At 44.0% G+C, this 72089-nt stretch overlaps 2 protein-coding genes across 2 annotated transcripts; both read right to left on the bottom strand.

Annotated features, from left to right (window-relative positions):
• Positions 1-19597: 19597 nt before the first annotated feature.
• On the bottom strand, positions 19598-23318 carry LOC123389050 (ral guanine nucleotide dissociation stimulator-like). Its single transcript, XM_045069718.1, has 4 exons — positions 23059-23318; positions 21488-21681; positions 20843-20902; positions 19598-19908 (listed from the first exon to the last, which is right to left on the bottom strand). Exons 1-4 carry the CDS (start codon positions 23149-23151, stop codon positions 19689-19691), a joined length of 567 nt encoding a protein of 188 aa, XP_044925653.1. The 5' UTR covers positions 23152-23318; the 3' UTR covers positions 19598-19688.
• Positions 23319-31961: 8643 nt separating this feature from the next.
• LOC101692936 (ligand of Numb protein X 2-like) lies at positions 31962-71324 on the bottom strand. Its single transcript, XM_045069719.1, is given in 12 exon segments — positions 31962-34267; positions 36280-36438; positions 39316-39409; positions 39412-39546; positions 40648-40825; positions 44230-44370; positions 48070-48201; positions 48203-48439; positions 53377-53576; positions 54790-55037; positions 66583-67095; positions 71203-71324. Coding segments are annotated over 11 exon segments (2067 nt in total). The 5' UTR covers positions 66990-67095; positions 71203-71324; the 3' UTR covers positions 31962-34131.
• Between the last annotated feature and the right edge of the window lie 765 nt (positions 71325-72089).

The following is a 72089-nucleotide window of genomic DNA, read 5'->3' as shown; positions in this document are numbered from 1 at the left end:
TTTGACACCTTGAGACTCTATTTGATGACTTTGGTTAAGTCTAAGGAACACCTACCTGGAATAACTGAACTTTTGTATTTCTCTTATTTGTTTCTTCGATACCTAGTGTTTGCCCAAGTAAAGTAAACATTTTAAAAGATACAGAGCAATGGGACGCCTGGGTGGCTCAGTTGGTTAAGCAGCTGCCTTCGGCTCAGGTCATGATCCCAGCGTCCTGGGATCGAGTCCCACATCGGGCTCCTTGCTCGGCAGGGAGCCTGTTTCTCCCTCTGCCTCTGCCTGCCATTCTGTCTGCCTGTGCTCGCTCTCTCCCCCCCCTCGCTGTTAAATAAATAAAATCTTTAAAAAAAAAAAAGATACAGAGCAAGGTCGGAGGTCTTGCTTTTTACACAGCGATAAGTATAAGAGAGTGACTATGTCTCCGCAGGGTTCATTTGATTAACAAATTGGGGTTTCATATATTGTGTTATATTCCTAACAGCCTCCCTTGTGTTTGGATCAAAGGGAAAAAAAGGAGCCAGAAATTATTAAGCAATTATTGTCAAATGCTGGCTTGCAACGTCTTCCGCTTTAATCCTCAAGGAAATCCAGAGGTGTCGTTATCTCCACGGTGACAGGAGAGGCAGCTGTGGCTCAGGAGCCCTTTGGCACTAGACTAGACTCAGCTGGGGTTGAATTTGGTGAGTGGCATGGCTGATATGCAGGCAGCACAATGCCTGGCATTCAGCGGATGTTTGTTGAATGAATAAACAAACTGAGCGTCCATCTGTCGCAGCATCCCTAGCCTTTCTCCTCTGCCACATCCACTGCCATTATTTGGAAGATGTCCTGTAGACCATAGAGATAGATCGTCCCCAGTCTCAAGCAGAGGGCGCCAGTGTAGTTAGACAAGAAATAAAGACACCTGACAGAGGAAAAGAATAAGCAAAGCAGGGCTTATTCAGCATTCAAGCAGATGGAAGTGAGGGGGACGAGGGGGTGTTGCACAATTAGCTGGTGAAGGTTCACATTTTGAGAGGCGCCTGGGTGACTCAGCTGGTTAAGCCTCCGCCTTCGGCTCAGGTCATGCTCCCAGGGTCCTGCGATCCAGCCCCCCAGCAGGCTCCCTGCTCAGAGGGAAGCCGGCTTCTCCCTCTGTCTCTGCTGCTCCCGCTCCCCTTGTGCTCTTTCTCTCTGCCAAATAAATAAATAAAATCTTTTTTTAAAAAGTTCAAACTTGGAAACAAAATATACAAGAGAATCCATGTCCGCGGGTCCCCAAGCAGTCAAGTCAGCAGAGCAGCACAGCTGGGGGTGTCGCTGAAGAAAAGGGGATCCTCTGAGTTAACTCCCATGGTTCTTACCTTTCCCTACTCACAGGACAGAGCTTCAAACCGAAAGAAACCTCATAAAGGCTTTGAAGCCTCCCAGGCAAAGAGGCTCCCGGGCCGGAATGCTTCCTGGCCCCAGTGCTCTGGCCACCGCTCCTGGGGGTCCGCGGAACACACCACCCCAAGGATCCGAGAAGCCATCGCTCAGGGACACCGACCCAGACTACCTGGACCCAACCAGAGGTCCCTTTCATGGCTGCCCTCCCCGCGGGGTTCAGCCAGTTAGATCCCCGCCCTCAGAAAATCTGCACAGCGTCTTTTCAACTAAAGGAGGCCCAGTGCGGTTCCAGCAAAACCTACTCCAGACCCCGCGACACGGCAGTTTGGCAATGGTCAGCTACCCCGGTGTAATAACTTATTTGTCTCCAGCCTGCGACGGGGCAGCAGCGGCGGGGTGGGGGTGGGGAAGGGTGAAATCGATACTCCAAGCACACCCGGATTGGGCGGGCTGCCTGCTTTCTTTTTCACCGGAGCCCTTGTTGAAGCCTAATTGAAAGGTTATGCAAATATGATTAGTCAGCTCCCAGGCCATTCATAATCCACGGGACAGAGCCGGCTCCGTTCCGATTGGTTTTTGCTTTTTTGGGAACCCTCAGACTTCTTTTGCAGCAGAGACGAATGTCCCAGAGGGGTTGGCAATGAACTGTGAGAGCTTTGCCTCACTGGGACTGATCTATGGATTTCAGAGATGGGACATTGTTATATCACCACTATTTGCTTGTCAATCTGAATACACCGTGGTCCTGCCCAGCCTCTGGAGAGAAAAGAAGGTGTCACAAAAAAATGTTTGTGTGGCTAGACAGGTGCAGCACATCTGAACCAGAAAAAAAGTGGGCAAGTTTAAAAATGTGAATTCCAAAACTTCTTCACCTCTGGGCAGCCCTTCCAAAACTATTAGACTATCCCAAGAAGAGGGATGTAAGGTAAGCTGTAGGGGGTGCATGTGAGAGATGGCCAGTGGAAAGAGCTCAACCTTTGCGGCCTCCTGAGATAAAACTTGGAGCAAATTAATCTCTTAGAGGTTCTGTTAGAGTAATTGTGAATTGAGGATTTCATCATGACCAATTTCCCATTTCAGAAAAATATATTTTCTCTGGATTTAGTCTATTTAAGAAAGAACTCAAATTCTGGACATGGAACCCATTGGAGCTAAGGTGTCCACAACATCCAATTCTACAACTCTGTAAGTAGGCCTAATGTCAGAGATTTCAAGAGGGGCACCCGGTTTACTCAGTTGGTAGAGCATGCAACTCTTGACCTTGGGGTTATAAATTTGAGCCCCACACTGGGTGTAGAGATTACTTAAAAATTTAAAAAAAAAATTTTTTTTAAGGGAATTGCAAAAAGAATACACACATCCAAGAACAAAGCCATGCTTCTTCACCAGCATGTCAAGCAGGGCATAACCTACATGATCCATTAATCTGACAAAGTCATTGGCCAAAGGTCCGCAGGGGGATGCTCCCTGAGGCTGCTCCTGTCTTTGGGTCACTCTCCGCAGGTCATTCCCAGCTTGGAGTCTACCTTGGGCACCCATCACGGCCATTGAAATCCAATGGTCCCTGCTCCTGTCCTCTCTGCGGGGTGTGTTCGATGCAAACTCCTTCCTATCCACCATCAGTCTCCTCTCATAGTCTAACTTTCATGCTGGTTTTGAGATACTCACTCCCTCCAGGTGTCCAAGATAGAATTAGAAATTCATAAGGAACCTACAGAACAAGAAGGTGAAGATTTGGGGAAATGTTGAAGTGGTTGACGTTCAGAAAGAAGACAGACTCAACTACTGGGCTCTTTGGCTTCTTTCTCTCTGTGCAAGGGGAGAAGGAACTCAAGCAGCAAGGATGGGATACACAAGACACAGAAGGAGCTGGAGCAAGGCGGGGGGGGGGCAGGAGACAAAGTACGTCTCTTGCCCCAGGAGCCGCACCCCACCCTATGTCAGGAGCCCTCTGGTTATTAAGGTCCTATCAGAAATCCTGACAGGTAAGGGGGAGCAGGGGATGGGTGGGGGCCTAGAAAACGCAGATGCTGCTCAGTTTTCTGCATTCTGTACACTATAATCTAGAAGCATTGCCTTCATCTTTGCCAAACCCTAGGAAGGATGACAAGCAGATGCCTCGACCACAGGGATGGTCAGGAGACGCAATCAGGCAGATTCACCTCAGGTCCTTTCCTGAAGAGTTATCAGATGGGGAAATCAGCAAGACATGTAGATAAAATCAGTCCTAAGATTCATAGAAAATGGCAACTTACACTTCATTTTTTTTTTAATGTAGCCTCCATGCCCAGCATGGAGCCCAGTACAGGGCTTGAACTTATGACCCTGAGATCAAGACCCAAGCCAAAATCAAGAGTGGGAGGCTTAACTGACTGAGCCACCCAGGTACCCGTGGCACCTTACTCTTTTGGATGGATGTGAGACCAAGGCCCATAGAGACACAGGGATTCACACTGGTCATAGCTGGAGAGGGCAGAGCTTTTTTCTGGAACCTTGGCTCCTTACTCCCTTAGTGCAAGACCCTTCGGGAAAAGAAGGCAGTTTGACCAGTGCTTTCTGTATTCTAGATGCCTCATGCATTTTCTCAGTCAGTTCCTACCACAGAGGAACCCTTACCCCATAATGTGGATGAACAAACAGACCCAGAGAGCAGGGAGCATCTGCCCAGTGCCCATGGTAGCAAGCGGGGAGGTAGGCAACAAACACCACATATCATGCCCTTTTTGCTTTTTATTATTTATTTATTATTTATTTATTTATTTATTTATATTAGGGAGAGAAGCAGAGGGAGAAGGAGAGAAAGAACCTCGAGCAGACTCCATGCTGAGCACAGAGCTCAACGCGGGGCTCCATCTCACAACCCTGAGATCATGACCTGAGCAGAAATCAAGTCAGGCGCGTAACTGACTGAGCCACGCAGACGCCCCTGCTCTTTAACTGAACCATTTTCAAAGTCTTTCAGAATTTCTTTGTGAGAAAGGTGGAGAAACATGAGGGGTTTGACAATGTGAAAGGCGGATTCAGTTTTGGTTGACAAAAAGAAGAGGGCGGCATGTTCGGTCATGTGCCGAGAGGCTCCTGCGTCTTTAATGTGCTTCTCAGTGATGTAGAGAAGACGTGGAGACATGGTTATGAAGTGTCTTAGCTGAAGAAACAGCTGACAGGACCAAGACAGCGATCCAGACACCAGACCGCCCTGGGAAGCAGGATGACCTGTCGAAATCATGGGGTGAAGCCAAAAAGGAAAGGCCCTCAAGTCCTCCCCTGAGGGCCCAGCAATTTCAGAAGGTTGGCACAGGGGATACCTGAGTGTCACCTCAGTGGACCTCATCCCTTTGTTGCTGATTCCTCTGCTGTGGGCTCTCGGAGGGCAGACACCCTGGCGCGAAGGCAGGGACCTCACCTGCACCCCGACCAGCCCACGCCTGGCACGGACTCCACATTCAACTCGTATTTGCCAAGAGAACGATCTTGTGCATGCTAACAACCGGCAAGTGATTTTACACCATGTTAAGAGAGGCACAAAAAGCAGAGATCTGACGATAGCAGAGCTGGCATGGGAATCCAGGCAGGAACGGCCTGACCTGGAGGCAGGTGGCCAGGAGGGACACTGGAGTGAGGGGTTCCGATTTTAGTGCAGTGAAGTGAGGTCCCATTAAACTTGGGATGATAAAGTAGAATGGACCCTCTAAACTACTTTTCACATGGTCACAACTGTGAGAGAAACCCTAAGTTAGAAGTGGTTCTTGTCAGGCCTGCCATCACCATGTCCCGGACGGTGGGGGGGTGGACAGGGTTGGAAAGCTGGGCCTGCCCCAAAGGAGCCTGGCCCAGCCCCACCTGTCATGGCCCAAAGCCAGGGTCACTGGGGTGTGGCCACCTTGGGACTGCTGACCTTTGGTGAACTTGGTTAAATGGCACTCTCCTACTCACCCAGCATGTAGCTTATCTGGGGTCATGAAGATCTGACCTCCCAGGATATAAGAAGAGTCAGGGACCCAGAAACCTTGGACCCCAGACAGCTGCCTGCAGGGAATCTTCTCACGGCACAGGCAGGAGGGAGACAGATGTCAACTCTACTGTTCAGGCTGGGGAGGGAAGCCAGGACATCCTTGGGGCATGCTGGGGGACTTTGGAGATGGTTTAACACAGGGGTTTGGGGGGACAGACATTGGGGGTGGGTAGATCTGCCCTCTCTCTCCAGCCCATGGAATGTATTGGGAATAGACTGCACCCACCGGAACTGAGGCCTAAATGTCCCTAAGAAATTTTATCATGACTTGTATGTTCTATAAATTGTCAGCCACAAGAGTCTGGAGGCCCATCAGGCCATAAACAAGGCCTTGCCCTTGGCAAACAGCTCTCTTTCCATTGCAGTGAACCTGCCCCAAGGAAGGAACAGCTTTATGGGAGGCAGGAATGAGTTCCTCAGAGAAGACTTGGCATGTGACCAGAGACAAGGCCATCTGTATCTGCAGACGGGACTTCAAGTCCCCAGATAGCAGCAGTGACAGGGAGGGCAGGGGAGAGAGGAACCCAGGGCTCAGGGGTAGACCTCTAGCTAGGCAGGAAGGGCCCGGTGACCATGCAGCCTGTCTGGACAGGCTTGGGGAAAGTCCAAGCCCCACAGGGCCCCAAGTCAGCACCTGGCACCGATCAGTGCTGGTCCCCAGGAGAAGGTGGTACCATCATGTGAAGAAAACAGAGACAAGCACACTCAAATATAAAATTAAAATAAAGTAAAAATAAAACTTACTAAGCTAACTAACTGAAAGATGTATCCTGACTCTCAGGAGGTCAGTGGACTAGATGTGTGTTAATGTTCTTCTGCCAACTCCCGAAATGAATGACCCTGAAGATCATTGACAATGATCCATGCTCAGCCCTTTGCCTTAGGACCAGCCTCTTCCAGGTATCCTCCCCACCCCCACCCCTACCCCCAAGTTTGCCAAGTGGGTCCTGACACTTCATGTCTTGTGGAATGGTGACATCTGCTGGCCGTCGCTGTCACTAGAAGCAAGTTCTCTGAAATTAAAAGGGGGTTGTGGGGGACAGCACTTGGGTATGAGCCTTGACATGCCATGACCTCTACGCGGGGGTGGGGGTGGGGGCTGGCATTTTGTTATGAACACACACGCGTGCGCGCATGCACACACACACACACACACACACACACACACGTCCTCTCCACATTAGAGAGCAGAAAGGCCCAGTGAGGGCTGATACGCTTGGAAGAGGTTATTGAAAAAGGATATGAACCTCCTCCCAGCAGAACCGGACCCAGCCTCATTGGTCCAGAATGACCGCTCAGTGAGTTGATAGAGCATTCCGTGATCTCTTTAGAGCTAGACCAATCCACATGCTTCATGCTTTTACTGCTTCCTGCAAAATCAGATGCATTTTTGTCATTCCTCTTGTTCCCTGGTCCCTGGGCCAGCACAGGGCAGGAATGCCTGCCAAGCTGGCAGAGGAGTCCAGCTTTATTTTATTTTATTTATTTATTTTTAAAATATTTTATTTATTTGTTTGACAGAGATCACAAGTAGGCAGAGAGGCAGGCAGAGAAAGAGGGGGAAGCAGGCTCCCTGCTGAGCAGAGAGCTCGATGCGGGGCTCCATCCCAGGACCCTGAGATCATGACCTGAGCCGAAATCAGAGGCCCATCCCACCGAGCCACCCAGGCGCCCCAGGAGTCCAGCTTTAAAAGTAAAATTAATAAATTTATTCAACAAATACTTGCGGAGTGCCTCTACTTCTAGGCGCCATATGCTGCCCGTAAAGCCAGGAACAGGAGGGTGATGTGAACGATGCGCACGTTGCGGCTGGGAGAGAGACTCGCAGAACATAAGTAGACAAAGGCACTTCCTGATGTTGGGAGGGAGAGTCAATATTTTGTGATAATATTATCATGGCAAGACTCCCTTAGATTGGCAGTATTTGGGTGCAGCCTGGAATGATCCGAGGAGCCAGGCAGGAAGAGGAAGACTATTCCCAGGAAAGCCAGCAGGTGCACAGACCTGGGTGAGATGCTGAGGGGGGCCACCTGCAGTGTGTCTGCTCTGGGGCGCAAAGAGGGCACAGGAGATGACTTGCAAGCAGAAGCTATGTGTACAGGGAAAAAATTCCTGAAAGGGAATTTTTTTAAAACCTTTACATTTTGTTTGTTTTTTTAAAGATTTTATTTATTTGAGAGAGAAAGAGAGCACAAGCAGAGGAAGGGGCAGAAGCAGGCTCCCCACTGAGGGGGAGCCCTACACAGCACTTGATCCCAGGACCCTGGGATCATGACCTGAGCTGGAGGCAGATGCTTAACCGCCTAAACCACTCAGGTGCTCAATTGATCTTTTTTATTTTATTTTATTTTTGGAATAAAAAAGAAATGGACACATCCCCACAATATAGAATATATTCATATATATGTATATGTATATTCATATGTATCCATCCATCATATATATATACGATTGGTTGGATTTACACTGGTCAAGGAGAATTTCCCCTTCAGAAAAGGAACCTTTGCCCAAGATGAAAAATTCATCAAGAGAGGAATCCATATAGTTTTTCAGTGGAAATGGCTTATGATGGGGAAAGAGAAATCGATATACTACTGTTCGGTTTTGAAAGCACTGGCAGATTCTTTAAAGAAGAGGACATGGACTGTGTGGGCTAAGACAAGGTCAAGGCCTGTGTGAGCATGCCGCCACCAGGTGGCGCTGTAGCCTCACAAAAGTAGAGCACGAGTCCCAAGCCCTTGGAAATACAGCCTGGACCCCAAGTGTTTCCTCTCTCCAGAGGGAAGGAATGCTGCAGAAACGTGTCCATCTCAAATATTAACACAGGCTTGCTTTTGATTTTCTTTTTTTCGCAGCACAGCAAGTCTTGATTATCCCCCGTTCATATCACTTTGGTCCTGAGGTCCCCTCCAGGCCAACACATGTGTTCCCTCAGCCAGTGTGTCCCCAAGACAGGAAGTGCGTGGGAAAATGGGAAGTTTAATGAAATCAGCCCTTCTAGTCCCTGATGAAAGCCTTGCAGGAGTGTGCTTGTTAGGAGGCAGGAGTTAAAGAGGTATGAGGTTTGGACACAGGCTTGGTGACAGAGAAAGAGTTATTTCTAAGAATAATTCAGGTCCTAGAGAAGAAGCAGGTGTGATTTGAGCCATGAACATGCCCAGCACATGGCCAATGGTTTGTAATCATTACCTATTTTTACCTTTGTGACCCCAAAAGGCAGGTCCTGCCGGCAGCCCGCATATAGCTCAGGAATCCAAGGCTCAAAGAGCTAAGTCACCCAAAGCCACCAATTTGAACCCCGATACTCTGACCCCAAAGCCCAGGAAATCAGCTACCCATGTGAAAATAAGGACAAACCAGGTTTCCACCATAGCGTGGGTGCATTTCCACCTCTCATTCCTAAAGCTGCCTTGAAACCTTTGATTCACGTGTGTCTCTCCCCTATTTACTCCTTTTTAAAAAAATTTTTATTTATTCATTTGACACACACATAGAGGTCACAAGTAGACAGAGAAGCAGGCAGAGAGGGAGGGGGAAGCAGGCTCCCTGCTGAGCAGAGAACCTGATGCAGGGCTCCATCCCAGGACTCTGATACCATGACCTGAGCCCAAGGCAGAGGCTCAACCCACTGAGCCACCCAGGCGCCCCCTTATTTACTTCTTAATGATGGAAACAGTCTTGTTTATTTTTGCATCCCCAGGTATTGATTACAGATATCCACCTAGTTAACAAATCTTTTGTTCATTAGGTTTACTAGTTAGAAAATCACATTTTTTGAATTGAGGAAAATGCACATAATGCAAAGGTTACCACCCTAAGCCTCCTTGAACTCACCTTCTGGTGACCTCATGTATATTTTCTCATTGTTGGACCCCCATGGCTACCACCCACGCACGGAGCTCTTTGCATCTTGCAAAACTGCACGGAGCTCTTTGCATCTTGCAAAACTGAAACTCTGTCTCCATTAAACAACAATTCTCTATTCCCCTGCTCCCAGCCCCCCACGAAACCACATCCAGCTTTCCTGCTGGATGAATTTGACCACTCCCAGTGTGGAATCATACCATCTTTGCTTTTTTGTGACTGGCTTGCTTCAATTTCTTCATGTCTCAAGGCTCATCGATGGTATAGTTTCAATAATCATCACCTTTCATATCACATATTTTTTCAACAAAAAAGAGTAAACGAGGAGGGCACCTGAGTGTCTCGGGGGTTAAACCTTTGACTTTTTTTTTTTTTTAAGTTCCTTTTCAGTGTAACAGAATCCATTGTTTATGCACCACACCCAGTGCTCCATGCAATAGTGCCCTCCACAGTACTCACCCCCCCTCCCACCCCCCCTTCAAAACCCTCAGATTGTTTTTCAGAGTCCACAGTCTCTCATGGTTCATCTCCTCCTCCAATTTCCCTCAATTCCCTTCTCCTCTCCATCTCCCCATGTCCTCCATGCTATTTCAAATAAGCGAAACCATCTGATAATTGACTCTCTCTGCTTGCATTTCACTCAGCATAGTCTCTTCCAGTCCCATCCATGTTGCTACAAAAGTTGGGTGTTCATCCTTTCTGATGGAGGCATAATATTCCACAGCAAATATGGACCACATATTCCTTATCCATTCATCTGTTGAAGGGCATCTTGGTTCTTTCCACAGTTTGGCGACCGTGGCCATTGCTGTTATAAACATTGGGGTACAGATGGCCCTTCTTTTCACTACATCTGTATCTTTGGGGTAAATACCCAGGAGTGCAATTGCAGGGTCATAGGGAAGCTCTATTTTTAATTTCTTAAGGAATTTCCACACTGTTCTCCAAAGTGGCTGCACCAGCTTGCATTCCCACCAACAGTGTAAGAGGGTTGCCCTTTCTCCACATCTTCTCCAACACACGTTGTTTCTTGTCTTGCTAATTTTGGCCATTCTAACTGGTGTAAGGTGGTATCTCAATTAAACCAGCGACTCTTGATTTCAGCTCAGGTCAGGATCTCAGGGTCCTGGGATCCAGCCCTGCATCGGGCTCCACACTCAGCACAGAGTCTGTTTGACGATTTTCTCTCTCATCTGCCCCTCCCACTGGCTCATGCTCTCCCTCTCTCTCTCTGAAAATAAATAAATAAATCTCTCTTTTTTTCTTTTTATCTTTTTTTAAAGATTTTGTTTATTTATTTGACAGACAGAGATCACAAGCAGGCAGAGAGGCAGGCAGAGAGAGAAGGGGTAAGCAGGCTCCCCGCTGAGCAGAGAGCCCAATGCGAGGCTCCATCCCAGAGTCCTGGGATCACGACCCAAGCTGAAGGCAGAGGCCTCAACCCACTGAGCCACCCAGGGGCCCTCCCTTTTTTTTTTTTATTTTTCCTTTTTAAACAGCAAACATCTATTGAATGTTCCAGGGTGTTAAGCAATTTTTAATTTTAATTTAAAATTTAAACTTAAGATTTTAAATTTTAATCATGTTAAGTAATTTTGCCTCCACCTGCTGACTTGAGCCTCCAAACAACCCCCTGTGGTAAGGGCTATCAGGATCCATAATCACAGATGAGAAAACAGGAGGTCAAGGTTGTATCACCAGCATGCGGTAGAGACAGGATTTGGCCGCGGGCAGCTTCCCCCAGATCTCATGCTCAAGTCAGCATTACCCTGCCATATGGCTTCTCTCTCTCTTAAAAGACTTGTGTTTTTGGAGGAGAACATAACTGAATTGAAATCTATACTTTAGCAAGGACCATAGAAATTAAGAAAGGTAACCAACCAGCTCAGGTCACCTAAAATATACTTAAGGGATATGTCCGTGGGAAGTTGAAGAAGATAATCAGAATGCAGTTAGAAGAGGCATAACCTTGGGTGTGGCTAAAATGGGGAGGAAGAGGAAGGGTCCAGAAAGGCAGCTTTGTATTTAATCAGTATAAATAAAGAAGAATTTTTGATTAGTTTGAGGAGAATGGAAAATAACCTAGAAGACCACGGCTGAGAGCTACTACAAAGAAGGGATAGGAAAATAGATCATATATCCAAAGTCCCTTCCAACTATGAGAGTCAGCAGTTTGATGCAAGCCTGGAAGAATGTATGCTTTACACCTCGGTGCCTGGAAGGATCCAGGACGTCCCCGGAGATAGGAAAATTATAAGGAAGGACTGATTTGGAAAAGCAAGACAAATCTGGTTTGGGGCAAATGTGGCTTTTTGTATGGCAGAAAGGGAGTTTTTGTTTCTTGAAGTATTGTAGGAGGTCCTCCGGAGGTGAATGCTGAAGAAAGTATAAGAAAAAGATGGGCGAGAAGAGCCTTTTGGGAGGGAGGTTCGGCCTGAACAGGACCAAGCCTGGAACAGCCTCCCTTCCCGGGGGAGGAAACGCCTTTGGGCGGCAGCCTGCTGTCAGCCTACAGAGGCCTGCGCGGGTTCCAGGAGAGGCTACCCGGGCCGCAGGGACAGGACGTCGGCCCAGCTGTGGGTGGCTCTCGGGTGGCAGAGGGCGTAGGACACCAGTCATCCTAAGCCATGAAAGGGCTGGAGCAGAGTGACACAAAGCAACAGGCGGTTGCCGGAAGAATTATTGCGCTGCTCCCTGCCCTGACGGGCCCCCTTCCTGGCCCCTCTGCCTCCTCCCTGGCAAACCCCAGTTCACCCTTAAGACTCAGGTGAGGCTCTTCTCCCGGGAGAAGCCGCAGCCCAGCTCCCAGGTCCCCCCCACCCCCAGCCCCACCCCAGCCTAACCCACAGACCTGCATTGACTGCAGCTGGAACGCAGGGCTGGGTTGTACCCACTTTGTAGCGCTGGGGCTGCGGGGCCTCCGCAGGCTGTACGCGCTGCTGAGCGGGTGTGAGCAGGGAAGAGGCCAGGGGCTGGAGAATGAAGGAACGGGGACAGGCTGTGGGGACAGCCCTTGTAGAGAGACTTAAGGATGCGCGAGAACGCAGAAGGTCTTCCCTTCCCCTCTCTGGCCGCCCTCAGAAGCAACCTGAGGGCTTTGAAGGGGCGGGCGAGGGGTGGGAGGTTGGGTGAGCCTGGTGGTGCGTATTAAGGAGGGCGCGTATTGCATGGAGCACAGGGTGTGGTGCAAAAACAATGAATACTGTTACGCTGAAAAGAAATTTTAAATAAATAAATAAATAAAAAGAAGTTCATCACAGCCCTCCTTGGGTCGGATGGTGCCCGGTGACAGGGAGACTGCAGGGGCAAGGGACCAGAATGTGCAACCCGGCCGTGGTCTCTGGCAGCTGGAGGGGCGGGTCGCTCAGCAGGACCCAGAGCTGGGGCTGGTCCAGGAGGAAACTGGCAATTCTGTACCAGCTCCGTGCTACCTGCCAGGCCCACGGGCCAGGAGACTTTCCTGTCTCTGGACCGGTACTTTTCCTCATGAGACAAACATGAATCACTCTGTATAGCTCGTTTCGTCTGTGCTTCATCGCTTACTCACTCACCACTTTCACATGTGTATAACTGCTTGTCGCCCGCCTCAACACTTTTGGTGACACCGATGTCTGCATGTACCAGTACCTGCGCTTTGTCCGAGGGACACTCTTGGAGCCCTGGGAATCACAGCAAACTTCCGAAACTCTTCCTTCTCTGGAAAGAAGCAGAGCACCATAAAGAAGAAAACTCCAGGACTGGATGTGGCCTGTTTCCCCAGTGACTTGGCTCTGAAGCCCCCCTGCTCCGGAGAAGGGCGGAGGGATCAGCGCCATCCCAGCTCTGCTAATCATTGGCTGTGTCGCTTTGGACAAGGTACTTAACCTCTCTGAGCTGCGGCATTGTCATCTGTCAGTCTAAGGTAATCCTAACACCCCTCACCCCACCCCCCAACCCAGGGACAGTGTCCTGAAAACCCTTAACAGAACACTTGACAGCATTCCGGAAGGGAGCTGTTCTTCCCTCCCCTGCGAACCTTTCTTGCTAGCTCCTGCCTCTGAGTGTTCTCTCCACGGCGGGGATGAGGCTGTTTTGTATGCGGCCAACCAACGACTGAACAGAATGGTGTATCTCTTTCAACCCAGAACGTAACCTCTTAAATGGAACACAGTGAGGTTTTAAGCAGACGTGCAAAGTGGTTTTTCTCTGACTGTTATCAAACATGAATCAGGGGTTTGGGAATCTCTGGCAGTGGCTTTCCTCCATTGACCCCAGCATTTGACGAGGGCCCAGAAGACCTGTCCGTGACCTTGTCCTTGAAAGGCTGGAGTCATGCCCCCCAAATCCATGTCTTTCTGTAAGAGATGACTCGTTCACCCCTGCTCCTCCTGAACATCACTGACCTTACTCGCTTTTTCAAGCCGAACAATATGAATACGAGACCGGGGTGTTAACCAGCCAAGGGGACGCCTGAGGCTGAGCCCATCCACAGCCCGCCATAGGCTCGGGAGCATCACAAACACGCAAAACCTAAGGACTCTGAGCAAATATTTATTAAATCCAGTACACTGAAGGCACAGGCCTTGACTGCAGCTCTCTGGAAAAGTAATCATGATTTCCCCAGCTGGTAAGTCAGCTTGTTTATCTTCCGCATATTTTTTAACGAAGATCTGTTATGATTTCCCTTTACAGTGGTTAAGGCTCAGCACGCCAATTACTTTGGATTTATTCCACTTGACATCATCTCCTAAATTGGGGTTTTGCCTCTTTGTGCCCTGATAACTCATCCAAGCACCCATTTTATGGCTTCTGTTGGTAATACCTGAAGCCGGGATGCTTATTACTGAAATCGTTCCTTCGCTTCCCCATTTCTGTGCAAGGGAGAAGCTGGCACAAATCTCCTTTGGTGTGTGAGATGGATGCCCTATTTGCCTTGCCAGTGGCCAGATACTCTCCTCTGACCAAGACCTTGCCCACAGCCTACAATGCCAGGGCCAGCCGACAGCGTCTGCTTTCCAGAACAAATTCCACCTCTGGGCGATGATGGTACTCTCTTCCCAGGACACAGCCCTCAGTTGATGCAGTTGCCTCCTTGGCGGGCTCTCCCATTTCCCCTATGTCTCCCCCAGGCCAGGTTTTCTTTCGGGGCCACGAGGCTAAGTGGAACCTGGGCAGCTGCACCAGCAGCACTGACAGAGGCAGCCAGTGAGGGGCCCAGCACCAGACCCTGAGTCGGACATCACCTCTATGACCCAGGGCGAGCAACCTAGCCTTTTCCGCTCCATTTCCTCACTAGCAGAATGAGGTTAATAAAGGAAAGCCTACCTTGAAAAATTAGAAATAATCGTTAGATCTGGGTTTCTCCAGGCCGTGCCAGCTAAGTCTTATGTTAAGCCCCCCCAAACAGCAACCCTTGGCATTTCCAAGGAATGGTCTATGGGGGTCTTCCCTCTCCATCAGGGACCCTCATTTGCTCATGATCAGCACCCCAGCTATGGCCTGGTGTTGGCCAACTCCTGCCCTCTACCATGGCCTATTTCAGTGGGATGGGAACATGAGGCCCCTGATCCTTGCCCCAGAGCCTTGGGGATGCACAAAACTGAAGCCAAGAAGAAATCCAAAGATCCAATGGTGATGAGCACACAGGTGCCCCTTCCTGTGGCTGCTGAAGTTGCTGGCCCCATGGAGCCTGTCGAGACCATCCTCTGAATTGTAAGGGGCACTTCCTTCTGTTCCCATTGGTTATTTCATTGTACCATCTTCTACTGAGGCTAAGTTCAGGGGGGCAGGAAGATGACAGGTGATAGATCTCAGTAGTTCTAGAACACACTCCTCCTCTCCCGACCCTGACCCATTCATTCACTTATCCAGCAGCTACATCTCCAGTCCCAACTACATAGCAGGCATTGGGGTCTGCCCCAGGGATACAATGGTGAACAAAATCAGGGCAGCCCTTGGCCTTATGGAACTCACAGGCTGCTGGGGGACAGTGGACAGCCAGCGTGGTAAATGCTCTGATAGGAAATATAGGGTGCTCTGTCTTAGGTACTGGGCACCGGGAGCTCAAGGAAGGCTTCCCAGAGGTAGCCTATTCAAAGTTTGAATAGCAGCTTTCTCACCTCTGGGAGGCTCTCTTCAAGAGACCCCCACCAACAGACTCTTTGCAGGGCACTCCATGGGTCCTGCAGGCAAGTCAGACAGCCCTCTGTCCTGGGGAAGCCCTAGGTGAGCTCGACCCAGACACCCAAATGCGTGTGCAAAGAGCCCAGCACAGTGCCTGGCCCAGAGCAAGTCAGTGAAAGAGAAAAGGGAACTTGTTTTTTCTTACTTACAGGCTTTTAGCCAATGATATGGGGCTTGTCTGATAGTGGGTAGTCATTTGAAACAGTCCTAAGATGGGCTTAGGGGAAGTGGGGGTGCAAAGGTAGAGAGAATTCACATGATAGGGGACCCAAGGACACGCTTCCCCGTGGCCACCGGGGTTCCCCTAAATGATTTCTTCCCATGGTAATTTCGTGCAGTTTCTTTTTGCTGATAGAACAGCAGTAACTTGCATTTTCTGTAGCAAGAAGTTTTTCTTTCTTTTCCTCTTATTCCTCAGGTTTGTCTCTTTATGGTTTCCTGTGTTCCGACATCCTCTCCTTTCTTCACTTGAAAGTAAAGCAAATTAAACCGGATGAAAATCCTCTGTAAAGAGACATCTTGATCCACCAGCAGCTTGGCAGCCAAGGGAAATTTGCATCTCTTCAATTCCTTGTAATTATTCATTTCCTTTCTCTTTCCCCTCTTGAACAGAATGGCAGCAGCACAGCATGCACAGTTTTTCCCTAGATGAGAACTTGAAAGGGTGAAACTGAGGGCAATGACTCAGCTCTCTTTTCCAGACTCCTCAGTGTCCCTGAATTTTTGCCCGAGAGTTCCTGAGGAGGAGGGCCACTCCAGCCCCACGCAAAGACTAGCAACGGATGCATTAAGTAATATTCCTCCGAAAATGTATTGTCATGCCATTAAGGGTTTTCTGTTTAATATTTATTACCCACTTATAGTGCATTTGGTGTTAAGTGAAGCCATAAAAAGTTCAAAATCAATTCTAATAAAAATAACGGCTCCTATTTGCAGTTTATGGTTTAAGGTTTGGTTTCCCCTGCATTTACAGGTTGTGCAGTTAAGTGGCTGGCTCAAACAGCCCAGCCAGGGTTCAAACCTGCTTCGAGAGAAGGCAGCTCCAACCTGCCATGGAATGGAAGTCACAGACTTCCCTCACCCAACCCCCCAAACTGGAGCCCTCCTCGCTGTCGCCATGGTGACATGAAGATCCACCTCCTTTTTTAAATGCCAATCACCATCTCCAGTTGAGACCTGTCCCAAGTGACAGACTTGTAGACATAGTAGCTTCCTGGGCTTTGCTCTATGACGTTACTACGTCACATCAAACTCAACCCTTCTGAGGCTAAATGAGAACGTTCTGCACTAAAACCTGTGCCTCAGGGAAAGAAGGAGCTGGAGCAATGTTCATTTCTCTGGGCATTAACCACCCTCCAGTGAATCCACCCCAAACACTGTCGTATGTAATGAGAAGAACCTGCAAAGGTTAAACTCTACCCAACTCCTGTCTCACTGAGGTCCATTTGTTCATGACCTGAGAAGAGAACTAGCCTAGGGTAAAAAATGACTCAATTTTATTGTATGGTGATACTTGTCGCCTTCAAGCACAACAGAGTTGGAAGACGGGAGGGAAGTAAATTGGTTGAACAGAACTTCTAAGAAAAGGCCAGCAAGGGCTACGTGTGTTGTGCTCTGCAAAAATTCCTATTGGCTGCCTGCCTGAAGGTCAGAGTCATTCCAGGAGAAGCATTGTTTGTCTTGGTGACGACCACGACCCTAGTGAGCCTCAAGAGCTGTACCGCTCCAGAACTGTGGACTGCGGCTGGCACAGATTGACGTGACTGGGGTGAATCCCTTTCTCACCAACATGCAGGAGGATGGTGGTGCAGATGGTGAGAGGCAGAAGACAGATGAGGAAGGGCGGAGACCAGAAGCTGGTCTGGAGAATTCCAAAAAGGCAGAGGCTGGCCCCTGAGAAATCTGTCAGCAGGGGCATTCCTGTGTGGTCCGATGGCTCCCCCCCCTGCCGCCCCCCTGCACTATTGTGCAGTCCATTCCAGAGCCCCAGAAATGCCTCTGCCACCGTAACCCCCAGCCCAATCCCAGGCTTTGATGCAGAGCCAGATGCCTTCCACCCTCCCTGGGTCTACCATTGATGGACATTGTAACTCTTCCGTTCTCACCCGCAGACCTGTGGGGACAGCCGGTTATCTGCCAGAGATGTTTTTTTTAGATATTCTCATGTGCAGCAATAAGCCTGAAACTGGGAATTCAAGGAACTTGGAAGAAGGATACTTTCAACTACCCACCCTGGATTTTCCCATTAGCTTTACTCTCCCCAACAGGGAGCTCAGCAGGAGTGCAGAATTGAAAGCTACATATGTAACATCTAGAGCGAAGCTGCCCCCAGGGCTAGAGCAGTGAGGAAGATTGCAAAGCCAGCTCCCTTCTGACACTCAGAAATTTCCCTACAAGAGGGATTTGCTTTGATTTGCTCAAGGAGAGCAGCACCTTGGGACTGAGGCATATCCGAATTCTTAGAGGGTTGCTGCCTAAGCAACTTAAGAGGCCCAGGGAGTCAGGTGGAGGGGATAGTGGGTAAAGCGTGTTCCAGTGTTGGTGTTTACAGGAATCATTCCTAAGCAAACAGACATTTATGGCACAGACATGCTTATCGCTTACTTTATGAGGGTCAAATAACTGGAAATGAATTAGTTGTTCAACAGAGGCGTTTCCTGAATGCTGTCACTGAGAATGCCCAAGGGGACAGAGCGACAGTGTCTGTCCACTGAGGGGACATAAGGAAGAACAAGAGCACAGCCCCGGAACCTTCCCCGGCCCACTCTGTCACATACATGTGCGCACACACACACACACACACACACACTACACTTAGAGGGAAAGGCAGAGAAGGACGCCGTGTGTGATGGGGGATTATTCCTTGGTAGAAGGAACGTGCCTTTTTTTTTTCATGTTTAAATTATTATTGACTAAATAGATATAGTCTGAATAAAACCTAAAGACCTCTTGATGACCTAACTTGTTAGCAAGAAAGGAGAATATTTAAGATATGATTTTAATATTTGATAAGATGCCCATCAGAATAGTTGAAACGCAGACTACCCGGGAAATTGAAAGCATGTAAAGGTGTCTCATGGACCCAGACATTTCTCTCATGGTTTCTGCTTTTCAAGGCATGCTTCTAAATGGGAAACCTAGCTCAGAATGAAAATAGTTCATTTGGGGGCTTCCCGTGATCTTTGTTCTTTCAGGAACATTCCTATGTAATAAAATGTTATTTGTATAACAAAGTTTGCAAAGAGGGGAATCACACTTATGTTCTGCAGACACACACAGAAGGCCATAGTGTAGGATTCCAGGCAGAGGAAAATCCAAGTGGAGGTGAAGTGGCCGAGACAGAGAGCAGAGCAGCGGTTGCAGGGACTGGGCGAGGGACAGAGCAGTGAGCGATGAGGAGCGCGGGTGTCTCTGTGACGGAAACGTCATAGAACGACATGGTTGTGCAACACCCTGGATTGACCTAATGAGACCTCCATATCCCAATGCAAAGGATGCGAGTAAAATGTTATGTGAATCAAATTCTACTTTATTTAATATATTAAATCTATGAAGTAATTATAGAGGTGAACACAGAACACAAATATGATAAAAAAGGAAATGACAGGGGAGGGGGAGATATGCTCTGGGGGTCCAACCAGCACGAGCTGCTGCTCAGGGGCCAAGCCTGCTTGCTCCACGGAGACAGGGGGCGGCAGCTCAGGGACCCAGCCTGTTTGCTCCACGGAGGCAGGGGGCGGCAGCTCGGGGACCAAGCCTGCTTGCTCCACGGAGGCAGGTGGCGGCAGCTCTGGGGCAGGACCCTGCTGGTCATCCAGGAAAGTCAAAAGGCCAGGTGGCTCTTCTGTTGCAGAGAAGTGAACGAGGGCCCTGACGACCATCTGCCCTGGCCCCAACGGGTCAGGGGGGGTCACTGGTCTTCCTATCCCATAGTGAGCAGCCGCAGCAGGGATGGCGGGGGCCAGCTCAGGCCCCAGAGGTGCAGCGGGTGCCAGAGTGGCTGCTGGAACAACTTCCCGAGACACATCCTGATCTTGCTCTGGGGCCGGTGCTGTAGCTCCAAGAAGAGAAAGCATCATCAGCTTGGTTGACTTCCCTCTCGCCTTTCCCTTTCCCCACCACTCAGCGTGGCCTGCGTTCAAGACCCAGCCCCTGGAAGGTGTCCGCAAGGGAAGCCCATGGGGACAGGGATCTGAGACGACTCACTCTTCTCGGCCCAATTACAATCTACGGAGGCTTCCTCAGGGTGGCCCACACTGCCTCCACCTCAGGCCCACACCAGTCACCCCCAGTCCTCCTCACCCCCAGCCTCTGGCTCCGTGGCCTTTCTGGGAGGGCGTTGCCTTTCTGGCAGCAGAAGCTGGGCACGGCGCTGCAGGTCCGAGCCCGGAACATAGACCTGCAGGTAGGCCAGCAGCGTATGCAAGCTGGGAAATGCTGGAGGCTGCACAAAATCCCCTGGATAATTTTCCACCCAGGTGTTTAGGATGGCATAGATGGCCCTGGGGACAGACATGGAGACAGAGAAGTCAGAGGACAGGGTATGCATCCAAACCAATATCTCAGGGAACCCCTGTGGGAACCTGGGCCCCTGGGCTTCCAGCTCCTGTCCGAGACCAGTCGGACTCCTTGTCCACCTGAGACCTGGCAGTCCTGCCTGAGACAGGCGTGCTCCCACACGGCAGGCTGGCTAAAAGCTGCTAGGAGTGGGAGTCTGTGATCAATGGGGTGAGCATTTCTGGACTTCTTAGGGGAGCTGGACACACTCTTCAGTCTCTCTCCTTGCCCACGAGGACTTCAATTCAACTGCATGTGCCCAGGGAGGGGTGGTGTCTGGCCTCTTAATTACCCTCACTGCACTCGCCTCTGCTCCTTGAAGATCCAACCGAGGAGGGAACAAAGGGACTCTGTCTCTAGCCAGGCCTTCCCAGGACCCTCCCCATACCTCCACCGTTACCTCCTCTGCCCAGTCACTAGGTGCCATGAGAGTGGGTCTGTTTCCACTGACACTCACCTCCCACAGGGTGTGGGATATCTGCTGCTCCCTGGGCTCTACTGGGTCACCACTCTCCCTGAGCCCCCTCCGAGCACCCAGCGTGCAGGTGCCAACAGACTGCTGTGCGATGGTTCCTAAATCCTGTGTTCTGGGTCCCAGAATTGGGGCAGAGAGAGGGCTGGGAGGGGGCAGGGATGGAGCATGACCCTCTCAGGGGTTGAAGCTGTCCTCCAACCCCCTCTGCTCTCCCACAGTGCTCACACACCTACCCCAGCTCCCCAGGGCACCTTCCCAGTTTCCAGTAGAAGCTCTCAGACGTTTACTCTGAAGCAGGAATCACAGAGGTGTGCGTGAAGGTCCAGCAGCCCCTCGAACTCACAGTACCCTTACTGCCCTGTTGGAGAGGGAAGGCCCTCCTGGAGCAGCCAAAGCTTACTCACATGTCGCGCTGCTCCTGGGATCTCTTGACCTCTTCATACGTGGAGTAATAGCACCCGAATCTAGAGGAGGCCAGGGGGCATCACATGAGATGTCTGTGGATGTTGGCTCTCACCCTCTGACCCTCGACTAGCCTGCAGCCCTGGGGTGCTCTCTGTTCTGTGCAGGGATCCCATTCAGCTCCGAGACAATCGCCTCCACCTACTGGGGCTTCCTGAATGCTTGCTGAATGAAAGGGCCCCAACCAGCCCATCACCGACATCTGAGCGGGCCTGGCCGTGCTCACCCCCAGGGATGCCTGCTCTGGATTCACCCACACACAGACCCCAGAAGGAGTCTCAGATCTCCCTTTCAATGGCAAAGGAGCCCAGCTCAAGATCACAGTGAGAGTCAGGGATTAGGCAGAGGCTTCATCATGAGGGGCACGGGAATGTTCAAAGAGCATGCCCACAGGCCCAACAGCAGACTTTTCCACCGGCGCAGGCTGCCAGGTATCCTTTCAGACACCTGCCACTGAGTCCCTATAATACCTCTGCCCCAGTTAGGAGCAAGGGGAAGTTTGGGGAAGCTTGGGGACCTGCCAAAGTCTCACAACCAGGCATTGGCCTATTCCCAAGGGACAGTTAGGGGCAGGGGAGGGTGCTCACCTTGCACATATTTGGTCCAGCACCTCCTCGGTGCTGGCAAAGGTGTCGTATGTGTCCAGAAAGGTGTGGACACAGTGTAGATCTTGTCTGAGGATGGCAGGCACCAGGTGATCAATTGCGGCCTCCAGCTTGTCGGCCCGCTCTGCCATCAGCAGTGAGGTCCTCGTCCTCTTCCTGGTTGAGCCATTTTCCCCCTGAGGTGAAGCAGAGGAGACATGAGTCTGTGCTGTGGCCACCAGGAGGGTTGGGGCTTGGAGGGCAGAATGAGCCCCCAGATCTCAGGGACTTCTGCAAGAGGTGGGACAAGAGAGCCCAGAGTCTGAAAAACAATCACGTGACTCAGTGTCTCATTGGGTTCAGCCTAAGGCTCTTGGTTTTGCTTCAGGTCATGGTCTCCGCGTCCTGAGGCTTTGTTCCTCATAGAGCTGGCTGTGTCCATAGGGCAGTGTCTGCTTGAGGATTCTGTCTCTCCCTCTGCTTCTCCCCACTCTCCCCTTGCCTCTCTCTCAATCCATCAATCAGCCAATCAGTTAAGAAACCTTTAAGGTAAAGAGAAAATGTTCTTGGTATCCATACAAAGAATTGAAAGAAATGATGTCTGAACTTGCTAGTATCTCAGGGCCCTTTGTGAGTAGAGTATCGATAGCATGTCCCTGCATGAGTGGCATGGATCCTATGATTTCTGATGACATAGCCCATTCTTTTTATTTTTTTCAAAAGACATTTTATTTATTTATTTGACACAGAGAGAGGTCACAAGTAGGCAGAGAGACAGCCAGACAGAGAGGGGAAAGCAGGCTCCCCACTGAGCAGAGACTCCTGACGTGTGCCTCGATCCTAGGACCCTGAGACCACGACCTGAACTGCAGGCAGAGGTTGAACCCCCTGAGCCACCCAGGCACCCAAAATATCTTGAGATGAGAACACAGAGATGTTTTAGGCGAGAGGGCTTAGGATTGGAGGGCACGGAGGCTGTAGGATGCAGCACTGTGCCTTGGTCACAGAAAGGGATTACATCCAGTCCTGCCCCAGTAAAGGGCTCCATGGCTGTGACCAACGACTGGCCTTCTGGACTGCCGTTCAGTGCAGTGCAGTGAGGGCCCTGTTCCTGTCCCTGGGAGGGCCCCATCCATGTGTTCCATCAAAACCAAAGTGCAGAGCAAGAAACAGAGTACCATGGGCCCCATGTCCCTTTGGATCAGAGTTTCCCAACTCACTCTTGCAAATGATGATTTGCAAGACTTGAAGAACTTGAGGAAGGACTGTTGGGCCAATGGGGACACCTGGGAGCACGAGTTAGGAAAATGCCTAGGCCAGGGCAAAAGGAGTCTAGATCAGTGGGATGATCCGTGGTCTAAAGTCTCTTTAATGATACTCCTATAAGTATGTGGACAGTGGCTCTGCTTCTATCCAATGCATGGGCAGGACCAGAGGGCCAGTTTGGGGAAGAGATGGGATGCAGATTCACGGGAGTACAGGACTCTAGGAGGCCAGGCTGGCTTCTAGGAAGTGGGGCCCTTGGTGCTGCATGGGCGCCCCAGGGGTCGGGTCTCCCCAGCACCTGCACTCACCCTGAGCCAGCGCCAGACTCTGTTGGCCCTGTGCGGCTTCTTGTCCTTGGAGGAAGGAGAGCAGGCAATCTCCTCGTTCACCTCCTCCACCATGTCCTCTGGAGCGTTCTGTAAAGACAGTGCCCGGCAGCCAGGCAGGAGACCTTAGAGCCCTGTCTGGAGGCCTTTGCTGGTCTTCAGACCCAGGGCGCTCCATTCCAGACACACCACAGCCCAGGTGGCAGAGCCCTCCCCCAAGGAGAGAAACGTGGCCCAGCTTCAGGGCCTCGGATGTGCTCTGGCACAGCTCAGAGTCACCTCAGGAATCCCCTGTGCACCCTGCCCACCCTGACATTGGTGTGAACAAGAAGGGATCACCAGGGTATCCACTGTGCTCACCCTCCTCCAGCCCATGGGCGGGAACCCCCACATATCCCTCCTCCCCTCAAACTCCAGAGGAAGGGATGGGGCTTCCCTAGGACAGTTCAGAGGGGTGAGCATCGCCTAGTCTCCTCAGTAGTAAGTACCTTATGGCGTCTCCCTCGAAATGTGTTGAGGCATCGGGGGGGTGGTTTCAGCCAATGTCTACAGCATGGGAACAAGCCATTTTCCTGGGGTTTCTGATACCCAGAGCCCCGGAAACTCGGCACACAAGAGGAAAACATCTTTTTGTGTCAGATGTCCTGAGCCCAGTAACCCTGCTACGGGACTAGAATGTGGGTGCCTAGTTGCAGGGGTTCCAAGTTCTGGGGGCGGGTGGTCAAGGAAGTGACATCACTGCCTGAGATCCCCTACCGGGACCCACTCCTGGTTGGACCCCTACATGATCAGTGCTCCGTTCTGCCATCTCCTCATCCCCCTTCTGCATGCAAGGCCACATCATATCTGTACACAGTGACCCCAACACACCCATCTCCAAAGGCCCCCAGGGAAGGTCTGGGAGCAGCCAGGGCCCCAGCTTGCAAACACACCTGGTTTCAGACACAACTCTAGATTCTTACCTGGTTTTGACCCTAGATAAGCCATTGTGCCTGACAGGGATGGTCCCTTCTCTGCAAAATATGGATGATTCCAGCATGTTTTTCTATCAGATGTCCACAGGCATAGGTTGGATAATAGCTATGATGTTAGAGGAGTGCTGTCACAGGTAGGAAATACCTCCCACCCAATTTCCTCCATCCTATCAACTTCTTGGAATCTGCTACTAATGGGATCCCACCCCACAGTCCCTCCTGGGGTGTGTGTATTTGTGTGCACAAGCACACTCGCTCCTGTGTGCACACATGTGTTCATCGGTGCTCACATTCTGGATTCCCAGAAGAGGACAGCTTCACCTACAGAGGGCTGGGTAATACCTTCCCACGATCTTAGGCTTTGAATTTTCAATGCAAACCCTAAAGAAGGGACTGGAGTTGGCCCTTGATGGTCAGAATGTACCCTTACCCCTAGAGACCGCCTGTCCTGGGATGCAGGCCGTTCCCTCCTTTCCAAAGGGTGTGATGCAGGTAGGGGTCCATGCAGTGGGTCGCCATGAGCTGGTATCCTCCTCAGACAAGAACCTGGGGAGATGTGTCCTATCTATGATATCAATGATCACCCTCAGCCCCATAACATTTCCAGGTCGACAGCCCCTTCCTTCTAGACAACCTTTTCCAGAGCCCCCAGTGAATGGCTAGGTGCATGCAGGACCCCAGCTTTGAGGACACTCAAAGAGCTAGGTTCATGCCTTCTAAGCCTCCCTACCAGTCTGATTCTGGGCAAGGCCCGGACCCTGCAGGGATCTTCACAGTCTCCCTTCGGGGGCTCCATTGGTTCCCCAACTCCTCTGTAGACATGTTTTTGTGACCCCCTCCCCAGACTGTAGTCCTCTGTAGACTTGGTGATTCACTTCCATGTCATACAACGTGGCAACATGACCCAAAGGCCCTTCTGAGATTTCGTTCCAAAACTCACTGCCCAGCCCCATGTTGAGTCGGATCCATGTTCTCTCTCCAATCTTCATACTGGAGCACAAGCCCCTAGGTTGAACCATGACCCAGACATAGGCACGTGGCCCAGCCCTGTGGGCCCACAGCAGACAGAAGTCAGGTCTTTGAGATGGTCTGTATCTGGCACATGACCCTGAGTGCGCTCAGGTTCTCGGTGAAGCAGGTTGTCCCTTGGTGTTGTCAGCAGCCCAGCGTAAGGAGAGACTCTGGAAGGAGCCCCCAGCGGAGCACTGCTGGATTCCTGATCCCTTGAGACCACGAGGCAGCGTTTGTGGGTTCAGCCACTGAGTGTGGGGAAGTGCCGTCACACAGCCCTGGGAGAAGGGCACTGATACTGACCAACTTCCCGGGCCCTGGCCCTCCTCCCCTCCCACTCTGGTCCTTCCTCAGCTTCTCTGGCCACCCTGGCCCCCTTTCTAACCTCCAGTCCTCTGCTCCATGGTGCCCTCCGCCAGGTGGAATGCACTCGCATTTGTGCAGGGCTGTCTCCTTCTTTTCCTCCCGCAGGAATTCTCCGTGTCATCTCAGCACAGCCTTGTCATACCCCTCACCGGGTGGAGTTCGGGCCTTAGTCGTGTCCCTTAGTCTTTTGCTGTGGAGCAATCGCATTTCCCGTTCACATTTTGGTTTCTCGTTTGTCCATCTTCTCCTCTAGACCCTGAGCTGTCATGAGGAGAACCCGCTGGGCTGATAAGCCCTGGCACCATCTGAGTGCGCAGTGCCCAGTGGCTGAATGAACGGGAGACAGGATCTGTCCCAGCATAGACCAGCTCCGTTGTTTGAGCCTCACTGATTTTGGTCCTGTGTAAGCCTTTTGTTTTTTTAAGTTAACTGTGCCTGATGTGGGCCTCGAACTTATAACCCTGAGATCAAGGATCCTAGTGCCTGAGGAAGCCAGGTGCCCCTTTGATCCTCTTTAAAGGTTTTAGATCACTATTGAAGTGAACTTGGTCATTTCCACATGCTGTACGGAGCTATATTACATTATGCTGAATGACCAAGTAACTCCCCAGATTTTGGTAGCCTGTCACCACAGAGTCCACCCCTCCCTCGCCCCATGACAGTGCTGAGTGGTTCTTCAGATTAGAGACTGAAATCCTATATGTGGTCATTGAGGACCCAGAGTCCCTCCACCATCGGCCTTCTCCCTCCCTGGGATGACATGCACCTCTGATGCCATCAGCACAAGAGGAAAGATGACAAGAAAATACATACAGAAGGGTGTTTCCGGCCAGGACTCAAGGTACACTTTGACACTCAATCTTTTATGTATTGTTCTAGAATTTTATTTCTTTATTAGAGGGAAAAGAGCACAAGCAGGGGGAGGGGTAGAGGGAGGAGAACCAGAGAGATGCTGATCTGAGGAGGACAGGGGGTGGCTGATATAAACCTGTGCAGGGAACAGCGGAGGCCGCCCAGAGCTGGCCTGCGTCATCTGGTGGGCCGGGAGTAAGGAGTAGCCTCAGATCCCTGTGCCCATGACCTGCTATCAGGGGAGACCCTCTAGGGATTGCTTCCTGGACTCAGATAACATTGAACGGTGGGGAAATTTTCCTTGATTTAGGAGCGATGCAAAAGTCAATCATGGGGTTGATACTTTCTCTTCTTGGACCGACAGCCCCAGCCCCAGAAGAAGATGCTGAACCACCTCAAGAGCTACCTCCAGCTCCCACTGTGGTGCCTGCGGCAGCTCCAGAGGCCAAGGGGCCTGGGTGGGAACCAGTTGTGCGGGTGATCTGGCTGTGGAAACAGCTGAGGGGAGGCACCTGCCTGAAGGAGCCTACTGCAAAGTTTCTATGGACAACCAGGTGCATGATTGAAAGACTTAGGGGTCTACCCCTGTGGGGGACATTCCTGGCTTACAAGTGTTCAAGCGGTGAAGTGGGGCAATATCCCAGGTGTGACAGCATGATCTCAGGATCCCAGGGGTCCCCAGAGGACAAGCCATAGCCAGAGGCTTGCTTCGACCATCGAGGAGGGAAAGGGGCACAGAAGGGAGGGGGCAGCTCTGCAAAAGTACTCTGGGGTGTCACTTCCCTGGGAGGGTCTCAGGCATGAGTATGGGACTCAACACTTCCTGGGACCTTGGACATTCTTGCAGAGCTGTGGGTGAGACAAGATTTCCTAATAAAATATTGGTGCAGTAAGGATGTCCTTTATCTATCTATCTATTTATTTATTTATTATTTAAAAATTTTATTTATTTAATTTTAATTATTTGTTTTTTTAAGATTTTTATCTATTTATTTGACAGAGATCACAAGTAGGCAGAGAGAGAGAGAGAGGAGGAAGCATGCTCCCTGCTGAGCAGAAAGCCCAACGTGGGGTTCAATCCCAAAACCCTGGGATCATGACCTGAGCTGAAGACAGAGGCTTTAACCCACTAAGCCACCCAGGCACCTCAGATATCCTTTATTTTTAAAAGCTGTCGTTCTATGTCAGAGTCTTAGCGGTCGATGTTTCCAGCATGACCTCTCTTCAACGACTGGTTAGTTTGGGGAAATTCAAGAAGGGTCCTTGCTGAATTCATCCTTAAAACTGAGAACTTTTGAGGAACAAGGCAGGGACTGGAAGTAGTTTGCAAAACAGCCCAACTTCAAAGCATGATGTGCAGTGAGTGACTACAGTTCCGACAGAAATCTCTGAGAGCTCTACATGCAGCCACGCTTCTCCTGGCTGGAGGCATGCCTTCTGCTGTGTGCAGGGAGGTGCCAGTCTTCCACAGCTTGTCTTTTACTCCCTTGTGTTTCATTTCAGCACCTCTTATGTTGGGTACTTTCCAGCCAGTAGGCACTGCGCCTACGAGTTCAAGTTTACTTCTAAAGAGCTTTCGTGTTGCCATAGAAATTAATTGCTAGCATAGTTCAAGGGAGTAGATATACACTGTAAAATGGTAAGGGCTTTCTAATAAGGACCCTGAGGAGTTGAAACCTTTCCTCCAGCAGGCAGGGGAGAGAGATTTCAGAGAAGGAGCTCGCTTCATGACTTCCTTGCTAGTTTATGGGCGGCTAAGCTGCATATCACTGGATATAGACCAATGGAAGAAGGCATCAATTACGAAGATGAAATCAGGCGTTATAAAGAGGTGATTCAGAGCCTGGGTGTCCCGCACACAGTAGACACTAGGTGAACTCCAATTTAAATGGCCACATGGGAGAGAGAACTACGGATCACTAGAATGAATGGGTCTGAGGGCTCCAAAAATATTTAAGGCAACTTGGAAACTGTATACTTCAGATGCAGCTTTAATACCCTACTCTTTCTTTTCTTTCTTTCTTTCTTTTTTTTTTTTTTTTGACAGAGAGAGCGGGATCACAAGTAGGCAGAGGGGCAGACAGAGAGAGAGAGAGGGGAAAGCAGGCTCCCCTCTGAGCAGAGAGCCCATGTGGACCCTGAGATTTTGCCTTGAGCTGAAGGCAGAGGCTCCACCCACTGAGCCACCTAGGCGCCCCACCCTACTCTCACTTTTTAAATGTTGATTTAAAATACTTCTTCGTTATATACAATGCCAAGGTAACTGCAACTCTGTTTAAGCTTTCAAATTCCCAATTAGTTAGGTCTGAATTAATGGGACTTTGGTGTACTATCACATGGGAGCTTTAAGCAGGATTAACAGCCTGGAGTGCCCTTAGCAGATGAAATGTAGGTTTGTTAACTTCAAATTTAAACCATTCACTTAGCTCAGGCTTCACACACTTGAGGAATCATAAAGCCACAGCCTATTTCACTGTACAGAAGAATGGAAACCAAGTCTGGAAGTTACATACAGAATAGCATCTGCAGACCGCATTGTCTTTTTCGTGAGAAAGGGCTGTAGCTAGTTTGGAGTGTGAGGACTCCAACCTGCTCACATGGCACAGTATCTTGAGAGAACAAACCCTCTAAATTCTCTGGATTCCCTTCTTTCCACCCACAAGGCCTCCCTAAGGCAGCACCAGAGAACTCCTCGTTTCGCTGACTGGCTAGAGAATGAATGGAGCGTGTAATTCCCCACACCTATGCAGGCTGTGCACAGTGACTTCCATCCGGGGCTATAGCGTAGAGGGAAGAGCAAGCAAGTTTACTGTGGAGAAACGTGACACACACTCTATCAGGCCAGGTGGGCAAGGTCAACGCCAACAGCCACAGGTCGTGCTGACAGTAGGCAGCCTCGCTGTCACATGAGGACAATGGCACTCGACCTGCAAACTCATCACCCCGGTCTAATTAAGATCTAATTAAGAGGGGGGAAAAGCAGACAGATTCCAATAGAGGGCATCCTACAACACCCCCGACCAGTGCTCGCCATTGTCAAGGTCCTCCTAAGCAAGGGAAGTCTGAGAAAATGGCCCCAGCAAGAGGAGCCCAAGGAGGCATAATGAGATGTAATGTGGCAGCCTGGAGGGGATTCTGGGACAGACACACAAGGGACACCAGGCTGACATTCTCCCTCTGGAATGCCCAGGCTCTTCAGAAGGTAGAGAATCTGATATTTAATGTTCAGCTTTATTTTATTTATTTTTAAAAATATTTATTTATTTGGCAGAGAGAAATACAGTGAGAGAGGGAAGGAACACTGGCGGGGGGGGGGGAGTGTGAGAGGGAGAAGCAGACTCCCCGCTGAGCAAGGAGCCCAACTAGGGGCTCAATCCCAGGACACTGGGATCATGATCTGAGCCAAAGGTAGACACGTAATGACTGAGTCATCCAGGTGCTCCAAATGTCCAATTTTAAAAACTGCTACAGATAGCGCTAATTAAGCACCTTCCTAGCAAGTTTTTCTTCTTCCTAGTACACATCCATGACCATAAAAGTATAGTTTAACAAAACCTTTTATTTATTTATTTAAAGATTTTATTTATTTGACACACAGAGATCACAAGTAGGCAGAGAGGCAGGCAGAGAGAGGAAGGGAAGCAGGCTCCCCGCTGAGCAGAGAGCCTAATGTGGGGCATCCCAGGAAGCTGGGATCATGACCTGAGCCAAAGGCAGAGGCCTTAATCCTCTGAGCACCCAGGTGCCCCTAACAAAAACTTTTAAAAGAAAGAAAAAAAAAAAAGTGGCTAGCCCCAGGAGGTTTGTAAAGATTTCCCTCCCCAAAAGAGGTAATGCCACTGAAGCCAAGTCAGCCTGAGTAGGCACAGGTGTGATGGCGGTTCTTAAATGAGGCAAGCAGTGGGAAGAAGCGAGGGGAGTGGTGGGCAGGAAGGGGGACTGGGCAGGGGGACAGATCATGAAGGGGCTTTTCTGCAACCCCAAGATCCCTAAACAGGGAAATGAACAGAACAATGACCAAAGTTAGGGTTTAGGAAATTTGCCGAACGGAATTCAGACCGAGGGGCACCTGGGTGAGCGGCTGCCTCGGTTTGGGTCATGAGCTCAGGGTCCTCGGATCAAGTCCCACATTGGGCCCTCTGCTCAGTGGGGAGTCTGCTTCTACTCCTCCCTTGTGTTCTCTCTCAAATAATAATAAAAAATCTTTAAAAAGAATGAGTTCACACAGAGAAAGAGTGGAGGTAGGTAAGCACATGAGAAAACTCAGAAGTCCGGGTGCAGAAGTGAGTCCTGCGGACTGCAGGAGCCGCAGCGCTGGGGCCTGAGCAGCCCTCAGAATTGCAAGGTGGCATCTGACGGGACTTACAGCGCTGAGGGTGCTTAGGTCAAAGCCATGTAAAGGCAAATGAGGCCTGCAGAGCTCCACCCTCACAGGGAGGGTGATTCTCTCCAAAGTGTGGAGTATGGACAGGCCGGGCCGGAGAAAGCTGGCAGGGCGGCGCTCCAGCTATGCCTCCCAATATGAGGCACAAAGGCCACGCACCGAAGGGCTACGACAGGCGTGTGTGTGGAAAGACTGGAGTATGTGGGTAGCCCCCTGGAGTCACAGGGGGCAGATGGCACCCTGGAGCCACCCAGAAGATGGCTGAGGGATTGGACCATATAGGCCTTGGTCGGAACTTAAATTTGCTAGGAAATCAGGAACATCTTTCTTCAATTAAAATTTGTTTTCTTTACAAGATGGGATCAGGAGGGAGACAAACCACAAGTGACTCTTAATCTCACAAAACAAACTGAGGGTTGCTGAGGAGCCGGGAGCCGGGAGAGGAGAGGGGGTGGGGTTATGGACATTGGGGAGGGTATGTGCTATGGTGAGTGCTGTGAAGTGTGTAAACCTGGCGATTCACAGACTTGTACCCCTGGGGATAAAAATACATTATATGTTTATAAAAATTTTTTAAAAAATTAAAATAAAATTAGATTCTACTTTGAAAAAAAATTATTTTCTTTAAAGCAGAGAATGACCAAAGCCCTCGGAGGACCAGGCAGCACAAGGTCAGGCCTGCCTGGCCTGCTCAGTGCTGTGCGCGTGAAGCTCTGAAGAGGGCTCGTCACAAGGAGACATTTCTTTTTTCCTTTCTTTTTACCATGTCTGCGTGAGAAGGTGGATGTTAGCCGAACGTCCTGTGGTGACCATTTCACAATGTGTATAAATCAGACCATCATGCTGTATGCCTCACACTTATAGTGATGTGTGTCAATTATTTCTCAATAAAACTGGAAAATAGGCATAGAAAAAGACTGGCAGGAAATCCACACACACACACAAAAACACACACACAACATAAAACCCAACAACTCTACTTTATATCAGCCCATATACCCAAGATATTAGCACTTTGACACGTGGCTTGGTGGCATTTCCAGTACTCAGTGACCCCACATATTGAACAACATGGTCTAGAGGCAGTGTGTGGGCAAAATTTCCAATAATCAGCAGAGGTCACATGTGTTGTGCCTACAGGAGGAAGGATCAGAAGACGAACTTGTGATTCTGGGGTGTGAAGCTTGGGACACCATACTGGGGACAGCGGGGCCATGAACAAAGATTGCGTACAGAGTCAATGTCTGCTGCTCAAGAAAGAGATGGTGCCACTAGTATGGAAAGGATGACTTTTATTTCCATCCTAAATAATCACACCATTATTAAAACACATTTGAAAAATCCTGGAATAATGTAAACTGAAGGCACAGAACAAATCAAAATATTTGAACTATTTATGCTTAAGATGAGAAAATTCAAATATTTCAGCAGTAACAATAAATTATGAACAAGTTTCCATCATCAAATATCATTCTGACCAAAAACTATCATGTTTTATAATAAAACCAAATGAGTTGAAGCTGAGTCTGAGATTTCCATGATAAAAATAATGTCAAAAAAAGGTGTCTTCTTCAAAATACTAATTATATCCCCAGGTTCAATGTAAGTATTTTACATATAACAAAGTAGCCATTAGGATATTTGTCGGTGGATGGCCACACCCCAAGAAATGACACATTCTTACAAAATGTTTAAAAAAAATAGCAAAGTAGGATATAAAATTCTATTTGGGGAGCAGGAAAACAAACAAACAAACAAACAAACTTGTTTCGTGTCAATTAGAATATCAAAGCATTTCAATACCAAATTGCTTCAAAAGCCAATCATCACATAACAGTAATATACTGTATGGGGCATCCCACTGTATCTCGGTTATATGTTGACCATACAGTGTAGCTAAAGGGTTGAACAAATCAGTAGCAATTACTGTTGCTATTTCTTATTCACAAGTGATAGTTTAAAACAAACTCACTAAAAAACTAATAGGAATAATCAGTGACATGCTAGAGACACAGTAAATCCTAGCAATGCAATTGCTAGTTTGAAAACAAAGTGGTCATGCTTCATAATATACTGTAGTATTTTTGAAATACATTCTGTGATAATCAATACCATTTACGACAGAGGTCACTTGTAAATGAGCTCAGATTCTGAACTAGGTTTCTAAGTGAACTCTTTTCAAGTATGCATAATATTAAGAAAGTACCGAAACTCTGATCTCACTTGCTTCTTTATGCGTTCTTCCAAGGGACAATCAAGTGGAATGAAGGACTAACAAAACGGGCTGGTTGTAGTTTTCAAAAACATTTAGAAAAATAAGAAATAGCCTAGTGACCAAGAAATGACTGAAAGATATTAACATCTAAAACCTAATATTTTAGATAAAAATCCAGGACTCTTCAGTCTTTTTCTTGAAATAATTAAGTTCACAAGAAATAATGGGGAAAAAATAAGGACTTCTAGAACACTGAAGGCTCTTCTTGGAATGAAATACAAAAGGTCTACCTTTTCCTACACTGAGCTGCAATATAGTTGAAGGTGTGTGGAATAGCAACAGGGCTTGATCTTTAGTTTAACTGCATAAATCACAAAAAAGCACGTCCAGCCAAGACTGCTGATAAGTATAATACAAACTCTAGAAAATGAAATTTAGCAAAAATGGCTTAAAAATTTCCCTGCATAACAAAACATTCCTTTGGAAAGGAATCTTTAATGCTTTTGGCATTCTGCAATAAGTGTGACTTTTACCATCTCCAGCAGTAAATTATAATTACCTCCCAAATGCTTTTGTCAATGGAAAACATGATCTTTGATTATCTAGTATTCTAATTAATGGTACATTACTTTTTGAAAAGCTCTTTAGTAGTGTCAGACTTCTGTCTTCATCATCTACGAGTACTAAAAGATTAAAGGAGAAATCAAACAAGTCAGAAAAATCGTTTTATAAACAGTGAGAAGTTTTGAAATGTTGGCACTGATGGGGGGAGGGGGAATGGGGAAGGGCTGCTAGCTTCACGGAAGATGTCTGTACCCATTTGTGGCACTGGCTGCAACAGGGGCAGTGATTGCCACCACCGCGGAGTGCAACGGCCCCAGCACTGGGGTGTGGAACTCATCCTATGACTCGGTTAGGGGAAACAAAGGACTGCCCCAAGTTCTCTAATCCAGCTGGCTCAGTCGCCGTCTGCACACACTTCTTGTGTTATAGTAGGTCCCATTCTGACAACGGAGAGTCTCATTTTTGAAAATATGAACTTACGAGGCTTAGTGGAAGACTGCTCCCAAGCTAAAAGAAACGTGCCTAACTTGAAGAAAACCCTTCTAATAATAACAGGACAATCTCAGTGGTTTGGGTCCTACAAATACCAGTTGTGCCTGTGGCTTCCAACTGGAAACACAATCCAACAAAGGAGTTTCTTTCCAAAGCTTCAAAAGGAAGACAGTCAGATTCAAAACTGATTTCAAAACCTACACCAGGCTTCCAGGCCAGTAAATAACTGTCAGAGTGACTTTGTTCCTCTTCTCCTTCAACATGGGCACTAGTGCAGAATGGCTCATGCCCATGGTTGACAGGCCATTGACCGCTACAATCATGTCTCCACATCTGGACAAAGACAAACAGAAATGGACTGTTAACTATTTCCATGGGTTTAGAAAACATTATCCTAAGGGAGATCTGTTTGGCATGAAATTCATAGTTTCACTTAACCATTAGCCATCAATGGTGAGGCTATGTTTTCTGCTTTGCAAGATGTCTGGGGCAATTTTTAACCCTATACTGGCCTTCCATTGCAATCAGGGCCACCCCTGGCTGAGCAGTTAGAACTGCTCAGTGATTTTGAGGGCAAGCAGAATAATTTTCAAGAAAGCTTGAGCAAAATGTAATGAGAATAAATGTGCTGCCTCTTTAAGGAATACTAAATAAGGCATTTGGAGGGGGCTGCTTATTATTTTGACTGTTCTTTGCTCATTCTTAGAGCTCGTACATTTGAGGGCTCAATTACATTGAGCGTAAGACCCACACCTCCTCCTCTTTCAGCGGCTGACGCCTGCTGTCCTCTGACAGGACTATCGCAGATGCATGATCAATCTGAAGGCCCTTCTATCCTTCAGCATTATTTGCTCTTTAGTTTGTAACAGCAATATGCTATTTTATTGTTACCTACTTCAACAGTTTGGAAGTAGGTGGAATGCAAATTATAAACTAATTAACTGAGACCCAGAATGCTTGAGGGACTTAGCTAAGAGAATGGTTAATTCATCTCTCCCCCTCTTCTTTCCAACTAAAATACTGATTTTTTCACCCATCTCTGTCAATATAAGGAGCAAACTGACCCTGGTCAACTTTTCATGAGACTCTCTGGATGGCACTCTGATCAGTATACACTCTCCATTCATGTGGCACTCGAAGATGTCAACATTTACTTTTTAAGAATTGGCTCTTCCATCAAAAAACTAAGCTCTAAGACCCTACACGAATCCATTTCCTCTCAGTTTGTAGAATCTTTTTTTTTTTTAAAGATTTTATTTATTTGATAGACAGAGATCACAAGTAGACAGAGAGGCAGGCAGAGAGAGAGGAGGAAGCAGGCTCCCCTCAGAGCAGAGAGCCCGATGCGGGGCTCGATCCCAGGATGCTGGGATCATGACCTGAGCCGAAGGCAGAGGCTTTAACCCACTGATCCACCCAGGCGCCCCACAGTTTGTAGAATCTCTTAATCTAACACCTCTTTCTTCTCCGAGGGCCTGAGTTTTGATAAAGGAAAGAGGCTGCATGAGGCTGGCTGAGGACTTTCTGCCCAGCAGAGGGGTGAAGAGCCCAGGCTCTGGAGAGAGAGTCCTGGTGTGAACCTCCATCAACCATTTCCAGCTACTTGACTGTGGGCAAGTTTCTTAATCTTTCTAAGACTTAGTTATCTCGTGCATCAGACAGGAATAACAATGACAACACTTACCTTACAGGGCTATTAAGATTCAATACTACAATCCCAAGCACTTAGCATTGTGCCTGGCAGCTCTCACATCCATTCATCAAATATTTACTGAGACTTACTCTGAACACAAGGCACTGTTACGGCGGCCACCAGGAATGTACAGTAAATGCAACAGGCCCCCCACCCCCACCCTTTCACGGAGTTTGCATAAATATCGTGTTAGGTAGACATAAGTGCTGCAGAGGAAAAATAGAGCAGTCATCTAATGACAGGACTGGACTCAAGGGGTGTGTGTGGAATGGATGCTCAGAGCCAGCTGTCATCTCCGTGTGTTGAACTGGATGACTCTGGTCTGGTCCCTGTCATTAGAGTAACAAAACAGAGCTATCAGCGGCGAGATGGTCAAAGGGATGCTTCAGTCAAGATCTGGCTGGTACATGCCCAGTTAGTAAAAAAGTATTTCAGTCTCTGTGGGCCACACAGCCTCTGTCACAGTGACTCAACACTGCCACTGGGGCTCACAGGCAGCCACGGAGGGGTTGCAAACAGAAGAATGCAGCCACGTTCCAGGGAGACTTGATTTATGAGAGAGGACAAAGATTGGGTTTGGAGCTGACCTCTGGTCAAGATCGTGTCCATCACAATAAACATGAATCACATTATCTGATCTCCCAAGACTCAGTTTAATCTTCCATCATAATAAGCAGGAGTTCCCAAGACGATGGTTTTAATGAAGAAAGGCTGATTGGTGTGGTTCTCTTCATATCCACCAACAATACTAAAGCCCCAACTTCCCAAGTAGCTTCTTCGTAAAACAATATCATGGCAGCTATGAAGGGCACTATCACAAACACAAAAGGTCAAGAAAAAGTTAGTGGGGCGGCTTTTATAGCCTGTTCACCTTTGCTTCATTCCATACTTACCCTTATCGCTGCTGGGAAACAAAAAGGGGCTATTTTATTTCCTTCTGAACACATTATTCTGACAGCCCATTTTCCAGCACAGACTCAGTCCTACGTAGACTGGAATTTGTCCAACACTGTCCCGTCTTCTTTTCCCAAATGAACACACACACACACACACACAGCTAAACACACCTGGTTACAAGTCACACCACAGAAAGTCGTATAAAATGGCTCTGTGCCTGCGTTTTCTCTCTGCACTGTCAACAATGTCCTCAATTTGGATATCCATCTGTATCTACAGAGTTTGTATCTACAAAAAGGTGGTACACAAGGGATCTAGTCCTGCTAATCTCAGCACTTAAATGAAAGAAAGATAGAAAACGTTCTTTCTTCTTCATCTATGTGAGGAGTTATTTGTTGTTTTTTCCTCTTTCACTTACAATGCACTCATTTTAAGGGAGATTGATTGACAAAATAGAGAACTCAATTTAGAAGACACTAATGAAAATCATCTCTTTCTTTCTCCTTACAGCTTTTTTTTTTTTTAAACTTTTTTTAAACCAGGGACTCTGAAATGCTTCAGTTAAAATGCCACTGTCAGTTGGCGGATGTGACATCAGAACTCAATGAATAAAAACTTAAAAATAGAAGAAAACCCCACCTAAGGGATACAGAAAAAATATCTCCTTGTAAGATTGAAGAATCTTTCATTTTTGGATGAAATTGGACCCAGTCATCTAAGGTAAGGTTTCCTGTTTTTAATCTATTAAAAAGACTTCTTAATAAAGCCAATGCTCTAAGCGATATATGAAATGCTAGAACTTTTAATCTGGTCTACTTTCTTAGCTCACCAACAAGAAAAGACTTTTAAATAGTCTTCTGGCATAGAGCAGGGTCCCAGGGTCCCCTGGTATTTTAGAGACGATATAGGTTATTTTCGTTATTCTGAATCTTCTGCAAAAAAAAACCAACGAAACAGCACAACACAAAACAAATAAACTGTTTTGTCTAGTACACTGCCAGCCAACTGCAGAGAAAGACCCTCCCTTTTGAGAAAGAGCAGAGCTGCTACCCTGTGTGTTGTGCGACCTGCTGGAAGGAGCTGCCGGTACCCACAGAGCAGTGGCCCTCCCAATACCTGGTTGTGTATACCGGTCTGCACACAACACTCGACCCCCAGGAGTCCACAGAATAGTGACCTTGAACTGATAGACACTCTTTCGATACAGGCAGACCCCCCAAATAGATTTCATTATCCCGTGTACTGTTCATCTGAAATATTCATTGTTCTTCCTGGTTCACCTGAAAATGCTCCAAACACAAGCGGTAAAGAGCTGACTGCAGAGCTGGCCCGGAACACCAGGTAACAAGAACTAAAGGAGCGCCAGCACGGCCTGGCCACCAGCAGTGGTGTGCGCACGCTCGGCACCTGTGCAGCTAAGGAGACCACTTCTCCCCCACTGGTGTGGGACCGGGCCTTTCTGACATGCTGGGTTTCAAGTGACAGGTCAGTGTATCAGGCTGACTACTCCAGAGGATAAATGAGTTCCCTCTGCTGGCTGAGCCCTCACCATTAGGTAGAACGGCCATGGTTTCATAGCAACCATTCCAATCTATGCCTACAGGGCCCCGAGATATGAATTCTGTTACTGTTTCAGGCCTTTTTGGTCTTTTTCACTACCACAAGGACAAGTCAGTAAGTTAGATGATAGACAAATGAATTCCATTCATCCTGGCTTTTTCTGCTATTCTTTACGTGAAAGTACTTTTAAAAAAATGTATATATATATATATATATATCACATAGCACTATACAAATGCTAGTTATTACAAATTATATCTAAATGAAGCTAGATAGCTCAGAAACTGGCATTCTTATCATTTATTTTTATTTAAAAAAATCAGTCATTTTCCTACTTGGCTCAGAATCAGAATGTTTCATCATAGTTCAGTTTTAGGATTCCTCTAAAGTGATCTAGAAACAAAGACAGTGATACACATTCTTCCAACTTCAATACCGAAGTATATACAACACTCATCAGGAGCTGAAACTTTCATGACCAGACAATGACCAACTACACAATGTCCTGGAGGGTGAGAGTCCCGAAGGTGGTGAGAAGACCTACTTTCAGACACCAGTGGTTTGGCTGCAAGAGTCTCTCATGTCCAATAAAAACTGAGTTTTGACATCCTGCCTTTTTACAGAGAGTTAACAAGATTAAGAAAGGGGTTTTAGAAAAGCTTCTCAAAAGGCCCCACACTTTGACCTGGTTTTTCTGGTGAAAAATGCACATGAAGTCTAAGCATGTACACGTGTGGTAAATGACAGCTTTTCTAAAGCAAGAGCATGAACATCCAAATCTCATGGCTGGTCCACTTGAGAACCTTGTTAATAGTAACAGACAGAATGGCTTTATTAGTTTTTATAAACAGATACACCAAATCTTTTTAGCCTAGTTCTTACTATTAAATTTACCTTTGGTTTATTTTTTAAGAATGTTTTAATTTTTTAAAAATTAAAAAAAAAATCTTTTTTACAAACTCATGGCCTGGAGATCAAGACCTGAGCTGAGATCCAGAGTTGGATGCTTAACCGACTGAGCCACCTAGATGCCCCTTAAATTTATCTTTTAAAATATAATAACCTAAGAAAAAAATACCCTTTTCTTCTATAACTTGATATGCCATTGCCACTTTCATCTCTGACCCGGACCTTCCCCCCAACACCCTGGATGAATGAATTTACTGTGTTCCATACTGAGAAATGTTGTCACTACGATTATTCCATGAAACTGCTGAAACGCTGTCAGTACCTTGGAAGCCCAAGCCACATGACCCACGACGGGGACCAGCTGGAGTCATACTCATTCTCGCTGAAGGTGCCTGGCTGCTCTTTGGTAGCCTGGCTGCCTCCTCCACAATTTGGACCTCAAGTGCTTTCAGGACAACAGCAGGGGACATGGCGCTGGCTTTTAGCATAGCAACGGCCTCACTGTGGCTTAAATTGGTCAAATCAATGCCATTGATATTCAGCAATATATCACCTGTCCAAAGGAATAAACAAGAAAAATGAGATGAGCTACCAAGTCATTATATTCCCTATACATCCTGTTATTTGTAATTTTTTCACATCTCTGTCATTCTTATGATATCCAGGGACAAATCCAATTCATGGAAAACATTCCAAAACAACTCAAAACTTTAAGATAATTTCATCATATATAGGAAAAAATGTGGCTTGAGGCACTGTGATTCAACTGGAAGTACAAGTCATTAGACCTCGTTTTGCTAATGTGCAGGACCTGGGCATGTTCATTTCTCTTCTTTGGGCTTCAGTGATTTCTATAGTTATTTCCTGCTCAAAATTATTTGATCTTTTGCTCTTAGAAATGAATTTTTAACATATCCTGTTTTAGAGTTACACAGTTTTATAGATAAAGATAGTCCTACAGAGTTTGCTCAGCGTGAATGTATCAGAATACTTAAAGAGAAGAGATACTTGGGTCTACACAAAGAAATGAAACTTGTGATTTGAGCATCTTTTGCCTAAGGAAGAAAAAAAAGTGCTTGTTGCCCTGCCAAGTAATATAATAAAAAAAGGGCAATGAGGATTATATAAAAGGTTAGGAAGGAAAAGATGTGTGTTATATTTTTTAGAGGGTCTTTTCCAACATAAAACAATCCTATGATCTGAATAAACATTAGAAAATAACGGAAAGGGCGCCTGGGTGGCTCAGTCGGTTAAAGCCTCTGCCTGCAGCTCTGGGCATGATCCCAGGGTCCTAGGATTGAGCCCCGCATGGAGCTCTGCTCAGCAGGGAGCCTGCTTCACCATCCCCCCCCCTCGCTCTCTCTCTCTGCCTGCCTCTCTGCCTACTTGTGATCTCTGTCAAATAAATAAATAAAATCTTTAAAAAAAAATAACAGAAACATTATCAAACTGCAGCAATTTTCTTTCCCATTAGGCATTTTTCTAACCTTAGAGATAGGTTTTACACTTATATATGGAAGGGACTTTTTAAAAGATTTTTAAAAAAATCATATTTATAGAAAATTTGGGGAATATTTGTTATTTTGTTCAAACATGAGTGGCATGCAGGGAGAAGATGGGAGAGTTTCACTGTTCCTAGCCCTCCCTATCTTACCTCTCTTGATGCGGCCATCACGTGCCAGACAGCCATGAGCTGGCACACTGGTTACAAAGATGGGCAGTTCACCACTCTTGCTTCCTCTGCCCCCTGGCACTGTCATTCCCAGGGACTCAGGTGGTTCCTTCTTTACAGTAATGTGTTTTTCTTGGCATGTAACACACTGGGTAAGATCCTAACACAGGAGAAGAAAATTCATTGCAAAATAAATAATACATAGCTGAAGTAAAGTAAAGAAACTGAAGGAAAAAAATACCATGGCAATGATAAAGTCACTGTTAAAATCAGTTACTGTAGAAATAATACACAGTTCTTCATGGTACAAACACGACACCGAACACTGGGGATCACAATGTCAGACTTTGGACGGCTGTATTTTCATATGACTATGTATGGAACAGAAAAAACTCAGGACTGTTGACATATGGAAGTCAAAATAGGGCCAATTCTACAAAAGTAAATAATGCATTTGAGTTTTAAGATTCTGAAGACAAGCTAATTCATTTTATTTCTCTCTCTCTCCTCTATTCTTTGAGAGAAATGGTGACAGAATAGTACAAAAGTAAAGTGCGGATTTTGTTAACTGCCAGACAAAAGCTATAGATCTATCTTCTGTTTCTTACTCATGAGAATGCTCGGTCATGAAACGGGTGCAAACTGATCTTCACAACCTTCACAGAAAGCTATAAGGATATGAAATAACTGAATTTTTGAAAAAGGTAATGAAGAGAAAAAATTTCCAACAGACTGTGTTCTCAGGAAAAGGCAATTTTTACCGATATTTATTGTTGCTATTTATGGGGACACTCTGGAAGAAAAGGAAAATTTAAAACATCAGCTTTCTTTTTAAGTAGAATGCTATAAAAAACAAGGTGTACCTATTTGATATTAATATTAAAATAGCAATAGTAACTAACATTTATTGAAGATTTACTATGTGTAAAGCAAATGGCTTCACATGTATTATTTCATTTTAATGGTTTCATTACATTTCATTACAATGGTCCTGAGTGTAAATCCTATGGTTGGCCCCATTTTATAAACAAGGGAATAGCCTTATTAGAAAGGTCATGTAATTTGCTCCAAATTATATAGCTACGCATGATCACACTGGGATCTGAAGTGATTCAAGTTAAAAAAAAAATACATACACACACACATAGTGTATATACATAAACATGTATTCATATGTAGTTGTGTATGTTCTTACAGCATGATGCTATATGCATCCACACTACAAGGGTGCTATCCCATTAAGTGTAATGATGGAAGCTCCTATCTCAAAAGGTTCCTTAACACATATACTATAAGAGCATATTGTAGATAACAAGAAAACTATTACCACGACTAACAATATCAACAGTAGAAATAGATGAATTCTTTTGCTAGAACTGTAACATTTCCTTTAGTGACACTGCTTCAGAGCGGACAGGTACGGTGTGTCAGTCAAGCCCTGGACCTTCAGGGGTGTCTGCTCTTCTCTGCTCCTGAAACCAACACTCTGAAATTTTCTTGAGGGCACTACCTAAATAGCCTAGAGTTCCTAGAATTTTGACCTCATAGAAAACCTGTAAACATCCACAGGTGGTATCATAGCATATGACATCTATGTGATATAGACCCAAGACCCACGTTATTATGAAGACAATCCAGGTAAACTCAGCTGGGAGCACATTGACTTCAACGCTTGTGTCTGTAAGGTATTGAGTCAATTAGAGGTGGTTGTTTTATTCATCTATATGGCTGAGATGTATGCATTTTAGCCAAACTTCACAGATTACTCTTGGTATACTTCATGGAAACTTCTAAGGGCTTAACATTGTATGAATGTTTATTCAAGCAGCTATGCAGGGGCTTAGTAGTAGAATAATGTGTGCTTTAATTTTTAACAATGATTATCCTCTGAACAGGTTGTTTTGGTGAATTTGAATTTGTTTTCCCTAGGAGACCTTTATTTTTTTAAATTAGGATTTGACATCACAAATGCTGTATGTTAATGGCAAATTGCTAAATTAATGCTTAAAATTACATTTCATGTGGTGTTCTAACAATCAGGTTTACAGAGCACCTAGAATAAGAATTCAGCATTGCTATTTAAAACACCGCCACTTAAAATTAAGGAGTAGGAACTAGTAAAAAGAAAAATATATGTGCCCAAAACAAACAAAAGGACATAAATAGTTCTCTATATGAACTCTGAAATGGTTAAGTAGTTCTTAAAACAGTCTTAAAATTGTAGAGCTGTCTTTGAGCACCCATATTTCAAATTTCTGTAGAATTCATGGATTCAGTTACCAACTTTTGCCTTAATTATGATTCTTTAGGAATATGTATATATATGTAACTTGTAAAGCAAGGACCAGCGATATGAACAACTCCTATTCAAATTCCTTTTCGAAACAATAACTGCTTTTCGTAGTCATCATTGTGAAAGCAAAATTATCGGTACCCTTCACACATTCTGTTTTCTGTTCAAAAATAAGAATAAGTTTGTGCTTATAATTTCTTAAAAGTTTTAACTGACCAAAGACCAGTGACAAGTCTATACTTCAGCGCAGAAAACCAGATAAACCTGATGGGCCAAAAATACTTGTGCCTTTAAATGATGCTTTCTTGGGCTCCTGTGACATTACAGAGTTATTCTCTCAAATTGTACTTACATTAAGAAGCCACTTTAAGCTAACCATGTGTTTCTCAAGTAATTCTCCTTAAGGAAGATTAAATTGTTTTACTAAATAAAAACTTATTTACTGGTCTACTTAAAAACTATAGGAAGTAAAAACAAACAAACAAACAAACAAACTTTAGGAAGTTTCCTATGTGTGATTTTCACACAGTTGGTAAATAGCATCGTCTTAAAAATTCTGGCCTACTAGAAGTTGAGTTCAAATGAAAGGTCAAATGAAGTAAATAATACTGAGAACACAGTAAAGTGCCACTGTTTTTTGATTTCTACTGATTTCTGCATTCAAAGTGAGACAGCATCAGAATTTTTGGCACAGATAAATGACCTAGGAATATATTATCAAAGCACTGAAATATGAAAGATGCAGCAAAAAGCTCAACATACGGGAATTTAAAATGATCTAGGGTAGTATTCCTATAAACTGTAACATAAAAAGAAATGCTTTCTGTGTTTTGCATGTACCTATCAGAAAGTATGATTTATGCTTCATATTCACATAGAGAATTCTGTTGTTGTAGGCAACCTGCCCAACCGCTAAGTATGGACTTGTTGGTCATTGTCTTTTTTTCAGTTACATAACCTCCTGTTACAACTGAATGAGCAAACCAAGATAAATCCCACTTTCAAGCAGGACCAAACAAAGAAGTCTTTCTAGAAGATCAAACACTTCTCATCAATCTGGCAGAGGGACCTTCTTACTCAGAAACCACCCCTACTGGCTGAGGAACAGACTGTACAGGGACTCTCAAGGTAGCCAGACACACATTCCACACCCCCAAACACCTGTGTTCACCTTTTCCAACAGAGGAACAGCCCTCATTTAAATCTTACCAGTTTGTAACAGGGATTCCCTGAGGGCAGATGAATGAAAACATGCAAACTCGAGGCCTCACCTTGTGTGAGCTGGGTCTGTTGTGGTACAGCGGCTGTGCATGGTGCTGGCTGCTACTCTGAGCTCCTGTGTCTCGGAGAGGGTTACCAGGCTGGGATTTCCCCGGCCTAGCAATTGTTAAATCCACCCTGTCGCCACTAGCCTGGAGAAAACACACATATATAACCACCAGTCATTAATGATGCTTCTCACTTAAAAAAATTATAGGGAGGGTCATTTTCAATGCACTTATCATCGCTGTATCAGAGCCTCACCTGAGTGGGGACTGAAGGCCCCTGCTGGGGGTGGGGCAGACGAAGGAGTTCATTTCAGGAGCTAATACTTTAAAACTTCTGCAGGTAAAAGAGCCACACACAGACCTCTTGGGTAAGCCTTCCCTAACCCTGGAAACACCAAGGACATAACCAAAGCAAAGCCTGGGTTTTGATCTCCCCATGATTTCTTGAAAGGTAACTGTCTTTTTATACTTCCCTCCCCTGCAAAACTGGCCTTGGCACTGAGAGAAAGAGAGCAAAGAAGATAAAATAACGAACGGATTCCAAACTGGATTACAATCCTTTGTGATTTCTGAAATAAATTCCAAGATTGCTACTTTGAGAGTGATAATCAATGAAACTACGTGTAGCTCTGTTTCCACACACTACAGCTTCGAATCGAAAATAGGGATCAGCTTAAACAGTCCTGAAAAGAATGATATCAAAGGTTCTGTAAAACAGGATTAGTATTTATATACATTACAAATTGTGTGCGTATATATGCCATATGTGCACTCACACATAAATGTAACTTTAGAGGTGATGACAACCACATTGAATTTAGAGGTCCATTATCTGTATTTATTGATCTAGATCTGAAACACAGATTCACATCTATTATACTTTTTAAAGCTATTTTATCTTTGCTTTTAACGTACAGGTCTGGTCTACTTGATGCTGATTCTTGGTCATGACTACAACTTTCCAAGTTTACTATCATTGCTATGGGAAAATTTGACAGCCTGCTTTCAAGAAGCTGTGCTGGAAAGTAGAACCCTCCCTCATGACTGCAGTCAGTAATGTTAAGAAATCACTCCAGTTTCAGTTCTCAAGTTGGAATAGGAGTGAAAACCATCATTTAAAAAAAAAAGATCTTATTTATTTATTTGAGAGCGAAAGCGAGAGAGCAGGGTGGAGGGGCAAAGGAAGAGGGAGAAGCCGACTCCTCGCAGAGCAGAGAGCCTGATGTAGGATCTGAGCCGGAGGCAGATGCTGAACCGCGGAGCCACCGAGGTGCCTGAGTGATAACCAATTTTAAGGCCCTATTAAAGTCATTTACTTATTCAAGTATTTCATTAAACTAGTTTCAGACAATTCTTCAAAGTAACTGAAAGAATAACACTTCTCATGTGGCCAGAGTCTGGGGATTTGATCTAACAGGTAAATGCCAAAGTAGAACACTTACAATCCAGATATTTGAGATTCTGACACTTCCGAGTATTAGATCACATGGTGTGAAGGGTGAGAAGCCCCTCTGTGATCTCATTTCAATATTAAGAATTGTTTGCTTTACTGCCTAACCCTCACCACTGCCAAATACTCTATAACCAGTAATTTAGCTTTACGGGAAGACCCCTGCTCATGCAAACCTATTAACAAACAAATCCCTGATCTTTTTTGATTTCTTTTTTTTTTATATTTTATTTGTTTATTTGACAGAGAGCTAGAAATCACAAGTAAGCAGAGTGGCAGGGAGAGGGGGAGAGAGAGAAGCAGGCTATCTGCTGAGCAGGGAGCCCAAAGTGGGGCTCCATCCCAGGACCCTGGAATCATGACCCGAGCCGAAGGCAGCTGCTTAACCAACTGAGCCACCGGGGTGCCCCTCTTTTTTGATTTCTTAAGAGACAAAATTCTGGGTGTGTGATGGAAGTGGACATTAAACTTTAAACGATGGGCCAACGTTTGGGTTTAGGCTAACTGCCTATCTAACACTTCAGGGTTTCAAGCACAACAAAAGAATTCTGTTAAAGTCAAGATTTTTAAAAATGCAGGATGCCTAAACGACAATACCTGTATTTCATAAAAAAGTGGCATGCCCTTTTGCTGGGAGTATATACTGGTATGATCTTTCTAGAGGGAAGTTTAGCAAAATGTCTTAAACTTGAAAACAAAACATTAAAGTCTGTTGACAGGGGAGTTTTTACGTAAGTTTTAGCACAACACGTCTACTATACAGCTATATCATGGTGCATCTATTTTCAGGGTAAGAAGTCCACAGCATACAGCTGACATAAAGAAAGGGTGGCAAACTCAGAATTTGCAAGCTGACTGCATGTCTAAGTACCTACGCAAATAGGTACCTGTTTATTTGTAGGCATATACAGAAAAATGTTTGTAACGATGTTCTTCAAAACTTTAATGTCACTATCTTACGGACTTTAGGCTGACAGTGATTTGGACTTCCTTCTTCATTTTCTGTATTTTGTCTTCCTTAGTCTCCTTTTCAGACATGGAATACATGTTGTTCTCAGAATCCAAAACATTAAGATGTTTTTCACAAAGAAACAACTTGAGCAATATATTATATTTGGTATCATATATAAGTATCTGTATCCAATTTTTTTAAACCTCAAGTCTGTGACAAGAGACCAATGCCTGAATCTCCCTCCTAAAGCAAGATGGCTACCGGGTGTGTGTGTTCCCATAGTTATAATGAACCAAACATTTGTGAAAAGGAGTAACTTAAATGGGATTTAAATTTGGGTTTTCTTACACAGTAGCTTAAATCTTCATTGTTACTCAATTCTGTTTACTATACACATTTCTCAATTACTATCAACCTACTTTAATTCCTGGTGCTTGATTATGTTACTGCTTGGTTTCCTTTATGTCAGAGTGTTTTCTTGTGCTTACTTAAAACAAAACAAAACTAAACTAAATAAAACACCATACACATCTTTGTTTCACCCCATCACTGTAGGAGATACACATATCATTAAATACTCTGGTAGGTTACAGAACTGGAAGTTCTGCTCTGGATGATTTTCTACCTTTTCTATCTTATTTTTTTTAAAAAAATTTAAAACTGTTTTCTTTTTTTAAAGATTTTATTATTTATTTATTTATTTGACAGAGAGCATGAGAAGGAACACAAGCAGGGGGAGTGGGAGAGGGAGAAGCAGATTCCTGGCTGAGCAGAGAGCCCTGATGTGAGACTGGATGCCAGGACTCTGGGATCTTGCCTGAGCTGAAGGCAGATGCTTAATGACTGAGCCACCCAGGTGCCCCTCTACTTTACCTATTTTAATGCTCTTCTTGAAAAATTTTTTTCTTTAATAATAACCATCTTTACTTCACAGGGCTACTGTAAGAACACAAGTTATGATGTGTTTGAAATGCTCTGAATGCTTTATAAAAAAGGCACTACAGAGATAATGAGTTATTCTCAATAAAAATTGATTTTCCCCACTTGTATGGAGGTGAAGCGGAGAGTGAAAGTTACAAGAGCAGAGAAGTCACAACTTTGGAACCAAAGCTCCTTCAAGCTTTGCTTGTCTTCACCTGTTAAATGTGGACATAAGTGTATTTTTTATGTCTGGGCTTAGGTGGAGCCCATGGAGCAAATGAAAAACCCATGTGAAAATTTAGAGCCTTCACTTTATAAAGATCAAGGCTAAATGTTCACAGGGATACAGTTTTCCAGACAGGACTTTATCTGTAATGATAAAATAATCTCTTGTGCATTTTGAAGGATTTGGGGAGCCATGTTTGATTTCTCCCATGAAATATCAAATATCCCTCAGGTTCTCATGTTACGAAAGCATCGGCATAAAGGCTGAGCATGTGGAATGAATATCCGCGTGTACCTGAATGATCTGGGCGGTAAGCTCAGGGGTTCCGTGCTTCAGGTCGTGTCCATTGATGGCGAGCACTCGGTCATTGCTGCTCAGCCTTCCATCCTGTGCAACCAGGCCCTCTTCCAACAGATCAAGGATAAAAAACACCTGGTTCATCAGTCCTTCCAATGAGTTTAATGTCAAGTTGTTCACCAGAGTCCCGTTTGGGAAAAACCACGTGGAAGACCTCTTCCCGGGGAGAGCTACTGTCGGGGTGGCTGTAGGTCTGGCCCCCAAAGCACCGCTCTCGCGGCACGGTCAGGTGCAGCGTGGTCCAGGGCTGGCAAAGGGCGGCTCTGGCATAGTTGTGAGACACATTGCTGGTGTTACAGTTGTTGACCTGGAAGAAAAGAATTATGACCAAGGTGGGACAATCTTTTATCCTCTCAACTGGTAAATATTTATATGCCATTTCCAAAAGAAACTGACTTTGGAAAATGATTTACAGTCATTATTTACAAAGAAAGCCCTCTGAAGATGTTTTAAAATGCACAGTTCCTAAGCTTCACTCACAATGACTAGCACAAAATAGAGAATGGCAGTTAGGATCTCAGGCTTCAGCAAGGGTGCTGAATCTGAGTCCCTGGTCCTGCCAGTAGCGGGATATCTGAGTGTGTCCCCTGAGTGGTGAGATGGGTTTACTCTCCGCTTCACGGGACCAGGAGGAGAATGCAGAGACAGCAGCAGCATGTGGCAAGTGCCAATAAAATACTAGTTCTAGTGGAACAGAAACTGAAGTTCTACTGGATTGATGTGGCTTTTCCAAATGAAAAACACTTACGCTGGAAAAAATACACCGAGTTTTAATCTAAGAAAAGGGACACATTCCAGATACACAACCTGATCTCAGATCAGTCATTTTAACTTCAAAGAAAAGCAGCTAATTACAGTTTCACTGTTTAGCACTCAAGTGTAACATCTATTTAATACAACAAGCTTAACTCAGTACTCACAGAACATTTATTTACTAAATCTTAAGGCCCTGAAAGGAGTATAGTGACTGATCCTGGGACAGGAACAGGACTAAGAAAATACACCCAGCTTCAGTTATTCACCCAGTCAGAGGAAGAGGTTGGCGCAATTCTGAGTATTTATCACAATTAGAATTCATCTCCTCATCTGTCTGCACCAACAGCAAGCAGGAAATCAACATTCTCTTGGATGCGTTATGTGGCACAGGCTCTGGGTTAGGTGCTTGTGATTACCCAAACCCTTCAATTTTTTTCACGTGAATCTATGTTAAGGAAAGCCTTCCCCCTTCCTACTCATCTCGGGTTGACAGTTTTGAGCACCACTAACTTGAATTTTATTGATTTGGGCCTGTTGACATCTTTTAAAATTCAGGCATCAAATGCCATAGATCTCACACATAAACTTGCTCTTCGCCCAACTTTGCAGCATCTGTGCATTTGGTTGCCATCCACATCCTTGATGAAAAAGTTGAGTAACATAGGGTCAAGAACAGAACTTTAAGGCAGCTTCTAAAAAACCAGCCTGACATGGATTTGTTAGTCAAAACTCATCATTTCTGGTTATTCAGCTAAAAAGCCACTTATCTCTAGGTTCTTATTTTTCCATCTTAAATTCACATCTATCACAAATGACTTTACAAACATCTGGCTGGAATCCAGCGCTAGCCACGTGCGAGTATGTAGCCTCACACCATCTTTGTGATGTGGATTGTGGAATATCCTACAATCAGAGATTTTCCCTTCACAAATGTGTGGTTGTCAGTGAAACACAGAGAAAGCAGAGACCAAATGAAATACTGTTGCTAGATGTTGTAGAACTAGCACCAACAGAGTAAACTTTACCACATCTTTAGCTAAATAAATTTTGTACCAATGCAGTCAAGACACGACTGCAATTATTTTCCTTCAAAACCAAAAGTGAATAAATCACTGATGACTCAGATCACACTGTGAATTCGTACTCTTAATCATGTTCTGAAATTTGTATTATTTTTAATAGTAATATTGATGTAATCTCTTACACTATTTTATTCTTCAAACTGCTCAAAATGCTGCACTGTGAAAGGCCTTGAGGGTATATGGTTCTCCTTTTCAAAGAGGTTATTTAGTAGAATAACATGGATGTGTGGGTATATATATAAAACACACACACACGCGCACACACACACACACACACACATATAATCAGTGTGGGCAAACCCAAAGCCACTCACTGTTATTACATCTAGTTTGCTAAACTAAAAACACAGGCTAGCTAGCCCTTTGGTCTGTAAATTAACCATCTTAACGACTCTAAGGTATTTTCAAATTGGCTCACGGTATTATTTATGCAGCTCACAAAAGGTGGAAGATAACCAGGTAGTAAAAATATACTAAGGAGCCTTCTTTCCAAGTGTTTCCTTTTGAATGGCCATAAATACTACTCTGTATTTGGGCAAGTAGTGTGGCTTTACTTATTGGCTCCAGCATACCAGTCAAAGGCCAATGAGAAGTCAGGCCCACAAGAGGAAAGACCCTTTGTGAATTCAATAATCAGGTTATGTGCTCATAGTTTTTGTATCAATTTGAAATCATTAAACTGGATTTAAGATTACCATTTTTAGGGTTATTAAAATGTATGCTTCCATAAACAATAATAATGCACCGGAATGTCTACAATGCTGATTTATAGCTTTGAGTTAATTCCCCAAATTATAGCCAGTATTTCAGATAATTAGATTTTTATTTGAGGTATACAGATTCAGTTATGTTATTAAACAATTGTCCAAAGCAGACAGGTAAAAAAGCCTGTAGATGAAATATATTAGCAAACAAAACCCTATAGCAAACAAAACTATATATTAAATATATTTTTATATTTTTGCTAATATATTAGCAAACTATATATTAAATACATTAGTAAATCTGAGGTTACAGATTTAACCTCAATTATACTCAAAGAAATGGAAATAAGAACAAAGCATTTGTTTTTACCTTTAAAATTTAGAAAAAGCATGAGAAATATGTAAAATAAAAATATGTAAAAATATGAAATATGTAAAATATGTAAAAATAAAAATATGTAAAAAATTTAATATCCAAAGCTGGCACACTGTTGGTAGCAAAGAGCAAAAGATGAAAATAAATGTATACTCAATTATAGCTAGAAAGGCCAGAAGTGGAGAAGAAAAGAACACTGTGTAAGCTGCAGAAAAGGGCAATCTGGCTCTTTTGGTCTTGGCCACAAAGGTGTCAAAATGTCAAAACCAGCTACAAGAGTTCCTCCACGGAGAATCAGTTTAGGAGCTGGGGTAGAAGGAATACAGGGTAAGGTGTCCAGAGAGCTGTGCCAACCTCATGCAACCAGAGTACTACTAATATCATAAAAGGACAGCAAACATAGGAATGCGGTAAATAGCCAGCTAAGGTAGGATCAGAAACTGGATTTTACATAAGCTGGATTAGTTATGTTTCCTGTAATCTCCTATTGCCTCTTCGGATTGAGTCAAGAACAAAACACTGCAAGATCAGTCTGTGTCAGCCAGGCCAAGTGCAATGAAGGAGGGGTTTTGGGCCCAAGTGTCGAAGTGGAAATCACAAACTACAAGAGGCAGAATACGGATGGGCGTGGAAACCAAAGCCAGGAACCCCCAGTGGAAAGGTCAATCCTTGCTGCTCTTGGAGCCTAGTTTGTCTGTCTTCCCCTCTGGACATTTCTCTTGAAGAACTAAAAATCCTAGAGGTTCTAAGTTTTGTTTTAATGAAGAAGACAGCTATGCCCAACAGGATATCATAACCAAATCTACTCTTTTATTGACTCAGCAAGTATGTCCCTGGGTACGGACTCCAGGCACAGCTCTGTGAGGAAGACACTGTATTTGAATAACTCTCTGTGACCAATTATGTGTTAAGTGGTGAAGAGAAGGAATGTCTTCAGCACTTAGTGTGAGAAGAGGTCTGAATGGGTGAAAATGGCAGGGCAGGGCTTTCTGGATGAAGGTGGGGAAGCTGTAGCACAATGGGGACAGGCTGGATCATGGAGGGAAGCAAGGAGACTGCTATGTCTGGCTTTTCTGCTACATTATACATTCTATGAGGGCAGGGCTTGCTTTTTGCTCTTAAGTATACCCTCAGCTCTGACCACCATGCCTATGATGTTTCAGTAATACACCAATGGCTACAGCTGAAAGAAAAAGCAAGGGTGAAGGCTGAGGGGACAGGTTGTGTAAGAGTCCACAGAGGACCCGGACTATTAGATTAATCAGTATGGACTTGATTCTCTGGTCCAATCTTCCCAGGGAAAGCAGAGTCACAGATGAATTAACCTGACAATGGTCGTACCGGATTTCAGAGCAGAGTAGGGAGGCAGGGGAATTGATTCTACTGGGTTAGATGTGAAGCAGTGAGGGCACAGACCAGAGAGGTGGCAGGTAAAAGGGAAGGGGTGAATACCAACAGACCATGGGGAAGGACCGAGCAGTGAAATCGAGGAGGCAAGAATCCTTGAGCTTGGGTTCCTAGAAGACATCTTTTCTCATTCATGCCTATTTCTTCTCTCCTAAATATCCATTCTTTTAGCTTCAAGTACCACGTACACTCGTATGGGTCATATATCCAGGTCAATTTTCACATGAACTCTAGAATTCACATGAACAGTGGAATTCTGGCCATCTCATGCTCATCAGTATGCCCTCTAACATAATATCATCTTGCGTGAAGCTAGTTCGTTTGTTGGAGTAGCTCTTTCTCTTTAAAGAGAAGAGGGAGAGGGTAGCACCAAGGATTACTGCAGAGTCAGGCTGTTTGTGGACGAGAGTGCGTTTGAGAGCCAACAAGATGTGGTCATGATTTCCGAATTCTATCTTAAATTCAATGCTGTAAGTTTTAAGTAAGTTGTGCTGTGTGACCTGTCTTTTCTAGATTATAGTAATCCGTGTAGAGAAGGATGAATCAGACAACGAAGGTAACTGATGGATGGTACCCTGGGACTAGGGATACAGACAATGGGACAAGAGAATTTAGCAGTGAAGGTGGCCCCGAAATAGCCAACCATGGAGTACAAGCCTGGAGGAATCCAGCTGGCCTGGAGAGCCACGCACTGAGGCACATGTGGGATCAAATTTAAGATGGGGGTAAAAATACATTCCATGTGCTTGGGGGAAATCGGAGAAATTACCGATAAATTCTGATCTGTTTTGCATAAAAAACAGTAAAACTTACCTTTTTATAAGTCAGATTCCACAGTACCATAATTTCCTAAGTTTTAAATTGATGAATAAGAGCAAAAAAAGAGGCAAGTTAACAAAATAATTTAAAAATTTGATACCTGAAGAATTTGGTCTCCAGCAAGAAGTCTTCCATCTTTGGCGATCACCCCATCCCGATAGACTTCCTGGATAACAATGTTGATCAGTGGCGTTTCATTGTCGCCCACAATGCTAATTCCTAGCTGAATATAAGGATCAGACCGGTGAATTTCAATTGTAGTAATTTCGCCTTCCGGTAAACTAACTGGCTGTTGCGTAGCTGTCAAGTTAAAAACGAAAGAGAGAAAAATAGGTGGAAAGAAAAACGTTTTATATTTTGATTATCTTCAGGTAAGTAAGTTATCGTCTATCATTAGTGATGACCTTATGTTAATAGATGATTCATAACAAAGCAATACCATGGGATAAGAAAAACAGAATGACCAAAACACCAATAGGTAAGATTAGCAAAACACTTCCTCTTTGAAAGGTGATCAGTAAATAATCAACAAATAACTACTACTCATCAGATCACTAGGGACCGCACAGCGATCTGATAAAGAAATGTACAGACAATATCATCTTGTCCTAATTGATCAGAGAAACTCTGACCCATGAAACAACTGTAAACAGTGCAAGGCAGTACATATGAAATAAAAAAGACAAACTCTGTGACATACAATCACCGTAGTGGATGACAAAGTAACCACATTAAGCAAGAAGAGGAGGGTCTTGATCTGAGCAGTAGGAGATAGAAGAATTGTTATAGCCATGGCTGGGAAAACTGGGATTTGTAGAAAAATTGGAATTTTCATAAGAGATAAACCTATTTAAAAGTAAGACACAGGGCCAACTACTAAGATATGCCCAAGATCTATGACTAGAGGTTTTCTGCCTGTTTCCTGGTGGGTCATGTAGACAGATCAGTGGATGCTACCAGAGGACAGCAATAGTCAGACGCCTGGCCTTGGGAGTCAGATACATACCTAGCCATTTCGTGGCTCTCAGACTTTGACCAATGACTCTCTGACTAAGTTTCCTCATCATTAAAAAAAATCCAGTATTGGTACAAGCATTTAATATGTAAAGTGCTTGGCACAGTGCTGACACAGAATAAGCACTTAGGTTGAGGTATTATTTCTGTTCTTCTTGATGCTGTGGATTTCTTAGTCAAGAGGCAACAGGCTTCAAAACAAACAAAAGAAGCCTGCTGATGACCAGTGAATTTGTGGACTACAACAGAAGAGGGGGAGGGGGAAGGATAAGCCTCAAGGTAAGACTCACTTTCCGTTTCTAAACGGCAAACTGTTAGACTCGTACACTTAAAAGGTGAATATGTGATATGTGAAGCATATCTCAGTAAAATTATTTGTTGAAGAGAAAAAAAAAAACACAACATCCCATGTAGGGAATGTAATAGGGAGTAGTGAGAAGAAAGGAAATATCTGATTTGAAAACAGATGAAAAGCAAAAGCAAGGTGAAGAGCACATACTGTCAGTGGCCGTGTTCTCCTCGAAGGCGGGGTTGTCCAGGCCAAGCTCCTCAGGCCACGCGGGCAGAGACGCTGATATCAAGCTGTGCTCAGCAGGCGCTGTGCCTGTCCCTGAACAGTCCGTTTCGAAGGATAAAGTACCTGGAAGATCTATTACAGTGGTTCCATTTTCATTCTCAATCTCTGTCTGAGCTTTATCAGTTTTCCTCCTTTCTAGGGCAAGTCTCTGATGAGAAGCTCCAGGACATCTAGAAAGAAAGCATTAGGGGGTTCCCAGATGATTTGAAAGGAAAAATGATTGACAGCTTGTGCCCCAACAACAGAATAGCCACTGCTTCAATGCCAAACTCACCTAGAGGTAATCCACAAGTGGTATGTAATTCTGATTTTAACCTCTGCTCAAACCAAGTTCCTACCACACTGTGTAGCAAACTTAAAACAGGCGTTGGCACAAATAGTGGCTTTGTGCGTGTCTCAAAAAATACTTCAATAAAAACCTGTATTCAGATACATACTAGTCCCAGAAGTACACCAGCACAGTTGACGGTACACTGCAAATACTATTCTGAGATCCTGATTGCATAACTCCCTTTTCACAGGGACGGCTTAACTCCTTAACAGGAGTGGAAACAGCAGTCTTCTTCCACAATGTGCTCCTGCATCCAGACTTGGACCTTGAGTGACACTGTTCCTTTCCAATCTCAGGGCCAAGGGTACACATTCATTTATTAGTGAGAAGCAATACATCTGAGGCTCTGCCACTTGCAGAAAAGCAGAGCAAAGGCTCAAGAGGCTGCATATGGTGAGTGCCAGTCTTATGCCTAGGACTGCAGACTTCATTCAGTGATAATATTTTTTAAAATCTCAAATTTCATTAAAAAATCAAATATAGGATAAATTTATTGAAAACTGGAAGCTATCCCTTAGCTGTAAAAGTAATGAATTTCCCCTCGCAAACTAAAGATAAATTGTGGGTTTCAAGTTCTTGAAAAAGATTGCTATGGAATTTCTTTATTCAGCTTTTTCTCATTCCCGGTTTCCTCATCACCTTATTAAGAAAGAGGACAATGATTTTCCTTCTGCATTGTTGTGCCGCACTCCAGGAAATGTTCCTGCAAGGACCTGACAAGTAACTTGGAAAATTGTGTCACTGAGAAAAATGATTTTTGTCAAGTAAGTAGATTTCATGAGAAATGCATTTTAAAACTATTTCATTCAATAAAAAAATGGTGACAAAAAGTGGATCATAAAACAATACTTGAGACTAAAACTATAGGGAAAGATTCAATTCCCCAAATGCATATCACACACTGGTATCCATGTGCATAACAGCCAGTCTTCGATGGGGAAACAGACTAGGAACAGGAAGTGGGAAGGAAACATAAGCAGAATGTGCACAGCTGGGAAAGAGCCTAGCTAACAATGACAAAATCCTACAAACTAAGTAACTGTAAAGCCCCTCTTATCTTATCCAAGAATAAATTTAAAACTGGATCCCTGAAGTTGTTAGAGAGATAAAGAACCAGGTATACTTACATCCCAATGGGACAGCAAATTGCTAAGAGGGACTAAAGACAGGTATTTCATGCGATATCACAGAGAAATATGGAAGAACGCATTCATCCAGCACTCAGGAAGGTTACAGAGGACTGCGCAACACCCACCTTTAAACAGATGGGCAGCTGCGCACACAGAGACAGAACAACTAGCCAGGAGAAGACGATGAGAGAAAGATTTCAAACTACACAAGGGAGGCAAGAGTGTCAACAAAGAAAAAATGACCAGTAGTGCAAATGCCATGAAAGAGGCCAATGAGATAAGACCCAAAAAGCATTACTTTGCTTTGGCAGTTAAAAGGTCATGGTAACCTCAGAGAGAACACCTTCGGTGACGAGGGCAGAAGCCCAGACTATGGTACAAGCATTTCTGTTCACACTGTGTATGCCTTCTATTAAAAACGGCACACTAAAACTTACTGGGCTTGAGGGGAAATGAGGATTAGGACAGACCATTCACAACCTGGGCATCTAGGGCATGGCTGCAATGGGAACGGGCTTTCTCTGAAAATGTTCTAAAAATTCGATTGTGATGATGCCTGCAGACTTCATGGAGTATCCTCAATAACACTGACTTGCACATCTTAAAAACAGATGAGTTGTATGGTGGGCGAAATATACCTCAAAAGAACTGTTTTAAAAGACAGTTAGGAAATGAGTAAATCAGAGCAGGCCTGGAAAAAAGCTCTTGGCCACAGACAGCTCGAAGCCATGGTTCCTCCAGTCTGTAAACATTTGGAACTAAAAGAGAAAGGAAGACTCATTTGTTGAGTGTCTAATCTGTGCCAGTCACCGTGGAAATACCTCTACATACCACATTTCACTGAATCCTCACAAGCACTCTGTTATCCCTATTTTACAGATGGGAAACTTGACACTTAACTAAGGCAACATCCCACAGCTATTAAGTTGCAAAGTCAAAATCCAAACAAACTCAGAGCTGATGCCAAAGACATCTGCTCTTTCCACTACATCATGCTAAATTCATTCATTTATTTGAGAGAGAGAGAGAGAGAGCAAAGAGAGAGCAGGGGAGGGGCAGACAGAGTGGGGCAGAGACAGAGGGAAAGAGAATCTTTAGCAGACTTCTGTGCTGAGTGTGGAGCCCGATGAGGGGCTGATCCCAGGACCCTGATATCTGGACCTGAGCCGAAACCAAGAGGTGAAAACTTAATTGACTGAGGCAACCAGCTGCGCCTTTTCTAAATTCATTCCTGCAGAGTTTTTTTTCTAGGGCAAAGTGAATTTGTTCCACAAAGTGGTGTCCAGAAGCACAGAGAATATGAGAAAGTTCTTAGTGAAAATTAAAAAGCAAACAAAAATCACAAATAACAAAATCAATGCATCTTTTTAAATGGAGCATTTAACAACACCACCACAAACCACAACTGGCATTGGGGGTATAACTTGGATCATTCAAGCAGGTAGGTCAATGTAGCAGGAGGCTAGTACAGGAAATATTAACAATGAATAGAACCAGGATGGCTGGTAATCACTGGAAGGCTGGTGGCAGGGGGAGCAGAGCTCCAGTGTCTGGTTGTGAGCGAGCACTGAAACCACACTGCCGTCAACAAGACTTTGAAAATTACCTATTTCCAGTCTTGAAGGGGGCCATGCTATGGCCACGAGGCATAACAGCCAATTACTCATAGTTTGAGGACTCTGACAGTGGTGATGGTTTTGGTTCTGCAACTGCACTTTTAAATAAGAAGCCTAGAACACTACCAGAGGAGTTAAAACGAGAAACATCAAAACCTAAACTGAAGAGTCTCCAGAAAGAAGACATTCCACTATAAGAGAAACCCCTAGAAAAGGATGGCATTGGATGACAAGCTCTGCTGGGAAGACTTAAGAGCCACGCTGGCTATATCAGTGAAGCAACTTGAAATGTCACCATGGGACGCAGAAGAAGCTCAAGATAAACGCAAAGGAAAATGGGGCAACAGTGAACAGAACAGTGACTAAGTCTCCCCACAGCTCCAACTGCTGCGTAGCCAGTGGTTATTTAGATCTGGGTAAGATTCTGGAGGAAGGGGATTTTCACTGTGTTTCAGGGACATGAAAAGCAGCAGTGCACGCTGTAATACGAAAGAGGAAGACCCACAGCGGCGGCAGTGCAGATGGCTCTGATCTAGACTCTGCATCCGGTGAAGAATCTGAGGGTGATTCTGATTTTAGTGAGAGTGAAAACATGATGTAGATTTCCCTATGAGAAAAAGTTAAGTTAAAAACATTAAAAAGAAGTGAACCTAAAATCCCCAATAGGGAAAAACAAAAACAAAGAAACAAACAAACAAACAACAACAACAAAAAAAAGAAGAAACGGAAATTCAAGTGTAGTACTTGGAAGGCCTGTAGGAAACCATTATCATACTCAGTGTGTCAGCAGGAAGCAGAAAACCCGGGTGGGTCCCACCAGCAATGTGCAGCAGTGTCCTGGGTCCCACCCAGGAGCCCAGGGACAGGAGTATCTGCTAAGACTCCAGATCAGTCCCCACCTGGGCTTGTCCAGATTAGCATGAGTTAAACCTTTGCATCCAAATGCAGCCTTGAACTGTGTGGTAGTAAAGAAAGGTTTCATTCAGAGGATCAGTTCTACAAGTGTTGATACTTGTGTGTTTCTATTTACAGAGGGTATCTAAAATAAAGGAATCCTTTAACATCATAGAAATGATCTCTGCCCATTCTGTGATAATGTTCTCTGAAGTTATTCAAGACTTCGATAAGAGATTTGCTTAAAAGAATTATCTTGGAATATCATTTCCTTCTGAAGAACATATTCTACTTTTCTTACGTATGATAAGTCATTGTCATTACGTGGTTGTCAGTTTGACATGGAAGAAGTGCACATTACATGCTGTTCTTTTCTAGTAACACGAAGCTCCTTTCTAGCCTTGTCTAATTTATGGCATCTTAACTTGAACTGTTTAGAGTTCATCTGGCAAAAGGAAACATTCCCATTTTTTTTTCTCAGGGGACTCTTCTGAAATCTTATTTAAGCTACATTGCCAATTTTGTTGCAAAGGTGTTTCATATTTTAGCTAAACATTTTTTAAAAAGATTTTATTTATTTATTTGACAGACGGAGATCACAAGTAGGCAGAGAAGCAGGCAGAGAGAGAGGAGGAAGCAGGCTCCCCACTGAGCAGAAAGCCCTATGAGGGGCTTGATCCCAGGACCCTGGGATCATGACCTGAGCTGAAGACAGAGGCTTTAACCCACTGAGCCACCTAGGCACCCCACCAAACATTTTTATAGAAAGAATTCAGAATTATTTTACACATTAAGATGGTTGCTGTAAATGGCCTATGTCTCCTACTTAGAAGTAGAGGTTTATGGTATAACATATAGAAGGTACTGACATTTTATAAAGATCTCATTTTCAAAATCTTTTTAATAAAAGTGAAAAGGTTTTGATTCACTCTTTTTCTTGATTCTACCGTATCCATGTCTGTTTCATGATTAAATGAATGCGGTGCTGCCCCTTAAAAAGGACACTGTGACTTGCCATAGGCTGAGGGCTATACTGCCCTATGGAGGTATCTCTGTATACTGGTGTGTCTTTTAACTTTCTTAAATAAAGCCAGAAGGTTTGTACAGCAAGCAGAGCCAAATTTCCCTTTCCTCCTGAAGGTTATGCTTCTATTCCCACTATTCTGGCTCTCTTCAGGAAGAAAATTACATTGAACTAATTTGATTTAAGATATAATAGTGTCAGATTAAAAGATTTCACTCATAGGGGATTTAAGAAACAAAACATAGAGGAGCATACGGAAAGGGAAAAAAAAAAGAGAAGGAGGTGAAACACAGGAGACTTAACGACAGAGAACAAACTGAGGGTTGATGGAGAGAGGTGAGTGGGGGATTGGTTAAATGGGTGATGAGGATTAAGGAGGGCATTTGCTGTGTTGAGTGCTGTATGTTATATGTAAGTGATGAATCACTAAATTGTACTCTGAAACCAACACTACATGTTAACTAACTAGAAATTAAATAAAAAATAAATAAGTGATGGGTACTGAAAGGGCATTTGCGATAAGCACAGGGTGTTGTATTGAAGTGCCGAATCACTATATTGTACACCTGAAATTAAAATTACACTATATCTTAACTAACTAGAATTCCAATAAAAATGCACACACACACACACACACACACACACACATACACAAAGTATGTCTGAAAAGCCTCTTTTCCATAAAGTAAAGAGGACTCTGGCAAAAATCATCAGAACCAACTCTTTCTGAGCTCTGGAAATTAGTCAAAGTTCTGTAGCAATCTGGAGTGCATTTATTCAAAGAAAATGATGAAATCTCTATGTTCAGAGACCTTATTAAAAATGTCTAGCATTCAGTTCAAACTTAAGAGACATGCAAAGAAACAAGGAAGTATGGCCCATATATAGGAAAAAAATAGCAGAAACCTTATTCCTGTAGAAGCCTAGACATTGATCTTAGTAGACAATGACTTATACAAGGCATTACAAATATGTTCCAAGAACATACAAAATCATTCCTAAAGGAAATTCCTAAAGGAAAACATATGAATGACGTCTCACCAAATAAAAATGTCAATAAAGAAATGTAAGTTATAGTAAAGAACCAAATAGAAATCCTGGAGTTTAAAAGTATGATAAATAAAATGAATTCACAACACATTTGAACAGGCAGAAGACAGAATCCATGAACTCGAAGATATGTCAATTGAGATTACCCAGTCTCAGGAACAAAAAGAATAACAATGAGGATTAAAAAAAAAAGGATACACTCTCAAGGACCTCTGAGATACTAACAAGACTATTAATATATGGAGAATTGGAACCCCACAAAAATGGCATATGTCATTTTTGAGAGAGAAGAGGGCAGAAAGAATATCTAAAGACATAACCAAAATCTTGCTGAATTTGATGAATCTTGAAAGCAGCAAGAAGAGAAAAATACCTCATATCACATACATCTGAACCTCAGTAAGACTGACAACTGATTTCTCTTCAGAAACCATGGATGCTAGGAGGCTGTGGTAAACACAAAGTGCTAAACAAACACTGTCCAAGAAGCCTATAACCAGAAAAAACATCCTTCAAAAACAGGAGAAACGAAGACATTCCCATATGAAAAGTTTGTTGCTATCAGACCTGCCCTACAATAAAACACTAAAGGAAGTCTTTCAGGCTGCTATGGAAGGTACTTAGTACCTCATATCCACATGAAGAAATGAGCACTGGTAAGGATAACTACACAAACATAAAAGCATACAAGTAGTTTTTGGGGAGCGTCTGGGTGGCTCAGTGTTAAACGGCTGCCTTCGGGCTCAGGTCATGATCTCAGAGTCCCAAATCCAGCCCCACATGGGGCTACTCAGCGGGAAGCCTGCTTCTCCCTCTCCCACTCCCCGTGCTTGTGTTCCCTCTCTCACTGTCTCTGTCAAATAAATAAATAAAATCTTGAAAAAAAAAGTAGTTTTGGTTTCATGACTCCTTTTTTATTGTATCTGATTTAAAAGACAACTGCAAAAAGAAATAATTATATTGTTTTGATGGGTATATAATGTATAAAGATGTAATTTGTATAACATCAACAGCACAAAAAATGGGGAAGGAACAAGCTATCTATGAGCTAAGTTTCTGTACTCTAGTGATATTTTGTATTAATCTAAACTAGACTGTTACAAATTAAGATGTTAATTATAATCCCAGGGCTACCATTAAGAAAACAATTAAAAATATATATGTAAACAGAAATGATAAAGGAATTAAAAGGGAATACTAGAAAATACATAAAAATACAAAAGAAGGAAGTAATGGAAGAACAGAGAAACAAAAAAAACGACAGAATAGCTAAATGGCAGACATAAATCCTGCCTGATCAGTAATATAAATAAATACAATAAATTTATAAATATAAATAGCATAATAAATATATTTAAATATAAATTAAATACTCCACTGAAAAGTTAATGACTGGCAGAATGCATAAAAAAATAAAAGATCCAACTGTGTGTCTACAAGAGACACACACATAGACACATATAGGTCAAAATTAAAAGAAGAAAAAAAGGTATACCATGCAAATAATAACCTAAAGACAGCTGAGTAGGTATACTAATTTTAGACAAAACAGACTTTGAGACAAAAAATTGTTTCTAGGGGTGCCTGGGTGGCTCAGTGGGTTAAGCCTCTGCCTTTGGCTCAGGTCATGATCCCAGGGGCCTGGGATGGAGCCCAGCATCAGACTCTCTGCTCAGCAGGGAGTCTGCTTTCCCCTCTCCTACTCTGCCTGCCTCCCTGCCTACTTGTAATGTCTCTGTCTGCCAAATAAACAAACAAACAAAAAATCTTAAAAAAAAAAAAACCTGTTTCTACCAACCAACATTTTACAGTGATGAAAATGTTCAATCTATCAAGAAGCTGTAACAAATATAAATGTAACTAACAAAAGACACACAAAGTCCATAAAGGAAAAAAATGACAGAATTAAAGGAGAAATAGAAAATTCAACAATAATAGTTTAGGACTTCAATGCCACACTTGCAATAATGGATTGAACCCTTATGGCCAGATAAGAACAGGGAAAGAAGAACAGGGAAAGACTTTAAGAACACTATGAATCAACCAGACCTAACGGGACATCTATAGAACACTCCACCCATCAAGAGCATAAATACATTCTTCCTCAGTAAACATGGAGCATTTTCAAGGGTAGACCATGTGCTAGGTCATAAAAAAAAAAAAGCCTTATTTAAATTTAAAGGACTGAATTACACATAGCATGTTCTCTAATCACAATTAATTAAAAATGGATCAAAGACCATAAAAGTCTTAGAAGAAAACAGGTATAAATCTTTGTAACCTTGGATTAGGCATTGATTTCTTGGCCATGATACCAAAAGCATAAGCAAACAAAGAAAACACAGGGAAACTGGACTTCATAAGTTTAAACCCATCTGTCCTTCAAAGAGCATAGGAAAGTGAAAGGACAATCAACAGAACAAAGGAAAGCATTTGCAAATGATATATTTAATAAGGTTCTAGTATCCAAATATATACAGGATGCTTACAACTTCCAAAAAAAAAAAAAAAACCATTAAGAAAATCAACTACTGATGCTAAGCATTTATTTACATGTTTATTGGCCATTTAAATAATCTTCTTTGGAGAAATATCTATTCAAATTTTTCACCCATTTAAAATTGTGGGTTACTTGCTTTTTCATTGAGTTGTAAAAATTCTTTATATATTCTGGATACTCATACTCTCAAATGATTTGCAAATATATATCTATATCTATCTATCTATCTATCTATCTATCTATCTATATCCTTTTTACATTCTACATAAGAAAAGAATGCTGGCAAGAATGTTTGAAACACAAACCCGAACCAAAGGCAGATGCTTAACCAACTGAGCCACCCAGGTGCCCCTGAAATTTTATAAATTGATAAGAAACTTCTCAATTTCTTTCAAATGAGTGAGACTGTGTGCAGAGATGGCACAGTCAGAATAATCATATTCTGTGACTCATGGTATCACTCGGTTGCCTGTCTGGGTTGGTTTGAAAACATGGCTGCAAATGCTCGGCCTCCTTCCATCACAAAGTGAAGCCCAGGTCCCCTGCCCCATTGAATCTGAGTGGACTGCTTCAAACAGAGTGACAGCACAAGGGGTAATATGTGCCTTCAAGATTAGTTCATACAAAGCCCTCTAGCTTCTGCCACACTGAATGCCACATAAAAACTTGAAATACCCCGAGGCTGCCATGCTGGAAAGGCCACCTGCAGGCTTTCCTAGCTGAGCCAGCACCTCTGGTTTTCTCCATCTCCACCAGGGTGCCAGAAGTGTGAATGAAGAAACCATCTTGGAAGTAGATTCTCTAGTTCCAAATGTTTTGGTCCTTGGCTTTCAGTTCTTCCCCGCTGTGGTCCAGATTACACATAACAGGGACAAGTCATCCCTGCTGTGCCCTGTCTGAATTCCTGACTCACAGAATGCATGAGCAGAATCAAATGCTTGTTTTGTGTCACTACATTTGGGGTGGCTAGTTTCTCAGCAACTGATACTAGAACATAGATTAACCATTTAAATGAAGAAACGTTAGCTGAATGTCAGTTTTTAGCAAAGGGATTCAAAGACTAGTAAAGACAATTCACAAGCCGTCATTAGATTCTAATTTGCGCTCCACTTGCAGAGAACATCAACATTTTTAACTGAAAACTAGAGAAAGGTCCGGCTGTTCCATCCATGTCTACTCCAATGGGATAGAAAAATCATACTTTGTAATTTGCTGTTTTATTCTTCATAGTCAATAATAATTTTTGGCTGTTTATATCAAGCCAGTCACTCACCTTTTCAAATCATTCACCTTTTTCAATGTATTGTTCACTATATAGGCCTGAGAAGCTTTGGAAATGACAAAATGAGTAGCTCAAATATTAACAAGCTTACTTGGAAAATGCAACTTGCAACTGGACATGAATGCTGAGCCTTTACCAATCTGCAAATGAAAGGACAGTGTGCTGTTCCCAAGTTTTTACATCACCAACATAAACTGCTTGATCCAAAATACTAATGATACGTCAATTACACATTAAATTCTTGTAGGCATATTAGTTAAGTGAATATTCCTAAAAATTTGTGCAACGTTTACCTCACTGCTCTCAAAATAATTGGTAACTGAACTGAGACTTTGTTCAGTTCTTCTAACATCCTCTAACTGATATTCATAAGAGTAAAAGAAAACTATTCCCTAAAAGGAATAGCCCAACTGAGAGAAATAAGGCAAGCCCAACATATTCCTCAACCTCAGTAAGCAGAACCCACCCAGAACACCACATTCAAAAGTCTGGTGTCGATTTCTACAAGGTCTCTGCTGTCCAACTCAGATCCTACACCTGCTGGTGACTGAGGACACAAGGAAACCTAAGGCCATAAGCACTTTTACAAGTCTCTGTATCTACCCTACACTTTTTCTTAGCTCTTACTAGATAATACAGCTTAGATCTAAACAATTTTTCTATAAATCTTCATGTTTCTGACACGGTAAAAACATCTTGTTCTTTCTCATATATCTTAACTATTTCTAATGAGTATCCTCATTTTATAACACTGATATTTAGGAATAGAAGGACCACATATACACATGTCTACAGGAAACTTACTACCACGTAGTAGTAAGGAACATGATTAGACCTGTGGTCAAGTCAGCACAGTGTATCAGAATTGTAAATAAGAGTATTAGAAGTTTAGGCCTAACTATACCATTAACTAGCTCTAAATCTTTGTGATTCAGTTTCCTGATTTGTAAAGTGAGGGGATGAAGTTAGATAATCTCCATCAATTCTATGATAGTGACTTTTTCACAGCAATCCTAGCTTTCTATTGCACAAATGGCTGAACTCTGAAATCCAGAAATCAATACATTTATTTCTGTCATATTATGGGATTCTTCATACATAAGGCATAGAGATATATTTTAACCTTTCCTAAGGGTATAAATAATTCTAAAATCCAAGTCTTTCAATAATGTCAAAATATAAAACTCACTAATTGGCTCAATAAATTACTTAAGCTTTTAATAAAAAGCTTTATTAGAATAAAAATCCCCATTGAATGCTTTAAATTTTTTCCAACCCCTGGCTCTTATTCAGGCTAGTCCTTGAACACAGATTCTTTATAAGATCCTAGCAAATAAAATAATGTGGCCTCATTTCCATGTTGCAACCAAATTACTGTTTCTGCTGTCTGCATAATATCCCATGGAGTTGATGTACTATGGTAGTTTTAACCCTTGCCTACTGTGAATTAGATCAACTCCGATTTATTGAACTATGCACAATGCTGCAGTGAACACATCTTTATACATAATTTTTCCTTCATTTGGATTATTTCCTTAGGATAATAAGGTACATCAAAGGATACTCACATTCACTTTTTGAAACAAACTGCTAAACTGCCTTGGAAAAAAGTCTATCACTACACCCTGCTGCCCACATGAATGTAATCGCTTCATGTTATACCAGCAAAAATATTAGTAGGGACTTCTTCACTGTAGTTTTCTGTATCTATGTTTTTGATATATTGTCATGTAAAAATGTTGTTCCACAGAACTTATTTGTGTGTCTCTTGTATCTGATTTTTCCATTTACTTACTGATGTCTTGGTACTCTTCAGCAAGTTTTGGTTTGACCAACCTTTTTATAAACCCTAGACTTTACTTCTCTTCCCTTTATATTTTGTGCTTACCTGTTTTTAAGATGTGCCTCCAGATCACAGCGTTGCATGACATCTTGGCACACTGAAGAAAATGGACATAACATTAATAATTTGTCTAGAAGCTTATGAACTAGAATACTGGACTTCTTACACAACTTAAAGTGGAGTCTTTTCCGGTCCAATGGACAAAAATCCTTCTCCTGTAAGAAGTTTGTGAGGCACTTGCAGCAGCACGTGTGTCCACAGGGGGTGTCTGGTGGCTGCAACAGAGGCTGAAGGCAAATATGGCAGACCAGGTCGTCATCTACTTCATTCTGGTAATTGTATAAATGGTTCTCTCTTGTCCAGTGCTGCTGGCCACATTCAAAACACAGAGGATTGAAGGAGGAGGAGGAGGTCTGCTCCACAGACACCATCTCATCACTTGTTGTTCCCATTTTGAATCAACCAAAGCAGTTTCTGTATCTTCACACGTTAGACTTTCACTTCATGTATGGTTTCCTTTGATGAGCAATGAAGTATCTGACTAAAGTCAAGGTTTTTCTAAATAAACAAAACAAACCACAACTGTAATTAGCATCAGTGAAGAGGGGCTAAAAGTCATCGATATCACATTACTTAGTTAACTTCTTTTTTAGGTTAAAAAATAAAATAAAATTTAGATCAGGTGATAAATTAGTCATAAAATCTTAATAAATTAACTAATTTGCTAGCTGGTTTAGCTTGAAAAGCTTAACTGCTACAAACCTGCTACAACTTGGCTACAACATTGCCAAGTTCTTGGTGAAAGAAGAACTTGTGATTAAAAGCAAAGATGCTGCATATGCTGTGACATAAGAGAATCAATCCGTTTTACAGACTGAAATCCTCCAACACTTCGCTGCTCAATGGTAGTTTTTAAAGCCAATTAATCTACATAGCATGCTAATAATGCAAATTGAGGTATATTATGCAATACATTTGCATCTGTCATCCCAGTCATGGTTCTTTGCTTCTCATTTTATGCATTTACATTGCCATACCAAAGGCTGTGTCTTTGAAATGTTGTCTCAAGGATAATTCAGTGTCTATTTAAAAAAATGACCTTCGCCCTGTACTATGTTTGGAAAAAAAAAAAATGGATTTCAAAATATGTATGATTTAAATATTCTCTATGTAGCCCAGATTATAGAAAGATAAACTACACAGCATATATAGATAACATCTGTGCAAACTCCGTAAAGTGCAGTACTACTTTATAGCATTAGGGAAAAAGCCCACTGTCATTCAATTAAATTGGTAGAATGTGTTATAAATTATAATTCCACCTCGTATTGTTCGACACTTTGATCTGTTCTTGCTTACTCAAAACGGCAGTTTGTGTGTGCGTGTGTGTCTGTCTCCTGTCCAACTACAGAAGGCTCTCAACGCCACACCCCCCCACCCCCAGGTCATGCACCTCTAGCAAGGAATGCTGCCCTCAGGTTCCCCAGCAGCACCAGGGCTTAAAAATCAACTCCAGAGGCAGGAGCTGTCTATAGTCACCCTTCAGTAAATATTTACAGTCTCTAGTATGACTCTACATTGAATAAGGAGACAGGAGAGGTAGGGAGAGGACAATTAAGAAAACCCAATATTTAAAATTCAGCGTACTCCAAGAAAGCCCTGCACAGGAGGCTGTTAGGTGAATACAGAGAAAGATGAGGAGAACTGGTCATCTAACTCAAGTTTGGCTTTATAGTCAGAAATACTTTCAAAAGGGGAAAAGCACTCACTGCTGTGTGGTGTGACAGGGCGTCGGCCAGATGGAACCAGACAAGGGCCCCTCTGTGGAGCCTCAAGGGCTTCAGAGCACCTGGCACGCTTCCCTAGTATGCAGCAGGTCAAAATATCTGAGGCACAACACCTTCAGGCTGCAGGAATCATCAAACCTGGGCCTCCAGCCACAAGAGCGGAAGGGGCAGACACCAAGTCAATGCTCCCAATGGATGTTTCAATGAGAAAATTCTCTTCCCATCAGACATCCATATTTATCACTTTGTTTATCCAGAGTATTTATTAGAAAAACAATATTAACATTTTAACAAAGCTAACAAGAGGTGCCATGACTTATGAGCAGGTGGCCAGGATTCAAATGGGATGGCTGACCTTTGAGACACTGTTTTGAAAAATGACTTCATAAAATAACAAGAGCAGCCTGTGATCTAAACTCCTATTTTACCAACATTAAGAGAGCAACTGTAACTCACAAGCCTTCTTCTATACCCTCTGGCATCATAACTTTTCAGACTTCAGTGCAAGGCATGTGAGATTAAGGAGAGAAACAGCATTTATCCCAGACAAAGTATTTTAATACAGAATGTCTGCAGACTCTAATTCCAGTCCGCAAGAAAACTCACATATCCTTTGCTCTTCCTACTTTGTGATAGTGTTTATTCTAATTTCTCTTTTCCTCAAGAAAATATACTGCAATTCAAGCCTCCCACATAATGACTAAGAAAGCATTTCTCTTGACTATTTTGTTTTAGCTATTTTTTAAATCTCTAAATAACTTTGAGTTCTTTATCAGAAAATCTTTTCATGAGGAAAAATAACATGTTCCCAGTTAAAATACCAAATAACAACTGCATTATTTTCCACCCCCGAGATACCTCTGTTACCATGACACAAACATTAAGTGAAAAATCACCCTGTGTAGCTCACTAGCATGTGCTCGTGCGTACTGACTGCAGAACTGCCAGGCTGTGCAGCGCAAGTACTGAAGAACACATACTCTGGAGGAAGTCTGGGAGGGTTCGAACCTTCACTCTGCCACTTAAGGAGCTCTGTGACCTTTTTAAATGTCTCTGTTTCCTCCTCGTGTGTAAAATGTAAAATGGGGGTAACCATGGTGCCTATTTCAAAGGGTTGACATAAAGAATAAGTGACCATATATAATAATAAATGAGTGTATAAAATAGTGCCTAGCACATCATAGGTGCTGTGTAAGAATTAGCTATTATTATCATTATTAAAGATAAACAGAAGTTCAGACCGATGTTATGATTTGAGAAATGCCAAACAACGTATAATTACTTGGTAAGAGATAAGGGTGATAAATCTAGTTCTTTCTTGCTTCAAAATAACCCAAGAGCAAATTAAGTAATTACAAGAAAGAGGAGAAGTATTTCATGAAAGCCTTAGTTGTAGAATTTTGTCAGGACTAAGGGCGCCTGATCCTGTCTTTCCAACCCCGAACCCTTCCCCCTACTCCCAACCCAGGCGGACACCGTCGTTCCTTCTCAGTGTGCAAGTCTAACTGCTGCACCTCATACGTCTTCTCACGCTAAACTGAGCTCCTTAAGAGCGGGACCTCCCACAGAAGAGCAGCTCAGTGAATGCTGCGTGGCCACAGAGATGACAATTTACTTGTGCACTCTTACTGCATTTAGGCGGCCATAAGTACATCTATGTTTATAGGAGGATATGCCCATGTTTAGATATAATTTTGAGTTCAGATATTCTATGAGCACAATCTGAAATATCAAAATGTAAATTAAGCAAGTCCTAAATATTTTTCATAATATAAAGATAGGTATACATTGTATGATATGTATCTTCACAAACTACATTGTATGTTTAGCTAATATTCCAGGAAGAGTAAAGAGATGGAAGTTATTAAGTTGGCTGAGAATATTACAACACATTTTATTATTATTATTTTAAAGATTTTATTTATTCACATGAGAGAAAAAGAGAAAGCGAAAGAGAAGCAGGCAAGCATAGCAGGAGCAGAGGCAGAGGGAGAGGCGAGGGCAGACTCTGTGCTGAGCAGGAAGCCCTCCGCGGGGCTGGATCCCAGGACCCAGAGATCATGACCTGAGCCCAAGGCAGATGCTTAATCATCTGAGCCACCCAGGTGCCTCTTACAATATATTGTAAATAATATCTTGAAAAATCCCCAGTACACTGGAGAGGAAGTGAGAAGACATTGTTTCCTACCTAACTCTAGTTAGGAATAAGAGGCTTGCCCCTCCTGGTTTATGAGACAAGAACACCCTGGTGCATCAGAGACTCTCAGGAAGAGCTAATTTCATAGTTACATTGAAAACTTCTAAAGTACATGTTATTCAGATCATTTCTCTTGAGGTTTTTTTTTTTTAATTTATTTATCTATTTGAGAGAGAGCATGCATGAGAGAGAGAGAACAGGGGGAGGGGGAGAGAGAGCAGGGGGAGTGGGAGAGGGAGAGAGAGTTCCTATTCAAATTACTCTGTAGAACCCACCAGCCCCACTGAGTGTGGAGCCTGACTACGGGCTCAATCTCAGTCCCTGAGATCATGTCCTGAGCCAAACTCAATTCAGATGCTTAACGAACTGTGCCATCCAGGTGCCCCTCTGTAGATTATTTTTAATTCAGAAAGAAAGAGTCCTCACAGTCCTTAACTTTGGAGATCCAGCCCAGAAAAAAAGAGGCCATGAGCTAAAGATTCCCACCAAAGTACGGTTAGATGGGAAATCCCTAGGGCTCCTTTGACTTATCAACTTCAAGAGTCTCGGGCTACTCTCTCTTCAAGTGTCATCCTGGCAAGTTCCTACTCAAACTCTACTTGCTCTGCAGAACCCCCCAGCCCCACTCCTACTCCTGAGTACATCCCCATTCCCTCTTGCCCTTGCTGCTCTTACACATACCTTCATTTCAACAATTACTACATTTGCCTTCTTGCTAATCTGTCTTCTCAGCTCTTTGAGGGTGAAGATAGCATCTTCTTTATTGTCTGTATTCACCATTCATGGCACACATTATGCACTAAAATTTTTTTTGTTCTCGGGCTCTTACTTGGGTCTGAAATGTTAAGAGTGCTGAAATGAAAAAAAAAAGAGAATTCAATGAAATGAAAATTTAAAAAAAGTGAAAAATATCACTTTATAAACATATAGGAGAAGACCTTGCAATTTATGGCACTGCCAAGCAGTCGATACACTGGACTCTGCTCTATGATTACAAAGAATAAGATATAACTTCTTTTAGTCACCAAAAGTCTGAGAATTTTGAATTTTTTTTTACCTGATATCAATACAAGAAATCTCTCTTACTGTCTATGTGACACATCAGCTTTGATAATGCCTTTGTATAAAGCAATGGGTGTCAAACTTTTACACCTAAGGATCCCTTTATCCACTTGGGATAACTGTGGCAGTTCTTTAAAAAACTAGCATGCTACTACCATACGATTCAGCTACTGTGCTCCTGGATATTTATTCCAGAGAAGTGAAAGTCTCACATATATCTACAGCTTTATTTGCAATGGCCCCAAACTAGAAATAGCCCAGACAACCTTTAGTGGGTGAGTGGGTAAAGAAACCAAGGAACATCTGTAAAATAAGATTAAGACTGAGAAATAAGCCTTGGATTTAGCAACATGAAATTCGCCAGTGACCTTGATACAGAGTTTTGGTGGAATGAGAGCAAACGCTTCCTGGAAGAGTTCAAGAGAGAACTGGAAGAGGGGAATTAGAGCACAGACAATTCTTTTGAGAAATCACGCCATAGGGGGAAAGGGGGAAATCTTGAATTC

Source organism: Mustela putorius, unplaced genomic scaffold (assembly GCF_011764305.1).
Source record: "Mustela putorius furo isolate JIRA1106 unplaced genomic scaffold, ASM1176430v1.1 tig00003942_pilon_pilon_pilon, whole genome shotgun sequence".
NCBI classification, from domain to species: Eukaryota; Metazoa; Chordata; class Mammalia; order Carnivora; family Mustelidae; genus Mustela; species Mustela putorius.
Note: the sequence above shows the minus strand (reverse complement) of the source record. Positions and strands in the feature narration are given on the sequence as shown.

What these genes read in the sequence shown, in the direction of transcription:
- LOC123389050 (XM_045069718.1), bottom strand. Translation starts at nt 23,151, where the DNA reads ATGGTGGAGGAGGTGAACGAGGAGATTGCCTGCTCTCCTTCCTCCAAG. An exon ending in GAGTCTGGCGCTGGCTCAGG is followed by an intron (nt 21,682 to 23,058) that starts GTGAGTGCAGGT and finishes GCTTCACCTCAG; the next exon opens with GGGGAAAATGGCTCAACCAG. An exon ending in CTGGACCAAATATGTGCAAG is followed by an intron (nt 20,903 to 21,487) that starts GTGAGCACCCTC and finishes GGCCTCCTCTAG; the next exon opens with ATTCGGGTGCTATTACTCCA.